Source organism: Sorex fumeus, unplaced genomic scaffold (genome assembly GCF_029834395.1).
Source record: "Sorex fumeus unplaced genomic scaffold, SorFum_2.1 ptg000044l, whole genome shotgun sequence".
Lineage (NCBI taxonomy): Eukaryota > Metazoa > Chordata > Mammalia > Eulipotyphla > Soricidae > Sorex > Sorex fumeus.
In genome coordinates, this window is record NW_026606101.1 from 15459593 (window position 1) to 15531681 (window position 72089).

Genomic DNA, 72089 nt, shown 5'->3' on the forward strand with positions numbered 1-72089 from the left:
TAACCCATTGAACTATCTCCCTGGCCCAAGTCATTGATCCTTAATAAACTGTCCCGTCTAGCCCGGGCAGGGGTAGGGGTCGGGGGAGGAGACACATGTCAGGGCACACGCATCCTGTTTCCCCTTAGCGCTAAAGAACCTGAAGTTCTCAGTGCCCTTTACAGTGATGCCACCTGGTGGTTGGCGGAGAAGCTGCTTTGGGAGGAAGAGCCTGCAGCCATTTCAGCTCGTACCACTCAGGTCTTCATTCTCTAGACAGATAGGGAGGGCAGGTCTCGATTCTGAAAGGTTCCTCCGACCAGTCAGCTGCTGAGGACCTTCTATATCCAGCATCTAGGAGTGCTCAGTGTTCAAGAAACAAGAGAACATAAAGGGTTTGCCCTTCTGGACATCCTTAGTGGAGGGGTAAGAAAACACACAGTTGACTAAGATGCATCAGGCCTGAAAAAAAAAAAAAGCCAGGGTTGGGGCTGGAGAAAGTACAGCAGGGAGGGTGCATCCTGTATGGTCCCCTGTGCACCGTCAGGAGTCATTCCTGAGTGGAGAGCCAGGAATATCCCCTGAGCGAAGCCGAAGTTTGGGCTTGTGATGGCACGGGCCCTCCCGGCCTTAGGAAGTTTCCAGGAGTCCTGGGCAACTCCTGGAGGTGTTAAGGGGAGTGGCAGATTCATTGTGTATAGGCTGGAGTAGCGGTGGAAGCAGGGGGACCAATTAGGTCACTGAGGTGCTGTGAGTAAAAGGTGGACACTGCCTGGGGGACTGTGAAGGGTGATGACAAATGGGTTTGGGATGCAATTGCAGCACACATCCCAAGAAAGGACTGGACATGAGAAGAGGGGCAAGGTCTGAGAGAGATGTACTCAGCACACAAACGCGCTTAGACATGGATGCCTTTGGACAGAAGAAATGAATGTTCTCTACTCTGCTTCCCTGTCTTGGTCTGAGAACAGACACAGACAGACTTTATCCCTTTCCAGCCAGATGATGGGGACTTGAGGGTTTTGTGCTATAGAACTACTGTGAGGCACCAGAAGCACTTATGATGACTTGCACTTACCCAACCTTCTTTAAAGCAACCCGTTACAAAGTACAAAACTCCATCGTCCTCATTCTGGTTTTTAATGGTCAAGGTGACAATAGTGTACAAAGTTTTTCCAGACCCACTTTTTAGTTTCCGTCAATACTTTCACCTGGAAGAAACGCTGTGGCAGATGCGGCAGGCTCCTGCCGGTTTGGGATCGGAAGCACCAAGCCACGTCCCTTTCGTGGGAGGGGTCTGGGGGAGACACCCCAGGCCCCGTCCCAGTTCTGGGTAGAAGTAGTGTTGGTTCTTGGCTCATCGCAGTGGGTGAAGCAGGAAAGAGAAAGTGACTGGTAATAACTGCTTGGAGAGAGGATTGAGGCACATTATGATTCAAGATCAGGAGATTCTGAGTCAGTGTTGGTTCTAAGTCTGTAGTTCACGTTAAACAGGGAGGTGGACAGGCTTCCTTCCATCCAAGACCCTAGCGATTCTCTTCTCCAAAACTTGCACAGAAAGCACACTTGAGAGTATGGTCTTTACCAGACTGGCATTACTTGCCTGAACTGTTCACAAATCAGAACTCAACTGGGCAGAAAACAACGGGGGCGGAATCTGCACACCAAAGCCATGCACTGATGCTATACTCACCCCTCCAAATGGACCCAGCAGACGCCTCTTACAGGTGCCACTGTGGTCGAAGGCATTTGTAACAAAGGGAACTCAGCCTTCAGTATCCGACTTTGCCATGCATTACTGGTGAATGGCTCAGTGACATTTGGACTCTGTCTATATTTCAGGCCAAGATATCCTGACTCTAACTCGTTTGGGTTGGTACAAGCTGCTTCCCAATGAAACTAATGCCCTATTAACTTCCTGGGAACACTCAGGTCTCTGGACATGGAGTAGAGGCGGAAGCAGCGGGCACTCACCAGGGCGAGCAGTATGGTTGTAAGGGGAGCTAGGGCTGGGAAAGGAAGGAGTTAAAATCCCAACTGGCCAGGGCCTTGGACACCTGAACGGCCCCGAGTCTGAGTACACGAATGAATCATTTTTTATGTGAAGGAGAGGTCTATTATCTTGGTCTGACCTCACACTTTCGGAGACTCCAGCAAGAGTCTTGCCCTGGCAATAGAACTGTTCTTTCAGGAGACAGCGGCTACAAAGCCTCTTTCTAGGAGCTTCCCTCTTCCCTTCTCTATGAAGGCAGAAGAGTCCTCCCCCAGGCATCGTGGCGGTGGTGGGTGGGCATACGAGTGGGCGATGTTGTGTGCCACAAGCAATTTTCTGCAGAGTATGGAAGGAAGGCCCCTTCCCACAGGTCTTGGAGATAAATGATTTTATAGCAAGAACCTACTTCAGTGGGAGAGGTTCCATACAACATGCTGGTGATATTCCTTCAATTTTTTTGGTTGTTTTTATTATTTTCTTTAAAGTTCATTGATCGTCACAAAAACCCAGGAAATGCAACTAAAAAGAAAACAAATGTCCAACTGAGATCTAAGAACCCAGAGCTACGGAGGAGACGTGGCACTGGACTGCTGGGTGTGTGGGAGGGGTGGGGTGTGGTCCCCAGGGGGCAGCAGGCCGTGGGAGACACAGGAAGGAGGCGAGGCTGCCCACGGGGCCAGGCGGTTATGTTAACCGCTGTACAATGACGGCGTTGAGCAGGTTGGCGTCCTTCAGGGTCTGGTTCTCATCAGCTAGCTCTTTGTTCGGGAAGGTAGTCATGAGGACAAAGCTGGTGGCAGCCATGGCTGGCCGGGCATCTACGATGAAGAGCCGGATGTCGCTGATCCTGGTGAAGTGGGGGTGAATGAGGTGGTGAGCAATGCCCTCTGCTGCCAACCTCAGCCAGCGGCGGCTGCATCAGGCCCACCCTCAGTCTCCTCCCTGGCCCCGTGCTACACACAGTAGCCAGAATTCGCGTTCAGAAGTAGACTGGGTCCTATTTCTTTCCTTGCAGAAAACCCTTCCCAGTTTGTTTCCATTTTTCTTGGGATAGACACCAATATCCTTCCTGTGATTGCAAAGCCAAATCTGATGCTACCTCTGACTCATCTCCCACTTGAGTTCTTCACCAGGCCTCACTCTGTCCAGATTTGGGTCCCTCTTCCCAGTGGCTTCTCTGCCTGATCCCTTGCCTATAACCCTTATTAAATCTCAAACCAAAAGCTCGAAAGCCACCTCCTCTGGGCAGCCTTCCCCAAACTCTTGGGATCTACTTTCTTTACTTCCATGATACTGAAAAAATTTGAGTAACACAATTCTAGATTAATGGAAAAGATCTTCCTGTAAACCATGAATAACAGATCACAGGAAGCACTCAGACATGAGAGTAGGATCTATGAATGAATGAAGGTCACTCGTTTGAGTACTGAGATTCCTGTTCTAGACACTGTGTCCCGAAACTGGCACTTACGGGTATGGATCACCTAAAAAAGAGTAGTCTTCTCCTCTAAGATGCTTAAGGACAAGTGTCTTCCCATCACCAATCCTTACAATCTATACTGTCTCTAATTTGAATGCCTACGATGCAGCCTCAGACTTTCAGCGCGCATATCCCTGTCACTCGTATTCCACCTTCACTTGAGATGGGCTGTCCATTCAGGAGAGAGCTGACAGACTGAGTGAACTCAAAAGGCAAAGAACTCAAACCCCTGTTACGGACTGAACCCCTTAAATTCTGAGCACCTGAAGTGAAACTAAGGAACAAGAAATGTTTGAACAAAGCCTCTCTGTCCTAAGGCTTGTTTCACAGGTTTCTCCTTTAAAAGGAATCCTGACAACACTCAAGCGTTGTCAAACCATTCAGTGCCCCATGCCTTGATGGACCTTGTCTATGGTTGGTGAAATTTAGGTATGACTATGCTAGAGAGAGGACATGCCAAATATCTTTACTGGTGACAAGCAGTCTTCCTTACTAAACTTAATTATTCCACACTTCAGTTTCCTCATCTTTAAAATGTGAAAATATGAAAGAGTTGTTTTCACATAGAAAAGGAAATCCAAACTTCTCAAAAGCCAGACCTAGAAAAGACCTTATTAAGCTGAGTGGGTTTCAAAAGCCCCACGGAGAGGGAAGCAGGCTAGATAGGTACTATATTTCTTTCCCCTCTGTCAACCAAAACAGTTCAAATTTTATCTGTTCTGCACTTGGGCTTTTGCATGAACCAAGGCTCTGGGGGCTATTAACACCCGAAAAACCCAATCCTCTAATTTTATGTAAGAGGAATGAGGCTCACAGGAGCCAGACTGGACGAAATGGTGACTGGTCATACTTTAGAGAGAGAGGTGGGATGAAAGCCAAGACCTTAGACCCTCCTTCCCACTGTTTCCCCGGGAAGGCAGGCCTGCCGGTGTTCAGAAGAAAGAATAGCTCCCTAGCTCCCACCTACTATGGGGGTTTCTGGGACACTCCTAGAGGAGGCAGGTGGAATGCGTGCACAGGTACCTGTGGCTGTGGTTGAATTTCTGCACCAGTCTCCCGCCATCAGCAAGCCGTATTTGGATGTTTGTGGTAGGCTGTGACTCATCGATTACAATGGAAGAGCTGGCTTTGGCTTCGTTCTCTGCCTGTTGGGCTGGAGAGCTGGTATTCAACACCTGGGGAGCAGTGCTGAGGAGAGAGAGTCAGATTAAGGCATGTAGAGAAACAAAATCCCTAGCAGGGTGGAATCCTGGTTTCGGATTTTTACTGAATGGCTTCATCTAACTCTGGATTTGGTAACTTTTGATACAGTAAATGACCAGAGAGAGCCCAGCAGAATTTACCTCTAGCCCTCACTCCTGAGTAATCCTGAGCCCTCAGTCCCTTCTTCCTCAAGACTTCTCAATTAATTAAAACAGTCTTTGAAAGGAGGAAGTAGTAAATACAACAATCTCAGGCAGGAAAGATGCAATCCCAGGCTGGAGGATCAGTTAGATAAGGATGAACTTCAGCCTCAGTCCGAGGGCTGAGGGTGTGCACGTCTGCAGCTACGGAGTACTGACACAACCTTAAAGTCACTGCCATGGTGTAAGAAGGGAGCTTCAGACACTCCGTGATGAAGTCTTCAGACATTCTCCAGTACAACCTCAATCACATGAATATTGCACACCCACATGCCAACTAACAGGAGGAGGCTGAGATTTTCTGAAGGCCGTAAATGCCCTGTATGGTTGGAACCGTACAATAAGAACAGGATGCTGTGTAGTCTGTGCTGTGTTTAAAGGTCATGCATGTCTTAGAATCAGAAAGAATCTGGGTTTGAATTCACCCTACCAGCTATGGTGGTGTTGGGCAATCTCTTCACTTCAACAAGGATAGAAAAGGGAGTTTTATTTTTGTTTTTGGGTCACCCCCCCCCCCCCCCCCCGGTATTGCATAGGGGTTACTCCTGGCTCATGCACTCAGGAATTACTCCCGGTGGTGCTTGGAGACCATATGGGATGCTGGGAATTGAACCCAGGTCGGCCGCTTGCAAGGCAAACGTCCTACCTGCTGTGCTAACGCTTCAGCCCAGACAAAGAATCTTTAATTAAAGTTACTACCCACTTGGCTTGGGTTCTGAGGATTAAATGGGAGAATTACATACAGCACTCAAGGTGGCTGACAAACAAGGAATGTACACAGGACTCCCAACCCGCCACCTCTTCCATTTGGAACCTTTACCTCACTCAGCCTTTCTCTTAACAGATACTGTGGTAGATCCCTGTACAGAGAAGTCTTTAGATGAGAGCTCATCACCTGCCCCTTTAGATGAGAGCATCTAATTAGATCAAGTTCCCATATCTATTCCTTCCCTCTGGTCTTTAACCTAAAATGGTATTGTTAGCAAATCCAACAGGAAGTGTGTTCCCTAGAACTTGAGTCCTTTGAGATGATCTCCAGGAAAGTTTCAGAGTGTCATAGATTACATTAGCATCATCACAGGTCACTAGCACATTAAAATTCCTGAAGGATAATGTAGTGAAACACATTTATTCATCCAATGCCCTTTCTTTGTTTACGGGCGATACCCTGAAGAGCGTGGGGGGACCAGTGGCACTGGGAACCAAACTTGGGTTTTCAGCATTCAAAGCATGTGCTTAGTCTACTGAGCTCTCTGCCAGTTCACAATGTGCTTTTTACTGTTACACTTGTCAATCTCCTGCAGATAAAGTACTTCACATAACCCAGAGCAAAGAAAAAACTGAAGAGTGATCGTATTTCTTTCTGAGAATGCAAAAAATATGGGCCTAGAGACTAGAGCTCAGAAGAGAATGTCGGCCACATTTATGTGCTATGAGAAACTTTAATACATCAGTCTGACTACAGCCTTGCTGCAGATGGGATTCAAATGTGGGCCAGATGTACAGATATATCCTATTATAGATCTGAAAAGATGTTGGAAATTAGTTTCATGGACTTTACAACTCTCCAGGCTATAGGCAGCCTGTCTCTCAACCATAAAAATTACAAGTATAGGACAGGTACTCACTGAAGCTCTTCCTTTTTTTGATATTTTTGTTTTTAGGCCACACCTGGTGGCACTCACGAGTTCTGTGTGGTTCTGTGCTCAGGGATCCTCCTGGCAGAGCTTGAGAGACCATATGGGTGTTGGGGATTGAACTCGGGTCTGACATGAGCAAGGCAAGCGTGCTATCTGCTGTACTAATTCTGACCCTGAAGCTATTTTTCCTACCAGAAAGGGAACTCATTTTTAATCGCGCCAAAAAGCAAGTCTGAATACGTTATTCCAATGTAGGTGACTTGTCAATTCAGGTAAGGGTGAGGGCAGGAAGGAGGGAAAAGTGGCTGAAGAATCACAACCTACTTTGTCTGGCAGGGAAAGGGTATGACATAATCTCAGTTAACTTACATAATTATCCTCTGAGATCTTAATCTTATAGATGTGAAGACAGGAAGCAAGCTCTGGAGAGCAGTTTTTAAAATTTTAAAACCTTAACCCAATGAACAAGTTTTCTCTATTTATATCCTATATGTTTCTAATAGCCATGATACATCAGGCTTTACTTTTGGAAAAGAATATTTATATCGAGTTTTTCTCACTGACTCCCAGAGAATCTGATTTGGTGATGGTGGGTGGGAGGGTATGGGTGTGTGCGTCCCAAGAAACGTTCAGGCGGTCAGCGCATTCCTGGATGGCCCATGAGGGCACAAGGCAGTGGTGCTGCTTGGGTCCTGAAGTGTAAGGAACCACTGGGGTCGTACCTAGTGACGCCCAGGAGGCCATGTAGTTATCAGGGTCAAACCGGGGCTGCAAGGCATGTACCATTTCTACAGCCACTCAATTTCCCTGTCTGTGAAAAAGGAATCCTATGCCTAGTTCCTCTTACTCATTTGAGGGTACATATAGTAGGCAATTCATTAAATGACAGCAATTATCAGGGAGATTCAGTGTGAAGGAACACCGTCTGGTGTCAGCTCTAATGGTTTCAAAATAAACAAGTGGTGCAACCTCCAGCAATTACTCAATTTTTGTGTTTCCATGCGTGACATAATGAACTATTATTACCAGAACTAGGTGAAATACTGTGCTGAAGGTCCAGCAAATGCCAGACTTTTCAGAAGTCCTCTATAGGAGGAGGTAACGAAATACTTTCTTCCCAGCATAGCCTTCTGCATTAAGTTGGCATAAAAGCCTGATGTATGGATTTGCTACGTGGTTTCTGATTGCTTTCCTTATATGCATTCTAGAAATAAGGTTGACTGGGGAGACCTGATAAATATGGTACACATTTACGAAGCTCCCATTATGGAGCTGGGTCGGATGTACGAGCATTTGATTTGGTGGTGGTACTTGGTTTATTCAGTCTTAAAGGTTGGGTAAAGAATTCTTCTCTTATATGTTACAGATGAGGAAACTGAGGCACAGTGGAATCAAGCATCTTGCCCCAAATCTCTATTTGGTTCAAGGTGGAACTGGAATATGATCCAAGCTGTTCTGGATCGTGCTATGTCCTAAGCTCTTAAATTACTACACTCCTGCCAGGCCTAGAAGTCAGACAGACCCAGATCTGGATTACCCAAGACTCAGTTTACTTATCACCAATACGGGAGGGAGTTGATGAAAACCTTTCATAGCTGAAACAACAGTACCCTGCATATACCAGAAGCAGAAACAAACGTCTGTATTGTTATGCAAGAACACCTGAGACTCAATGCAGCATGGTGGGTAAGAATGGAGACCAAACTACCTGAACTATACTGACCAGCAGTGTGGCTCAGGACAAGACCAGGACAGGGAATAAAACAGGATTAAAGGTGGCAACCTATGGAACGCTCAATGAAGTGCTTACTTAACAGAAAGACACTCCGCTCATTACTATCATTCTTCAAGGTTCTAGCCCACTTAATATTTCCCTAAACCCTGCCTCCAAGTCCCTTGGAGACGTGAATGTCTTTCATTAGGGTTGCAGGGAGCAGGTCGCTCTTATCTGAGAGCAACTAATCTCTGAAGCCCTCAAGAAACATGAGGCCTGGAGGGGAACCTCGATACAAGGTCTCATGATTGCTGTTTGGGGCAAGACTCTCAATGAGCATTAGTTCCAAATGCTCTAATAACCGTGGATTAGAGATGCAGCAAAATGCAACTGTTTAAAGGTACCCACCGATGTCTGGTGCTTCCCAAGAACTACTAACACTTGACCATTTGGACTCCCAGAGCAGCTGGGTCATACGTAGCAGTGAGAGCAGTTCATCAGTCTCACTCAGACCAAGTCTGAATAACCAGCTGCTCATTTTCTTCACTGTGGAAACAAACTGGGTACTAAGGTGTTTGTTTTCTCCCTCATAAAAAAATGATTGCAGCTTTGGTGAGCAGGCGGAGCTCACTCTGTCAAGTAGGAAACCCTCCCTCACGCGTACTTTTAACATTCACCACTCAAAATCGAGTAAATGTGGACTTGCCCAGATTTTCAGATTAGATCCCATCCAGATCAATGCATTGTAAGGACTGTACCTGTGGGGAGAGTCATTGTGTTCCGAGTGCCTCTCAATCCCCTTGGAAGCAAACTGACCAAAAGATTCTACAGCCTTAGTCAAAGCTGAGATCTGGGAAGCCTGTCTGTGTGTCAAGGGTGTAGTGGGAGAACCAATCAGATCCTATCAGCTGCTGGCAGTGGCAGAGGAATTAGGACAAAAAGATATAGGAAGTGACAGTGGAAGTGTCCAGGGAGGGGCCAAGAAATAGGGGTGAGAGCTGCCACAATGGTGGAGCAGTAGCCCATTTTTGCCAGCGACATCTAGTAGATTCCCTGGGCCTTGAGTAGCACTCCTGTGAAGCTGGCTGACGGGAGCCGGGTTCCGCATGCCTGTGAATCATCACTCAGGTAACATGAACACACATGTCTGCTTTAGCTGAGTCATCCAGGGCACCCCTGCTCTCAATACGCTTGACTGAAAGCGGGTTTGTTTTCCTGATGGCTTGCTCTGTCTGCTCACTAGAGGGCACTGATCTCCGTGCTCCTCACAACAATAAAAGAGTGGGAAAGGACTATTATTAGTTCCATCATAATCATCAAACAGTTCTAGAACAGACACTTTAAGGTAACAAAGCTAGGAAAGTGAAAAGATTTTAAATTAACCTTAGGTGGTTAGTTAACACCTAAGCCCATGTTCTTCATACTTTTCCTGGGGGGGGGGGGGGGGGGAGGGGGGGAGGGGAAGAGAAGGATCTGGTAAGCAAGTAAAGAGCTACATAAAGTGACCAGGTCAGGCCAGGCTGAATGACAGCAGCACTCCTGCCTGTCCTCCTTACCTGCCCAGTTTCTGACCCTCGCCAGTGAACGCTTTGAAGGCTCCCTTGGGCTTCACAAAATCCTCATCCCGATGGTCCTCCATGTCCAAGTTCACCTGGCCTCCATGTGCTAACCTCCGCAGCTCTGCCGGCACCTCCCTGTGGGAGAAGACATAAAGCTGGGAGATAGGGCAGGACGGGAATGACAGCGATGGGGTAGGCAGAAGAAACTTCCCAGTTCCAACTGCGAAATCATTAAAGACCTTCACAGAGGGGTGGAAAGTCCTGTCTACCACGCCTGCTCCAGGTGAGGCCGAGACCTCTAGCTTACCTGTTCACTAAGCTCTATTCCAGGTCAAAGGCAAAATGGACATACACGATTCTGGGAGCAGATCTGAAAATCTCAATCTATGCTTCTGCTACTTAAAATATTTTGCTTCTCAAATTATAAACATCTAGATCAGCTTCTTTCCCACCAGTCACCGTGTTCAACAGTATGAGGAAACCGGGAAGGCTTTGCTCACCCTCTGCGGATAGACTCCAGAAACTGGGCATTGGCCGGGTCTTGGTAGCTTCGGAGTTCGCCATTATCCAGGCTGAACCCGCTCTTCCAGAGTTTCAGCACAACATGAACCTGGGACAGGAGGCAAGCCATTCAAACATGGCCAGAAACGTGGCAAGCATGGCAATATAAAACTGGAAATGAACACTATGAACCTGCAAGTTAGCAGATTGTCCCTATTTGAGAGTCATTATTAAATACACACAGGAATCTGGTGCACAAGTACATCAAAAACCAATAAAATCAATATGAACCCGAAGTCGAGAAGGTGCTATGAAGCAGATTAAGAGCTTGGACTTTAAGCAGTCCTAGGGTTGTGTCTAGACTGCCATTCTCTAGCTAAGTAAGTGACCTGATCAAAGCTCTACAGGGCTGGCAGTGAGTTTGGCATGTAGGTCCTAGGCAACTCAACTGCCACAGTGAATTTACTCAAGACTATTTTGCACCCATTTAAAGTATTATCTTGGGGCTAGAGATAACAGCACTGCAGGGAGGGCACTTGTCTTCACATGCCCAACCTGGGTTCAATACCTGGCACCAGATATGGTCTCCATCACTGCCAAGAGAGATCCTTGAGCAGACTCAGGAAATACATCCTGAACATACTTGGGTGTGCCTCCTCTCCCCCTTTTCCTTTCTGGGTTACACCCAAATATGCTTAAGGCTCACCCCTACTTTGGTGCTTATGAATCACTACTGGTGTGTGCTTGGGGGACCACATGAGGGTGCTGGGGATTGAACCTTGGTCTGCTGTGTGCAAGCAAGCGCTTACCTGCTGTACTATCTCTATGGCTTCCCCCCAAATTACCTAAAATTTCTGCTCACGACTTTCTAAAAACACACTCACAGAAAAGGGTCCAGAAGAGTGTTTCTCAACACTTTTGTTTATTTCCTGTGCATCTTGCCCCCAGTTCCATCAGTTGGTCCCCGACTTTTGTACTGTGACCCCCCTCCCCCATTTATACGTATTTCTCCTGTGGCCCCTTGGAATCCTGGAGACCATAGGCGACCATAGGCCCCTGGTTGAGAAACACTGAACACGAAAACGGAAAAACAACCTAGCAATGCTGCTACCTCGGATGGATAGGATAGTACTTTTTTTTCTGCTTGACTTTATTTTGGAATTAAAAACTAAAATGATTAGGGATTTTGATCCCTGGCATCCCCGACACTCCCCGGAGTATCACCAGAAATAAGTCCAGCGTGCAGAGCCAGGAGTAACCCCTGAGCATTCCTGGGTGTGGCCCCAAACCAAAACTGATTAAAAACAAATACGTTATAGAAACTAAGTCTCTCTTTCTTTTTTTTTTTCTTCGTTTTGAGCCCAAACCCCTAGAGTGCTAGGGTTACTCCTGATTATGTGCTCAGGAATCATGCCGGGTGGTGGCTTAGGGGATCCTATGTGGTGCTGGGGGAACAAACCCAGGTCAGCTACATGTGGTGTACTTTTACTCCAGCCCAGACACTAAGTCTTAAGGATATATAAAAATATTTACTAAGGAACATATCCCGGAACACACAACGATCAATGTAGAATAGGATCACATTTCATGCATTTAATGGAGGGAGGACCCTTATGCACCTGGTGAGGTAGGGGGCGGGAGGACTAGACAATAGCAAGTTCGATTTTACTGAAGTTGTAGTTCAGGCCTTCTGGTGATCTGAATAAGTTCTTTAGTCATGCCCATACCTCCAGAGAACCCCAGACTCTAGGTCCCTCTGCCTGGGCTCCATAGACAACAACAAAAACGTCCCCTGGGCCCCTCCCTACCTGCTTCTGAGGTAAGCCTTTCTTCTGTCTGTGGACAGCGGCAAGGGCAGTACCTCTGCAGACTTCCCTCTCCGAGGCTGTCCGTTCATACCTAACACGTGACCAATCCCTCCCAACTGACAGCAGATGAGGACAGTAGCAGCACTAAGGGGAGGAGACGCTCACTCACATCCTGGCCAGAATGCCGCCTCCTCTCTCCAGCCACATAGGCAGACTCTTCCTCCGGTGCGGCCCCGAGGCGGTAGCCACCCCCTGCAAAAGGCTGGGAAAAAAGACAAGATCAAAAAACACTTGAGGGTGCGTGTGCAAGATCATCGACACAGATAATGATGCAGTTCAAATATGTTAACCAGCATATACATTCTCTGGGCACCAAATTCAGAGCTGTAAGGTATGGCAGGGCAAATGGCAGGTAATACAGGTAAATAAATTCAATAGCCAGAACTGAGATGAGAATGGGGCAGGGCTGGTTCCTGGTTAAAGGGAACAGTCACTATGGAGCTCTTACTGGCCATGCGGGAATCAGAGCCATGCAGGAATCTGAGTGCAGGGAACAGAAGACTTTTAATTTTTCCAAGACAAAAATCCAGATTTTCTGCAAAATAGGTGGCTGCTAATTAAACAAAATGAAGCAAAACATTGAGTAAGCCAAACTGGACAGACCAAACAGAACATGTGAGTAGGACACAATTTGAGACCACAGGCCATACGTTTAAAAACTTTGCCACAAATCTTGATTTTGTTAACCGTTAAGAGAAATTCACGGCTCTTCTACACAGGAGACCAAGCAAGTGCAGGAAAACAAAAACAAGGACCAATCCAGTCACGACAGAAACAAGGGCCTCTTCTCCCCCTCCGTGCTCACTCTTGGTTTACTGGTCTCTCCAGGGCTCTTGGTCACTCGCTCCACAGCCACTGCTCCATGTTCCTTGGCACCTTTAAAAAGATCATCCACCAGCTCGTTGGGACTTTTCTTCCTGGGAGGGCCAACAATCTGCTGTCCGCTTCTCTCTGAGCCCCCGGCATAAAACCTGCGCAGAAAACATACATCTAACACCGAAAGCACTTAGAAGACAAGACTAGAGCATGCTCCAGGCTCTGGGCGAGATGCTCGGCACACTGGGGTGAACGGAACAATGCCCATGTTGAAGGAACTTACTGTCGATGGGGACACATGTAAGGAGGCAGGCAGGCAATAAAGCAGTGTGAGCAGCAAGAGAAGTCAGTAAGTGGTGCTCTGGGAACATGAGCTGGGGAAGACAGTCAAGGCTTCCTAGAAGGGTGTCTTCCGGGCTGAGTCTTGAAGATGAGGATGAACTTATTAGGTGAAGAAATCAGGGGAGGGCATTCCGGGCATGCACGGTAGCATGTCAGCTCTGCAGAGTCCCGACTGAGTATGATTATCCGTTTGGTGGCCAGCACCTCTCCAGGAGCCGGCGCTACGGCCAGTCAGCAGGAGCTATCACTAGCAGCTCTGGGTTAATGGCAGCAGTGGGGCAATTAGTACAAGCAGCTAGGCTCCAGTGTTGGCGTAGCTGCCGAGTGACCCAGGGCAAGCAAGTACATTGCCCGGAACCTCACTTTTCCTGTCTTTGAAATGGAAGGGAAGGACCACATGCCCTACCTACCTGCTCCTTAAGTCAGGGCCGTGAGGTTCAAATCAGCAGATGTATGCAAAAGAACAAGCACAGAGTAATGCACACAGGTGAGGACGTGTGACACAACACAGAGAGCTCACCCAATCCTCACTGCATCTTGCCAGTCTCGTGACAAACACTGGGGAACTGAAAGGGCGGGGGAGGGGGGCGCTTTAGAGAAGATCAGAAGTACAAAAACTAGCCCCAGGCAAGCCACACCAGGGTTGCCATGGACCGAGCATGGCAGGAGATTAAGTTGGCACCTCTAAACCTGGGTCTGAAAACCTCCCAACAGTCATAGCCTGACCTGCTGCCTCCTTATCACTACTAGTTACACAAGTATCAGTGGCACCTTGTGAGTGGGGAGAACCGGGAACCTATAAAAATGAGTTTCAGCTTTTAATTTCCTAGGGAATGCAAGGCAAAGTTGTAGGTCTTGGTAAGGACAACAGCACCAATGTCGCATGTCAGATCTAAACTGCTGGGCCAAAAAAGGAAGGTTATTGCCTGGAGGATAAGACAGGAGAGGAGTGGAAAGAGGAACAAGTCTTTTAGGGGTTGCGCATTCACACTTGTGCATTTCACTAAGTATAAAATCCTGAAAATAACATTTAGTCTTGAACCCTGAGTGTACCTAACCAGAAGGTTCTGTGGCAGAATAAAGTTTACTACAAGATGAAAACTGATTAAAGTACAAGATGTCATTTCTCAGTCTTCTTCGCAGAGTGACCATGATGAGGTAACTGAATTTCCGTTATGGTTATTATACAAGATAACTTGGGGATGTCTGACAGACCGAAGCAGACCTTCTAGAGAACAAAACCCACTAAATGAGGCTATAGCAAATTCATCCTCCTTCACTCCAGGTAAATGAAGTTCTGTTCACAGACTGTAAAGTCTTTCTTTTAAAGAAATCTCAAAACCTAAGTAACAGCCTGTAATCAAGTACCTTAAAAACATGCCCTGGAGAGAGAGTACAGGGGTTAAGATGCATGCCTTGGATGCAGCCACGCACCATCAGAAGTGACCCTTGTGCACAGGTAGAGTACGTGGCCTAACCCACACATTCAAGCCCTTCAAAATTTCACACACTTCAAAAAGATATGCTCAGACCCTTGACCTGCATTTTAATTTCTAGAAACTGTACTTTGAAATGAAGTAGATAACTACAATAAAAATGATGCTCACAGCACTACGATTTCTAGTGGCAAAGCCCAGAAACAATCTTAATGTTGGACGTACGTATGGATCATAATTAGCCATTGAAAATGCTCATGAACAAATTCAATGACATGAGAAATGTTTAAGATGAAACATCAATGCAACAGAAGACACAAAAATGATCTGACTTCATATAAACAAAATACAATCTAGGCTTTTTTACCCTCTGGAGAAGCCCCCATGTTCCACTCTTAAATACCCCCCTCCACCCCCATGTTAAATGTCTTTCAATGAAACAATTTTACTTCATTAAAAAGGTAAAAACAAGCAAAAAATAAAAACAAACTAAAAATATGTTTTAGTTTGTTTTTGATACACAACATCAATACTAAATAAAAATGTCAAAACAGTATCTGTAGTTACCATTTATTACAACTATTTTTATTTACTATAGTGAAAACTAAAATTACCCGACATGGCAAAAGGTTAAAAATCAAACATACTTGGGGGAACATACATTTTATTGTTTGTACTTATTCTGCCTTTAAACATTTTATTATGGATATATCACTTTTCAATCAAAAAGCTCTTAAGAAATAGAGCCAGAGAGATAGTACAGACGGCAGGGCACTTGCCTTGCATTGGATGACTTGGGTTTAATCCCTGGCATGCCAAAAGGTTCCCTGAACTTGCCAGGGTGTGCCTCTCCAACCACAAAAAGAAATAATGATATTGGGTTACTTTTGAGTTGTGGAATTATGAATGACTTGTTCTTAGTTGTTTTTCCTTTCCCCAATAATGTCCAGTAAAGACAGATTTTTTTAAATAACTGAAAAATCAAAACAAACAAAAACCATAAAACAACCAAGAACAGTAACAAGGATCATTTAAAAGTGGGAGCGGGAAACTGCTCCTAGTATATGACAAGCGCAAAAACCCCCAGTGGTAATCGCTAATGATGACTGAGCTCATTTAAGCCCTATACAAGGTTTACATACTGTCCTACACTCTATGCCCACACCTGCCCCACCAAAGACTCACCTCTGGCCTTCTTCCTCTTCCTCATCCTCATCTTGGTCATGAATGAGGTCTCTGAAGGATGTCACCCTATTATCGCTGAAGATACAAAAAAAGCAAACCAACCTCAGGGCGAGTTACAAAGTTAAGTCTTATCATTAGCACCTAAGGTGTTGAGAACACTGGGGGTCAGAATTTTTTGGGTGGGGAAGGAAGAGGATTTCTAGGAAAAAGGTCAGGCAAAACAAAGTGGCATATTTTTAAGGTCACAGAGGAATAAGTTAGAAAGTACTGCAGTAAAGCTGGTGAAATTTCATTAATATTCTGCTGGAGAAGGAAGAAATGGTTACACTTGTTCTGCTTTAAAAACTTACTACTGAGATTACTTTCATCATAACATTTTTTCTGTAGGGCAGAGGTTTGGGCCACACCCAGTCAGGCTCAGGCTCAGGCTCAAGGGTTATTCTTGGCTCTGTGTTCAGGAGTGACGCCTGGTGGTGTTGGGGATTTGAACAAAACTGAGGTCAGTAGTATGCAAGCCAAGAGCCTCATTTCCTGTATCTCTCTAGCCCTTCACCATACAATTTCTTTGTTTTTAGGTGACCACCTGCAGCTATGTCCTGAACTTACTCCTGGCTCTGAGTTCACGGGTCACTTCTGGGGTTGCTCAGAGAACCATATGGGGTATGGGAGATCGAACACAGATCAGCTGCATGAAAGGCAAGCACCCTGCCCACTGCTTTATTTTTCCGGCCATACAATTATTAAGAGCTGAGATAAAATGCCGGCGTAGAATCCAGGTCTATGCAGATGGTAAGAGTTCTTAGCCGTGTAGCACCCTGGCCAGTAAGACAATTGTTCAGTACTGCAGGGGGCTGACACTCGAGCAAAGGGATGTATGGGAGCCAGAGCCTCCTGTTCTGTGTAGTGGGTGAACAACATGAAAGGTTTCCTAGAAAAAAATGTGGCCGGTCTGGACAGCCAAACAGAGGAAGGGCTGTGTGATCATAAGGAGTTCTATCTCCTTACAATTGTTAGAAGGGCATCACAGGAGCAGGTCATACAAATACACAGAGGGGAAGAAGTAAATACTAGAGCAGTGTTTCCCAAAGTGGGCCACACAGGGGTGCTGAAAGATTCAGTGGGTACTACAGTAGCACTGCAGCAACTGACTCATAATTTTTTTTCCCCCTGAAAAGGGCATAATAGGTCAAGGAAAACAGATTTGGGACTAGCATTAGTCAAAGGACAAGAAACCAAGAAGAAGAAATAAAATAAGGATGGCAGTGGAGGGCTTCTGTATGCTTCCGGTTGCAGTTCAAACAAGAAGAGGTTATCAGTGTTTAGGGTAAAAAAGCAGATCTGTTTGGGGATGGGGCACTAAAATTGGGTGTGAGAACAGTGAACTCTCTCCTCCAATATTGTCTTCCACTGCCACTTTTCCCTGTAGTTTAAATGTATTCTCAAGGTAAAATTTTATATTTGGCAGGGAGTGTGTTTTAGGTGGGGGCAGTCTCACAGGTGGTGCTCTGGGACCCTTGGTGCAATCCTAGAGATTCTTAGTTGGTTGTTCAATGCTACTGTCCAGGGATGCGGTGCTACCTGGGTCACTTGGTGCTGGGGACCCCAGGGTCATACCTGGTGGTGCTCAGGGCCCTACAGAACCAGACCCAGTGATGCCTGAGAGGCTCTGTGGTGTCAGGGATTGAAACTCAGCTGTAGTCTCCTGGTCCCAAGGACTAATATTAGCTTTTTTTTTTTTTGCTTCTTTTTTTTGGGGGGGGGGGGTCAAACCCGGCGATGCACAGGGGTTACTCTTGGCTCTGTACTCAGGAATTACCCCTGGCGGTGCTCAGGGGACCACATGGGATGCTGGGAATCAAACCCAGGTCGACCGCATGCAAGGCAAATGCCCTACCCGCTGTGCTACTGCTCCAGTCCCTAATCCTAGCTTTTTAAGGATCATGAGATCAACATTTTGACTTTTGTACCAAACCCAGGGACACAACAGGGTAGGTGCTCAGAGGCTACTTCTGGAAGCCTGAGGGGACAAGACTTGCAGGAAGAAGGCCAAACCTGGGCCTCCTGCATGCAAAGCATGCACTTCAGCCCAACAGGTTCTCTCTCTGAAATACATATTTTTATTTATATACTTCCCTGAAATACGTATTTTATAATCCCCTCCCACCCTCACCTCCCCCAGTATTTCTTAGGCGGGAAAAAGGAGCTTTGTAATACCGGGAGAAGAAGGTAACAAAGATTTAGAGAGGCCAGACAGAAAAAGAGTGGTCTGCAAGAAAGGAAGTCGCCCAGTTCAATTTTGAAGAAATATTTCAGGATGCCAATTGGTGTGCAAAGGAAACTCTGAAGTTCTATCTACTGGAAATAAGAGCAAAGACCAATCGATCCAACAAATCCATTCCTTGCTTGAGTTACCTAACAGGAACCTCTTGGGTATTCCATGATCTTTCTATGACATGGTTCAAAAGGACCCAAGTAATAAGATCTGTACCTATGCCTTGAAAGGTAATTTCCAGGGGCAGCTTTCCATGAATGATCAGTCTAAGATCTACAGAGAGAAAACACACACACTCTCTCTGTGATAAGCATCTATGAATATACACATGTACACTTTCTTGAGCCAACAGCCTAATCTGACTATGGTTTGATTCTTTCCCCTAAAGTTCCTAATCAGATTATGACTCTCAGCAGACTCCAATGCCCACCTCTTTGGTTCTGACCCCCAAACCTGCTCTTGGGCATGTTAATGACGTTCTGTAAGGCTGCACCAACCAAAAAGGCTATCTGTGGGGCTAGAGCAATAGTACAGCAGGTAGAGCATTTGCCTTGCATGCGGCTGACCCAGGTTCGATTCCCTGCATCCCATATGGTACCCAGAGCACCGCCAGGAGTGATTCCTGAGTGCATGTACCAGGAATAACTCCCCCCCCCCCCCACAAATAAAAAGGCTATCTGTGAAGAGTAAGAGTACCGAGGCATACAAAGTCCTTTAAATGATTTGGTTCATTTTCCACCATTAATTTTGAACAGTAACTCAAAGTGGCCTTTGAATCGGGAGCCCCACCTGTGAAAACTGTAGCTTCTCAATCAGAAACTCAAGTTCCACTGACCCTGTTCTATGGAGTCCTCCAAGTAATTATTTGGGTTGTTTCTGCGCCATACCCAGGTCTGCTTAGGGAACCAGGTGAGGGTTCCTGCATAAAAAAGCGCTAGCCCCCTGAGTATCTCCCTGGCCCCATTTTCAAATAATTCTTATATACGCTCAAGTTTCAACACTGCTGCTCCAAAGCACAACCTAGTCATGTTGGGGTCATTACCAATTCTGAACAATTCATTCTCTCATCTCCACAAATAAGCAAAGGCTCTCAGAAATGCCAATTTCTCAGTATTAAAACTCCATCTCCTAGGTTATCCTGGCACTCTGAAGTGGCACAAAAGTCTGATATCTTGCCAGATACTTTTCTGTGGGGACAGAAAAGTCGATTTGTACTGAGATCTGTGCAGTACAAACCTCTAGTCACATGTGGCGATGGATCATCTGAAACATGATTAATGAGAGATAGTACTGCTAGGAGAGAATTTGCCTTGCATGCGGCTGACCTGGGTTTGATCCCAGGCACCCCATATGGTTCCAAGCTCCAGTATCCCTGAGCACCACTGCGTGTGGCCCCAAAATAAAAGGGAAAAGTAACATTAGAGAAAAAGACCAAATTTTGTCTGAGTTTAAGCAAATGAAATTGCCATTGAAGCTAGTAATGATCATCTTGAGTTGTATCATTTTAAATAGTCAGAGAAAGCCCCTGAAATTTTAAGCACGCATGGTGTTAGAAGTGGTGGAAGCAGCTTTGGAACAGACCCAACTTGATGTTCAATCTGCCCTCCCAGCAGCTGCGAGTCACTCAATCCTTCTAAGACTCGCCTGAGAAATGACGAGTGTCCAATCTACCACTTTAGCTGGCCAGGCATAGATAACCTCAGGTGAAAACAACTGGCAGGGCTAGACAGATGGGAGGCAGTCCTTCTATGATCCCTCCCATTTTCAGGAATATAAAATTTACTTAGGAAAGGAAAATTAAGTTAAATATGGGAAGGGGAGTTCACAAAGAAGGCACATGGATATGGGTCAAAGTGAGAATTATAGCTGTGACTGGATTTGAGAAATAGACCATGGTTATGTGGCCTAGGTTGGGGTTCAGAATATGCTGAACAGAAAAGGTGTGGATAAAGTTAAACCAGAAGGACATACAAATTTTGTATAAGCACATAATTAGAACGGGCTTGTCTTGTAAAGTGAGAGGCCTGAGACAGCCCCCATCCGCCACCCCGACAATCAGTTTGATCGGAACAGATTTAAGATCAGGGCGACTTCTGAATCTTGTGGACCTTGAAAGATCAGGAGAGGTAGGTACTACATCATTCTGGTTGAGCTGGATGCTGGAAGCAGAAACAGAGCTGTGGCGAAAGCCTTGTTTCACTGGCTGCGTGATCCTGGGAATGTGCTCAGTTTGTGTCTTCACCTATGCCATGGAGACAATGACAGTACCAACTCGCCAGAGGTTTAGTGGGATTTTCCATGATGGCTTAACCCGTGCCTAGCACCTACTAGTGCCCAATAAAGGGCGGTTTGTTGAGTTTAGACTTGTTCTGATAGCAATGGCTAACCTTTTGTGGGCCAAAGCATTTTGAGCATCTGATAAAAACAAAACAAAACAAAACAAAACAAAACAAAAAAAAAACCACGATGCTGTTGTAGATTGCTGTGTCATTCCCATCCTCACTAGAAAACATACAGCATCCTCTCATATTTCTCCCTACACTATCAGGTAACTTTTAGACCTAATCACCATTCCATAGATTCTGCCTAAGGGCGCAGGATTTCTGTTTTAAGACACCCCCCACCCCCCATTCTACAGTTAGAGGAACTCACTAAGTGCTGTTCCCGGGAGGCTGTGATGACTTGAGGGTATTTGAAAAGAGGAACACGGGGAATGGAGGGAAGCCAGGAGCAGAATGCGTTTCTTGTAACAGGCCAAAGAGCGGGAAAGGCAGAAGATCTCACACAGAATTTCCCTTAAGTGCTAGGACAGGTTTGGCCTGAGAATGCAGCGTGTTGTGGACAAGCATGATGATGAAATAAACTGTGCTTTCCCTTTCCCTTTGTCTTCACGTAAGCCAGACCAAGTTCTGACTTAGCTTAAACACAGACGCAGAGCCAGGTCATTATGTGTGAATGTGTGCCTAGTCTTTTATTCTCAATATTAGTATTAAACTGTTTTCTTGTTTCTTTTACTTAGTCTATTTTTAAATATATGCACTTTTAGAATGAGACAGAAAATATTTAAAAAATGATAACAGGAGCTCGAGAGCTAGTACAGTGGGTAGGGTGCTTGCCTTGCCTGTGGTAACCCGGGTTTGATCCCCAGCACCTCTTATGGTGCCGCAAGTCCCTCCAGGAGTGATTCCTGAACGCAGAGCCAGGAGTAAGTCCTAGTACCACCAGGTCACTGTCACTGTCACTGTCCTCCCGTTGTTCATTGATTTGCTCGAGCGGGCCCAGTAACGTCTCCATTGGAGACTTTTGTTGTTACTGTGTTTGGCATATTGAATACATCACGGGTAGCTTGCCAGGCTCTGCCGTGCGGGTGAGATACTCTCGGTAGCTTGCCGGGCTCTCCAAGAAGGGCGGAGGAATCGAACTCGGGTTGGCCATGTTGGCTGCGTGCAAGACAAATGCCCTACAGCTGTGCTATCACTCCAGCAAGGTATGGTCCAAAAATGAAAATAATGACAAAGACAATAGCAGCTAACATGTACTATGTTCTATGTGCTTTGTAAGAATTAACTCACATAAACACCCACGTGGTAGACTGTATTATTTCTATTTGGCAGGAAGGGAAAACTGACAGGCTGAGATATTAAGATATTTAAGGCCACAAAATTCCAAAGTGGCAGAACTGGAATTTAAATCCAGGCCGTCAGGCTCTCAGGCCCATGCTCTTTATGTCATTAACAGGATTTTCAGACTACTAGAAAAAGAGAAGCACTGAATATGTGATTGACACCAGAAGCTAAGCTTCCGTTTCTCCTGTATTTCTGACAGGCCAACAACTCAACCTGGAGTGGCCGTGAGAGAGTCACATCTCAGGAAATCAGTGTCTCTACCAGCGGTTTCAAAGTCCTCTCCTTTAGGATCACATCCCAGGCCTTGATGTCCTGATGTGCTACCAGTGACATCTGACAGGCTTCTCAAAGGGAGGAAACATATTAACAGGGGCGAGGGTGGAAGACAGATGAGGGTTGGGGGACAGATGCCAAGCAGTAGAGGGCGATGTGGTGCCACGTATCAAACTCAGGGCCTTCTACCACGGAAGTCACCTTTTTGGCCCCAGGAAACTTAAAGATGCCCTCAGAGAAAGAGGATTTACCACTTCACCGACAAAGAAACATTCTCTATTATGAACTCCAACTCCAGCAAATTTTTCTCATGAAAATGTGGACAGGACAGGAGAACCTGCACGGAGGGGGGCTCTGGGGAAACCCACCTGCAGGAAGAGGCCTTGTCTGGGCCTGAAGGGCAGCACTGCCCCATCCTGCAGATCACTTTCCCACACTGTTGAGCCCACCACCCTCCTTTCAGGAAAAAGCAAAAGACCAGATAACCTACTCAGCACCTGCCTGGAAATCTACCTTTTGTGAGACACACCCAAGTCCCCCTCCTGTCCCCCGTCTTGTTCCAATGTCCCCCAAGGTACAGTATAGCTTCTGCTGGGAAACAATGGTCCATTCTGGGAACCCGGAAGCCAATTAAGAGGACAGAAGAGGAATGGATAAGGAGCCACAAAGGTTGACACCATTTTACCTAGCACGCTGTTCTTATCAATTTGGGAAAGGGTGAGTAACAGAGACTTCTTTTTAAAGTACTTGTTGTGGGTGCCACACCCAGCGGTGCTATGTAGAGCAGGGAAATGAGCCCAGGACCCTGCACCTCCACGGCATGTGCTCTAATTATGGGAGCCACAGTCTCTGCCCTTCAAAACTCTTTTTTTTTTTGATGGGCATCTCTGGCAACGCTCAGGGATCACTCCTGGTGGTATATGGGGGACCATATAAGATATCAAGGATTGAGCCTGGGTCAGCTGCATGCAAGGCAAGCACCCTGCCCGCTGTACTATATCTCCAGCCCCAATCCCCCCAAAGCTCTTAATAGTATAACGGGCATCATAAAATTAAAACAAACAAACAAACAAACAAAACAACCTCTGGATTAATTTTTAACATCTGCAGCGTTGCTGAAGTCCTTTGGCTTTTATTTTAAAAACTTCTAGAGGACTGGAGAGATAGTACAGTGGGCAGTGTGCTTGCCTTGCATTCCACATGGTCCCCAATGCACCACTGGAAATAATTCCTAAGTTTGGAGCCAGAAGTAAGCCCTGTGTATCACTAGGTGTGGCAAAAAAAAAAAAAAAAAAAAACCAAAAAAAACCCCCAAACACCCACAAACCCCCAAAACAAATCAACAAAAAACAACTTCTAGAGATAGAGGCATTTCCTCAAATTTGTTAAATAAAAGACACAAATACCTCCAAAGTATGCTGTGTGAATTGGATCACAAACCACCCTCAGAAACTGGTGTAATAAAGGAATGAACTGCAAAGGGCTGCTACCCACCAGCCGTCAAACTCACTCAAACCCACAAGTCAGCATCCCTAGACCCGAACCCTCAAGTCAGACAACGCTGCTCCTCACTGCTGGAAGCAATAATTCACACTGACCCTTACCTGGGGGCTGTGCCCCTGGACACGGAACTGGGGGCTGCCTGTGAAATGGTCACAATGTCTTCATCCCCTCCATCCTCATAAAAGCTTGCTAGGGCGATCTGAAACAGAAAGGCAGTGACTTGGGATCCTTAAACAGGCCTTTATCTCACACAACCCCTTGGAGCACAGAAGGAAAAAGACCCAAATATGTGTCCCACATTCACAAGGCAGTCTATATCCAGGACCCAAAGAAAAAGAGACCAGAAGGCCACAGTCTCAATTATTACATCTTCATAGCAGCTGAATTCTACCTAGTGAGAAAGGCCAAAAAGGCAGGAAGAACAGATCAGACGGACATATTCCTCACTCTCATTTATTGGGAAATGCATTCCAGTAAAAGCACACATTTACTGAGGTGCATGCTGTTCTGAGTGTAACTCTATGCGTTTTAACTCATTGCTCCCTTTAGAGAATGTTATCTCTTAAGTACTACATTTTCCTATTGACACAGAAGCACTGAGAAGTTAAGAAAATTGCTCAGAGGCACACAGTTCAGGAATGGGGTCAGGTTTGGAGTTTTTTGATTTTTGGGCCACACCCATGCAGTGCTCAAGATTTACTCCAGGTAGGCTGGGAGAACCCCCAGAGATGCTGGGGACTGAACCTGGGTCTGTCCTGTGCAAGGCAAGCACCCGACCCGCTGTACTATCGCTCCAGCCCCTGAGTGGAGTCAGATTTGATCCTATGCAGTCAGCTTGTCCCTTCCTCTTAGATCTGATGTGATGACAGCCAGGAGTCAGGGCTGTGAGTTCAGTCCAAGAGTTCTTATTTATTTATTTTTTTTGTTCCCGAGGCCTAGTTTCCAGTCTTGTTAAAGGGCACAAGAGTCCCATCAACGTCGTGCCATGGATAAGACCTTTTTTACATGCACGAACCGTCATGTCTGCATTCCAGAAATGAAGGTTTGTGTGTGTGTGTGGGGGGGGGGGGGGAGCGGTGGCTGGAGCGACAGTACAGCGGGTAGGGGGTTTGCCCTGCACAGCAGGTTTGCAGCAGACGTGGGTTCGATCCCCAGCATCCCATGATTCCCCCGAGCACCGCCAGGAGTAATTCCTGAGTGCAGCGGCAGGAGGAATCCCTGGGCATCGTCGGGTGTGACCCAAAAAGCCAAAAAAAAAAAAAATCCCCAAAAACCCACCAACCCAGAAATAAAGGTGGGGCTCCTCTAGCCACCCGTGGCCACGTGCTTCTCTCTCGCTCCACGGAGAGGTAGCTACTGGTCACTAACCCTGCACAAAGACCTAAGAAACCCCACTGTCGGGAGCGATGCAATGCAAAGGCCGGGGTTCCCGTCGGGAAGGCAGCACAGGGCAGGCGCCTCACTGAGCACCCAGGACCTGGCCTGGAGGGGCTGGGCCCCGCCTGAGGACAAACGATGCCACAGGCACGAGCCTCAGTTTCCCTTCCTGCTGAGGAGGGGAGCGGCTGGGGCTGCCGGGCGGCCTGAATGGCACCTGCGACCCCTGCCTGGTTTCCAGGTGGACACTGGGCTTCCCCCCGGGGGCGGGGGGGGGGTCGGTGCCCGGGGCCTCTTTCATCTCGGACTCTTGGGAAGGCGCCCCAAACGGCGCAAGTGGCACATCCAAGGTGTGTGTAGGTGTGTAGGTATGTAGGGGGGGACAACCCAGACCTGCCTGGGCACGGGTGGGGGAGGGGGTGCGGGGGTGCCACCGCCCAGCCCGCGACCCTGCTGGGCCTCATCCCCGCGGGGTGGGGCGGGGCGGGGGCGGGGCGCGCCGCAGCTCGGGCGGACCGGGGTGGGAGGGGGGTCCCCGGGCCAGGCCCCCGCCGGCTACCCGAGGCCCGGCTGCCTCGGCGGACGGCGGGGGGCGGGGGTTCCGGGCCGGTGCGGCCGGACCGGGGCGGGGTCCCGGGGGCCGGGCCGGCTCGGGCCTCGCCGGGCGGGATGACGCTGCGCTTCGGGCCCCCCGCGGCCCCGCGCCCCCCAGTCCCCGCCCGCCGCCGCCGCCGCCGCCGCCGCCGCCACCGCCCGCCACGCGGGGCTACCTGCAGGTCCCAGCCGGCCGACTCGAGGAAGAAGCGGGCCCGGTCCTCCTCGGTGCCCGTCACCGCCACGAACTCCCTCAGCGCGTCCTGCCGCTCGGCCGCCATCTTCGTCCCGTGCAGCGCCCAAACCGCTCCGGCCGCCGCCGCCGCCGTCGCCGCCGCGTTCCGCCCGCCGCCTCACCCCACCCCCCACCCACCCCCCCCTCCCCGGCGCGGTGCCGCCCCGAAAAACCTCCGTGCGGGAAACGCCGCCCGGAGCGCGCGCCCCCCGCCGGCTGCGCCCGGAACTGCAGCGCGGCGGCGGGACGCGCCCGGGAGGAAGGCGCGGGCGGCCACCGCGGGCGAGGCTCGGGGCTCCCAGCTCCCACTCGGACTGCGAGGCTGCACGAAGCTCGCGGAGCCGGGGAGCCTCCAACGGCGCTCCTGCCCGCCTGCAGGCGCCCCATGCAGCAACAGCCCTGCACGGCTTCTGGCTCTGCATCCACCGTGGGGTTGGGCTCGTTTGTTTGTGGAACAGCCCTGCACGGTGTCTGGCTCCCCATCTGCCGTGCAGTTTGGCTTGTTTGTGCACAGGGTTCACACCTAGCTCTGTGCTCAGGAATCCCCCTCCCGGGAGACTCAGGGGGCCTTCTGGGATGGAACCCGGGTCCGCCTCCTGCAAGGCAAGCGTCCTCCCCGCTGTCCCATCAGTCCGGCCTGAATGTCCAGTCTTGCTGACGGGCAAAGAGGCCTGGCCTGAGGCCGCAAGACTACCTACTGTGCCCAGAGTATACATCTTATCTCCTGGGCTTCTTCTGCTACAGGTACCACGTCGTCCATCTGGAGGATCCTAGAAGGCAACGAGCATCAGAGGCTTCTTCACCTTTGGATGTCATACTTCCCTTTCCCTCGCCGCTGGAGGGGCAAGGGGTCCTCTCCTCACTTTCTTTAGGTTCTCTGCCTGCTGGACAAGCCCATCTTTCAGGTCCACTGCTTCTCTCATCCCCTGCCTCCTGTCATCCTGCCTGGGATTTTTTTTTTCTCTCACTTGTATCCATGGTTAGCTCCTCCAACCCATCTCAATTCAGGCGACTCTTCTTGAGGAGGTCAACCTAGGTCTCTGCACTCCATCCGCTGGTCCCTGGGCATGGCCTGGCATCTCATGTGGTGTCCACTGGGCGCTGTGTCATTCCCCTGGGCACTAAGGATTCCCCCCCACCCCCAGATAGTCCTGCTTTCATGCTCTTGAGCTCTGTCTGAGCTTGCCTTAATGTGCATTGGAGCTCCTCAAGGTACCTAACTTGGAGCATGTGTGAGGATATGTTATGAAGTGCTGAGAACATGCTTGGCTTACTAGGCCCTCAGTGAATGTTACCTGCAATTTGTTTTGTTTTTTTTGGGAGGACTTGGGAGTCACAGCTGTTTATGCTCAGGGCTTAACTCTTGGCGCTACACTCAGGGATCATGCCTGACATAGTTCAGGGGAACCAGTGTGGTACAGCGGCTCGAATGGGTTTCCCACATATGAGGCAACATATGAGGCCAACACCTTAAACCCACTGTACAGTTAACTGTATTTTCATTAATAGAGTGAAATTGCTCCATTATGACTCTTTGCTGAATTAATGAGGGAACAAGGGAAGGAAACGTGGATTATCTATGCACCCAGGGAGAGATGCATGGGTCATGATCGGGACTAGGAGGCATGGCAGGGTTCAACCTCTGAGACTGGGTAAGCTAACAATGGGGTATGGCCTAATTTTAATAAATAAAATGCCTATTTCCCATAACACAGATGCCTGTATGGCAAAGATAAATGGCCTATACCACTTACCTCTGTCCCGAAGTGTGGTACCTGAAAAGTCACTGCCAGTGGGCATCCTGCCAGTCGCCACTTCCCGGACTAGATGGGGGGAATATTCAGGTCTCCTGTCTTCTCTGGGAATCAGCTCCTACTTTTGAAGAAGAAGGGGCGTGGGGTGGCCATCTTAGTCTTCAGAGCATCCTTAGACCCACACGCACTTTTTCATTGTCATAGTTTTGTACAACCCCTTTGACCACTTAGGTGGGACTCAACAGAGAGACAATAAAGCCTAAACAAGGCAGCATCTTCGTCTTTTTCCTTCGGTGGTTATTTCCCCTCTCCTTTTCCTTCCTCATCCCCTTATTTATGGAGAAAGGGGAAGTACATTAGGAAGAAAAGTAGCTGTATTTAAGCCCTCAGGTATAAGTATAGTGCAAGGCATAATGAAGCAGTGAGATGCCTAGAGGTACAGATTGTGCAGAGATGCTTGAAATAGTCTAAGTGTTATATAATTTTTGATATAATTTGGGTGATATAATTTTTCAGAATGGTGGAAAAAGAAACCCTAGACTTATTTTTAAATACTTAATGGATTACAAAGTTGTTCATAATATAGTTGTTACGGACTTTCGATGCTTCAAGACCAATCCCCCCAGACTTCTAAATTTTAAAGTCATGCGCAACACGAAGTTGAATTAAAATGCATTACGTGAGATGTCAAATGTGCTAGGCATGAGGTGCCTGTAATAAGGAAGTCTTTCAGCTGCACCAGGTCTTGGCTGTTTGATGTAGAAGAGGAACTGCTTTAGACCATGTTCATGAAACTGACCAAAAAGAAATTGAGGGCTGAATTTAAAATTAAGCCACCAACCTCTCCTGGACAGGGACACTTGTCATAACTTGTATTTTCCTCAAAGTTTAACCCTTACAAATATCTGTGTAGTTTTTCAAATCATAAAAAATGGATCTCAAGGGACCAGACCATGATGTAATTTATTTTATTACTTTAGTGTCCACCAGCCTGCAACCTACTCTTCCTAAAACATGTGTCTCCCTGTTTGCTTTTCCTATAAAGACGTTGCTTGTGTCTGTTCAGGCAAGACACCATCTTCCCACCTGCTGGCTAGCTGCCAATAAAGCTCTTTCTGGACCATCACCCCATTTCTCAATTGACCTTGAGCAGAAGTGGAACTAGACCTTCATGATTCTACTCATGTTTTGGTATCACGTGAAGCTTTCAGCAGTCTGTCACCTTGAATACTGATGACAACTTCCCCTCAAAGTTGAAGTAGCACACGACCTTTGTACCTGCCAGCTCTCCTTGTGGGCATGTACCCTAGGTGACCTGGCACGCCTGAGACACAATGCAATTGTCTTTGTGTAGGAGGGTGAGACAACTACAAATGAATGAATCAAGAAGCTATGGTATTGGAGACAATAGTGGAGGTATGGTGTAATGGAGGTGGGATTGGTGTTGGAATACTGAATGTCTGTAACAAATCATTGTGAACACATTTGTAAACCACAGTGTTTATATAAAGTATAAGGAGGAAAGTTGAAAAAAATAATTAAAGAAAAAGAAGTGATGGTGACTTAATATGGTGCTGGAGAGATAGTATAGCAAAGAGGGTGCTTGCCCTTGCATGCAGCTGAAATGGGTTCAATCTCTAGCATCCAATATAGGCCCCCAGAACCATCTAAGGTGATCCCTGGTTAGAAGTAAGTCCTAAACACTGCTGAGTAAGGAATAAGTGGTAGAATTCACAAATATGCTATTTGTAAATATTGTGATATTTATATACTAATAAAATAAAGTAGATACAGCTCTAAGGAGGAATGAATTAGAAATATAGGTAACTAGTCAACCTGGGTAGAGCTCAAAGTTAAGTAAAAAAAAAAATGAAGATTAGGAACATGGAGTTCTCTCACAAAAAGGTCAAAATAGAACTTCTTTGTCACCCAGCAATACCACTTATTGGCATCTACCCCTAAATACAAAAAAACCCATTAATTTGGAAGGACAAATACATATTTAAATTAATTGCAGTTCTGGCATAATAGCCAAAACATAAAACAACTCAAATGCCCAATGTATGAATGAATCAAAAACTATGGTGATTAAATATGGGGCCAGAGAGCTAGTACAGTGGGTAGGATGCTTACCTTGCACGTGGTTAACCTGGGTTTGATCTCCAGTACCCCCCATATGGTTTCCCAACATCACCAAAAGTGATTCATGAGTGCAAAGCCAGGAGTAAGCTCTGGGTACTTCTGGGTATGGCCCCAAAACAAGCAAATAAAAAACAAGAAGCTATGGTTACTTAAAAAAATAATAACAGAGAATCTATGGTATATACACATAATGGAATATTATATAGCTGTAAGAAAGGATAAAATCATGCAATTTGCTGCTATGTGGACGGAACTAAAGGGTATCATATTGAGTGACATCAGAAGGAAAGGATTAGATACAGAATGATATCTCTCATATGTTGGAATTAAAGACACACATTAAAGAGAAACAACAATGGTCGAAGAACTGGAGAGTTTGTTTATAGAACTGAGCTCACAGGGTGGGGGTGATGTAGAATGGAAGGCGTCTTTGGGATCTTGGTGTAAGCAAATGGGTGGTGGGTGTGGTGTTAAAATGATGTAAATATGAAATTATCATTAGGAGTACTGTAAATAACAATACCTCAATAAAAAGTTTTAAACACCAAGTCTAATAATCATGCATAGAATTGTCCTACATTATGATTAACCAGGTCTGGTACCTACTTGGACCCCCACTTCCAGGACATATTGCCATACTCCTAGAGATGCCTATGTGGGCCTTGTAGGTTGTGGGGGAGTATTCTGGACTAGACCAGAGGCTCTCTCTCCTCTGACCCTAACATGAAACTCCAGAGCTATCATCTCCTAAGGTAGATACAGGAAGCCCTTATTGATGGGGTGTTTGTCCCTCCTCTTCCTCCAGATCTAAGTCTTAGCACAGAGCTTGTGGGAGACCCTCAAACCCAAGGAAAACCATGTGGATAGACCCCTCTCTCCCAACAGGTGCTGTCAAGGAGGCCAGAGCCCAGGCAAACTTGATGAGTAGAGGAGGAGGAGGCGTGGCGCAGAAGGAGGAAAAAGATAATGAAGAGCAGAAGTAATGAAGCAGGGAAATAGAAGATGGAGAAAAATAGATGCTCTAGTTCATGGAGGCCAGGAGTGCAGCCACTGACCTTCATGGTTCAGATCCTGAGACCTAAGCAGGTACAGCCAAGAGCAGCCTATTAGGCACCTATAGCTGGCCCAAAGTCCACCCTTCCCTGTCTTTGGTCAATCTCCCCTCCCCTCCCTTCCCTCTCCTTCCCTCTCCTTACCACCTCTCCTCTGTTCTGGCTTCTTGGGCCACACCTGGCAGTGCCCAAGGCTTATTACTGACTCAGGGATCATTCCTGGTCAACTCTGGGGACTATATGGGGTATCCAGGATCAAACCTGGACTAGCCGTGTGCAAGGCATATGCTTTATCCACTGTACTATCTTTCTGATTCCTGAGCAGTGTATTCTTTAATGAACTTTTGCTTTGCCATTGTCTAAACATATCATTACTGGTAATTTTTTTTTCTTAAACTAACTTACCACTCCAGAGTCCCTTGTAGCCTGGGTCCAAGGAAGTCCCTTCAGAGACAGAGACATCATGGTGTATGTGGTCTGGGGAAGCCTCTTGAGAGAAGTAGTTAAGCAGTGACTTGACTGAATCAGGGAAATCGGTGTTGTCAAGATTCAGTGAATGCCAGTTTAAGAGGAGGTAGTGGAAGGGGTCTGAGAGATAGTACAAAGGTTAAGACAGTCTCTTTGTCTGCAGCTGGTGATGGGTAGGAATAGGCTAGTGCAGGGCCCTGGAAAGTGAGGAAGGAGCCAGAGCAAGAAGGAAACCATCTCCAATTATTTCAAGGCTCTGTTATTTCAGAGGCCCAGTTCCACACATTCCCCATCACCAGTTTTCTGTAACTGTGGTAACAAATGATTACAAACATGGTGGGTGGTAAAACAACAAAACTTTATTCTCACAGATTTAGAGGTCAGAAGCCTGAAATCAGTGTCACGAGGCTGAAATCAAGATGTCAGCGAGGCTCCTTGTCCTCTAGAGGCTCTGGTGTGTGTGTGTAGGGGTCGTCTGTTACTTGCTTCTTTCAGCTTCCTGTGGCAGCCAGTGTTCTCTGTGGCCACATCACTCCATACCTGCACTTGCAGTTACATCACTTTCTTCTCTTCTTCTGAGTCAAATTTCCCTCTCTCTTATGATCATTGTCCTCATATTTAGGATCCACATAGATAATACAGGATAACCTCCCTGTCTCAAGATTCCTACATCTGAACTCCTTTTTTCAGATGTATCAGGTAACATCCACAGATTCTAGTGATTAGGGATTACATACACATAGGTACACACATATACACAATATACTGGTATGGGAATTTGTTGGAAAACATCCAGTTGTCCTTGCTCCTCCTGCAGATTTAGGTTTAGGTTTAGTTTTATTGAGTTACTCCCACAAAAGAGCCCCTGAGGCACACCCAATTTCATCAGGCACCAACAATCCTATATTGCTTTTCTCTTTTCTTTATGCCACTTGCATGGTTTAGCAATGTCCTTTCTGTGTAGACACAGGAAGACAGTTCATGCTATGCCTTTGTAACATGGGAGTTAATTGACTCTAAATAATATTTTCTCCTAGGCATCCATCATATTTACTTGACTTAAGTCTCAGTTTTCCTTACTTCCTAACACTCACAAAAGGAGGATCCCAGCAAAGGACAAGGATGAACCCAGGGAACCTGAAGCTACCCTGGCATCGGAAAGGGACTAGCTAAGTGCCATATGAAGTATAATAAGTGAAGAGGATGGTCATGGACAAATTCTGTCATGAGCCAAAAAGAAGTAACTGAATAAGGACTCTGCTGGGGTTAGGAAAGACTAACCTGGCCTGAGGACTGTAGTCTGGATATATAGCAAGACGTCCCCAGGAAGAGCCAACCCTTAAGCTTAATGTATCTCTTAGTGTATTTATACAAAATGACTAGAAATATTAGTAAGAAGTAAATTTACTATGATTGTTTAAATGGATTACTAGCTGAGGAAAGGAGAAAACAATACACCCTGGATGGAGTCCCGCCCTTGAGCAGATCTCTTAGTAATCTAGCATGCTCAACCCTCAGATGAGATCTTGTCCTTCAGTTAATCTCCTAAAACTTCCCCTGAAAAAGTGGCTTTATATCTATTTGTTGTTATGACAAAGTTCAACCCCACCTCTGTGTATCCCCACCCTTCATGATTTCTGTATAAGTATGCTGTCAGGGGTCAGGGGAGGACTAGGATGATGGAACTATGATGACAACAATTATGATGATTACGACTATGACTATGATGACTATGATGAGACTAAAATGGGGAAAGCGAGAGAAATGATTATGATGCAAAGGAAGAGGTCACATTCTTGGGTGGGGCCTGCCTCTGTCCCATGCTAAGACACACTGGGTCTGGAGTCTTTATGTCTTCTTGTTGAAGACTCTGTTGGACAGCCAGGACCAGTGATACAACAGCAAAGGTCACTATCTTCAATGCCAGGATCACCAAGATAAGTGCAGACAGGTAGCCTAGGGCACAGAGGAAGAGCTCAGGACGGGCAACAGGTGAGGACCCCATGTCCCATACTTCAGAGGCGCTAGGGTGAGGTATAGCCAAGATACTGGATATCCTTTGGGGTTACATCCTTTCTACTGGATAAGAACGAAATAGACTTCCTCCCTCTCTTTCTTTCTGGCCCAGAGACTTTACCTGATACCTTTGGCCTACCTGCACCTTTGACCATCTTGACAGTGCCCTTGACCTATGATGGTTGCACAAATTGCTGTCATTAACTGATGGCTCAGCACCTTTGCCCAGACCCTGGGGGAAATACTCTCTGGTTGCCTAATAGCGGCCTCCTGCCAATTCGTCGAGATAGACTCCAAGTGGGATATGCTCAAGATCATAGGCGTCAGAGAAGTAAGTGGCAGGATGGGGGAGGATGGGGGACTGACTCCTCAGAACGGTTGGAGCAGAGCTGAGCAGCAGAAAGACTGAGCTGGCCACCTCCACCGGAAGGTCCTCTTCTAAGCCCTATTAGCAAGTGATCCTAAATGCTTGCTAATGGGTGATGTGATATGCAGTACTGGGAAACTGGCAAATACGATCTCCTTGGCTCTGCACACAATCTTTCTGGTCCTCTCTAGTTATTTTTATTTTTTTAATTTATCTTTTTTTGGGGGTGGGGGTGGGGGTTGTTACGGTGATGTTCAGGTGTTTCTCCTGGTTCTGCACTCAGGAATTCTTTCTGGTGGTGCTTGGGGAGACCTTATGGGATGCCGGGAATTGAACCTGGGTTGGCCGCTTGCAAGACAAATGCTCTACTCACTGTATTATCATGCAGGCACCTCTGATTTTTTTAAAACAAGGGCCACACCCAGGAGTACTCTGGGGGACCCAGGAGTCCCGCCTGGTGATGCTTGGCCTGGTGATGTGAGCCTAATGGTTCGGGTCTTAGGCCCAATGTGGAGCTGCGCCTGCTTGGGTGCATTACCAAGGGATGTGTTGCTGTTTGGGGGGTGGTTGGAGGCCACAGCCAGTTGTGCTCAGGACTAATTCCCATCTTCGCTCAAGAATCACTCTCGGTGGTGGAACTTCAGGGGATTTGAACTAAGTGCCAGGGATTTGAACTGGAGTCTCCTGTGTGCAAGAACCTTTCCCACTGCACTATTTCTCTGGCCCCAGAGCCAGAGACTAAGTTCAAGGCCTTGCCTGTGCAAGTCATGTGCTCTATTGCTTGAGTCACATCCCTGGTATTTTCTCTCATACTTATTTCCCCTCTCCCCTAGTTCACAGATCAGGATCATAGAGAGTTCCAGGATTAGCAACCACACCATTAGAATGGGAGTGAGTCCAGAAGGCCAGGTTATAAAACCACGCTTTTAAGCACTGCTATGCATCATAGCATCACAGTGAACCCTGACACCAAATCACCGGGAGCTCAAAGCTCTCAATTCAGACCCACAGAACAGTAAGCTTCGGCTGTTAGGAGGTATTTTCTTTTGCTTTTACATGATTCTCTGGGTTTTTGGTTCTCAGCTGAGATGGAACTCTGGGTGTTTTCTTAGTGGGAGAAGGAGTCTTCCATGGTCAAGCCACCTTTGGCTCACCTTGCTATGGGGGATTGACTAACTCCACTGCAAGCAGATATACTCACCCGATTCAGATATTGTTGCCACACATTGACTGATGCATCTTGTCTCAAGGGTTGATATGGAATTTGCTGCAAGGGAGAGAGGTCATTTCATATTTTTTTTGTCCTGCTACTTCCTGAGCCCTTCATGCGAGGGGTGAGGTCATTGAATTGAGTCTACCAGTTTTTATAGGGGGATAGGATAGAAGTCCAAGTCTGTAACTCGAAAGGACTGGGTAGACCTTCCTGAATAGTTCTGGGGTAGGGAGTGTGATTTATTAGAGTGTCTGAAGCACCAATGACAGCAAAGAATGGTCAATATGTGTGCAATCCATGCTTGTCAAACCAGTCATGAATACATCAGTGTTTCCCAATGGGGTTGTATGGCTCCATGTTGGCCACAGGATAACTCCAGGTGAAGATCATGTAAATGGGGAGGGGGCACAGCATGAGACTAGGGGCCAAGTGATAAAGAAAAATTAGAAGGGGTCTATGGTTGGAGAAAGGGTGAGAAGTGCTGATCTATCTCAAATTCTGTGGGAAAAAATGTGCTTCCTATTACTGATAGTTCTTGATGGATTCTAATTTCAAACCTTTGCCTTACTTAAAAAAGTTTTTTTGGGCTACACTCGGGGTGCTCATGGATTACTCAGAATGGAAGTTAAACAGAGTTATCACCAAAAATGGATGCAGGTGGAAACTATTCAATATTAAGGAAATGCAAATTAAAACTACAATGAGATATTAATATAAATCACACCTATTAGAAAACTAAAATGCAAAAACTGACTATCTAATAAGTGTTGGTGAGGCTGTGGAGGAAAAATCCCCAGACAATGTTAGTGAAAATATCAAATTAAGAAAATGGTTTGGGAAGTTTAACAGTGTCTTAAAAAGTTGCACATACTGAAGCCAGAGCCAGCCAGAGCCATAGTACAGTGGGTAGGGCAATTGCCTTCCACGCTGCCAACTCTGGTTCAATTCCTGGCACCACATATAGTCCCCATATAGCACAGCGGTAGGGCGTTTGCCTTGCATGCAGCCAACATGGCCGACCCGAGTTCGATTCCTCTGCCCCTCTTGGAGAGCCCGGCAAGCTACCGAGAGTATCTCGCCCGCACGGCAGAGCCTGGCAAGCTCCCCGTGACGTATTGGATATGCCAAACACAGTAACAACAAAATCTCCAATGGAGACGTTACTGGGCCCGCTCGAGCAAATCAATGAACAACAGGAGGGCCTTTACCTTTACCTTTACCTTACATATAGTCCCCCAAACACTTCCAGGAAGATTTTCTGAGTATAGAGCTAAAAGTAACCCCTGAGCGTAACCAGATGTGCCCCCCATGCCAAAACCAAAACCCAAAAATGTATATACGCCTATCACATGCTCTAGTCATTTTATTCTTTGGTTTTTCCCAAAAGAAACAAAGATCTATTTTTATGGAAACACTTATACTCATATTCATAGATACTTTGCTTGTAATACACCCAAGCTGCAGACAACCCAAATACCTGCCACCAGGTGAATGGGGGAAAATATATGATCTATCTACACAGTGTATAGGAAGGAGAAGAGAAGAGAGGAGAAGAGAAGAGAAGAGAAGAGAAGTGTTGATAAGTACAATATGAGTGGACCTCAAAACAATCAAGCTGAATAAAAGAAGCCAGAGAGGGTTGAAGAGATAGTCCAGCTGGTATTCTTGCTTGCACACAGTCAAGCGCTGTCCTATTCGTGCTACCAGGAATGATTCCTAAGCTCAGAGCCAAGAATAAGCCCTGAACACAACTGGCTGTAGTTCCTCCCAAGCCAAAACCAAAACCAAAATGAAAATGAAAAATAATTTATGGTGAGATCTGAGCCCAGCTATGTCTCAGGAGGAGCCAGTGCTGGCTCATGGGTGTGAGATTTGAAGAGTCACACAGGACCCTGAGCTTAGGAGGACCCCACTCTTGCACTCAGCCTGGCTGTGTCCATCTGATATTGCATTTGTACAGCCTTTTGAACAAAGAATCCAGTGTTTCCATGCTCTGTAGGCCCTGGAAACTACGTGTCTGATCCTGCTGAGCTTCATCATGTTTATAGTTAATACAAACTCCGAGAAAGCTCCCATCAGTGCCCTGTTATGTAGATGGGAGAAGGAAGAGTGTGGCATCTGACTTCACACCAGCCAGAACGCAGCTGCAGTGGTATCCGCCCAAAGATGGGTACCTCAATATTGCCCTGTGTCCACCTCTTGGAATACGGGTCTGCTCTCAGCTGGGATCCTAAAAGTTCATAGCTCCCCCCCCCCACATTCCATCTTGCTGGGGTGAAGCCCCTGTAGGGACCCTGGCACCCCTCTCTGAGATCAGCCGGGGTGGACCTCAGGTCACACTCACTTACCTGAGAGGACAACAAGCAGGGCTAGCAGCAGGGAGCAGTGGGGTGAATGGACCAGGTAGATGTGGGCAGGCATTGTAAGTAGCACCTCGTGGCCCCAAGAATGGCTGTCGCTCTGCTCTCCTGATGGGTGCTGGAGTCCACTGTGGAGTTAATGGAAAAGGCTGTTCCTACTTCTTGGGGCCAAGGCTACTTGGGACGATGTTTTCACTGCAGCAAGACAAGGCTTCTCGTACAAGAGGTAGGAGTGGGTGTGGGCGAATTTTCCGGATTTGGTGTCCATTCCGTGGTTCCTGTACTCACTCTTTCAAAACCACTGTGACCCTTTTCTGCCAGAGGTGAGTGCAGTGTATCCATTTTCAATGATCAGTAAGCAAGACAGGAGGTGTTTGTTGAAGAATGAGGATTTCCCAGGAAGCAAAATTCCCAGAGGGGTCCTTAAGCTGCTGCGCTCTTAATGGTATAGTCATGGGAAACTCTCCATGCCTACATTTTTGGGGGTCAAAAAAGAAGACAACTTGGGGCTGGAGTGGTAGTACAGCAGATAGGTTGCTTGCCAGGCTCATGGCTGACCCTGGTTCGATCCCCGGCACCCCATATGGTCCCCTGAGCACTGCCAGGATTGATCCCTGAGTGCAGAGCCAGGAGTAAGCCTTGAGCACTTCCAGGCGTGACCCCAAAACAAAACATATAAAGATTGTATAAATAACTTATGTTTCTAGTACTAGAATTTTCTGTTCCTGTTCTCAACTTCCCCAGCAACCACCATCATGTTGACCATGAGGAAGAAAAAATTTCAAGTTTTTCAGTTCCAACAATCAGATGCTTCCAGGTTGAGAGTCTCTCCAACTGCACTGTTCGTGGTCAAACCGGGCTTGACCTAGCTCTGGCTGTGTGGCTGACCTCGGCAGGAGCCTGGGAGCATGTTGTATCTTCGTTTTCTGATCTGTAAGCAGGAATGGGCATTTGGTTGCCTACATGAGGGTAGAGTAAACGCTGTAGATGCTGTCATTCTTTTCTTTCAGGTTAACTCATTCAATTTTAGAAAAAACAAAATAGGGGCCAGAGTGATAGTGTAGTGGATTGGGCGTTTGCCTTGCACACTACCAAGTGGAGTTTGAATCTCTGGCATCCCATAGGGTCCCTGAGTACTGCCAGAGTAATTCATGAGCACAGAGTCAGTAGTAACCCCTGAGCATTGCTAGGCATGCCTCCCCCTAACCCCCGCCAGAAAAATAAACAAAACTTGAGCTTCAGTGTGTCCCCCCACTTCTGCTCCAGATGTTCGGGGTACAGGTGAGGCTCAGGTTTCTTCTCTCAGAGATGACTGGTCTTGATTGTGAGTATGCCTTTGGCGCTGGTATGTACCAAGAGGATGTCTCTCTGGCCTGGCCCCTGAGCATGGTGCTCTGTGTCTGCTGAGAGGGATTGGGTCTGTAGCTCTTTAGGACTTTGCATTCGCAGTGCTCTAAATCCTATGGCTCTCTCTACTTGGTCTTTTATTGAGGACAACCATATGTTAAAGCTTCTTTAAGCTATCTATAGACCTAGAAAACTTTACCAGACCCTTAGTACCACCATGTAAGCCTTACGGTGGAACTTCTTTGTTTGTTTTGTTTTGTTTTGGGGTCACATCCGGTGATGCTCAGGGGTAACTCTTGGCTCTGCACCCAGGAATTTCTCCTGACAGTCACCCAAGAATTACTCCTGATGGTGGTTGGGGGTCCAAACAGGATGCTGCATATGGAACCTACTTGACCATGTGCAAGGCAAATGTTCTGCCCACTCTATTATCGGTCTGACTTTCTAACAGGGGAACTTCCAAATCTCTTGCTCACCCACATGAACTCGTTTCTCAACTATTTCTTTTGTTCTCAATGCACACTACCAAGTGGAGTTTGAATCTCTGGCATCCCATAGGGTCCCTGAGTACTTCCAGAGTAATTCATGAGCACAGAGTCAGTAGTAACCCCTGAGCATTTCTAGGTATGCCTCCCCCCACCCCCCGCCAGAGAAAAATAAACAAAACAAACTCGAGCTTCAGTGTGTCCCCCCACTTCTGCTCCAGATGTCTGGGGTACATCTAAGTTTTATTGACAAATAATTTTATTTATTAATTTTCTTGCAAGGCAAACTCCCTATCTGCTGTGCTATCACTCCAGCCCCAGGCAGGCACTTCTCTCTCTCTCTCTCTCTCTCTCTCTCTCTCTCTCTCTCTCTCTCTCTCTCTCTCAATTTTATTTATTCTAGTAGGTAATGTAGCATATTGGTTAAGCTATTGATGTATAACAAACTACCCCACAGGTAGTGACTTAAAACCAGAACCATTATTTAATTGGTGATTTTGTTTTGTTTTATTTTTTCTTTGCTTTTTGAGTCACATCCAGCGATGCTCAGGGGTTACTCCTGGCTCTGTGCTCAGGAATTACTCCCGGCAGTGCTTGGGGGACCATATGGGATGCTGGGGATTGAACCCAGGTCGGCTGCGTGCAAGGCAAACGCACTACCCACTGTACTATCGCTCCGGCCCCTAATTGGTGATTTTGTGGGTTGATCACTTATTATCTGGCTTTGACTCTGTGGTTCTTCTGAGCTGATTCTGACTGTGATTGTTTGAAAATTCTCAGTGGATGGGCTAGGAAGCTCTGACCTGTGGCTGATTCATGGTCTCCATTGACCGCCCCAGCTCTCTCTCATGTGGTCTATCAGTATCTAGAAGCCCAACAGAGAGATCCAGTTCTGAGAGAGAGGCAACAGTGGGACTCATTCCACAAGCTTGGTAACAGGCCCTGTGAAAGGAAGATGGTTTCTCCTAGCTACTGAGCTAACATTCTGATCTTTGCCTTCTCACCATCCTCACTGTGTCTCAGGAGAAGGGACTTTCCTTCTATAGGGACTTTCCTAACACACAATCGTCTTTGTTTTATCTGCAAGGCCTCCAGCCCCCTCCTGCCAGGCAACACATCCCAGGCTCCAGCTCTGACAAAGGAAAGACTACACAGGAAGGAAGCAGGTTGCTCTGAGGAGGAAGTGCGCAGGAAGTATGTAATCAATATTGGATGTCCCTTGTTTTCTCTAAATGGGTCATCAAACCATAGTATAGAGAGCACTGGCTCTCCGGGAAGAAGAGGCCCGATTGCTTGTCTCGGAATGGAGGAAGGCAGGTATGTGGGCATCTGCAGATGACAGCAGTGAGGTATTTTAGTGACCCCCATACTCTTGCCCCACCTCACCAGGTAACCACTACAGATTTTTTGTCAACTTTTTCCCAAAAGACGTGGGAGGTCTCCTGAGCACTTCCAAGTGTATAGAACCAGGAGTAAACTCTGAGTATCACCGGTGGCCCCCACAATATAATCAAAGCAAAAAAAAAGAAGTGGAGTGCAACCATATGTGAAACGTTAAAATATTGCACTAGTATTGCTTAAAAACAGGGTGCACCAGTTATATGGTAGTGATGATTATGCAGTGAAATATGGTAGGTAAGTTGCCTGCATCTTAGGCAGTTATGATTATTGATGGTGGATTCTTGTGAGTCTTAGAGATTCTAGATTCTCTAAGAGCTATCAGTGAGCTGGCTGCTAAAACAGTGATGCAGTTTCATGGTCAATAGCATCAAATCCCATTATTCCCCGAGCACTAAGAAGAGCACAGGTTTCTATGACTTAGCCTGGAAAGCCATCCAGTATCATTTCTTCCATTCTTTTCACTTAGGTGGAAGCAGTCAATGTTTCACTAATAGTGGTCTTGAAGTTCCCTCAACTTGACTTTGTGCTGTTTGCAACTTCTCCTGTTGTGTAGTTCTACTTGCTTCTCTCATTTTTTCTTTTGATATATATATTTTTTGCTTTTTTGGGTCACACCTGGCAATGCACAGGGGTTACTCCTGGCTCTGTACTCAGGAATTACTCCTAGTGGTGCTCAGGGGACCATATGTGATGCTGGGAATTGAACTCAGGTCGGCCGCGTGCAAGGCAAACACCCTACCCGCTGTGCTATTGCTCCAGCCCTTTTTTTTCCTTTTTGGCTCACACCCGGCGATGCACAGGGGTTATTCCTGGCTCTGCACTCAGGAATTACCCCTGGCAGTGTTCAGGGAACCATATGGGATGCTGAGAATCGAACTCAGGTCGGCCGTGTGCAAGGCAAACACCCTACCCGCTATGCTATTGCTCTAGCCCCTGCTCCAGCCCTTCTTTTGATATTTTATGTCAAATTCTATGATACATTTTTTGATGTTGTAAGAAACTTATTGAAGTTTTTGGTACATAAGAGCACAAATAATACAATAGTATTAATAAAGTCATTGATAGTTTGCTGAGTTTGTTAGTGCTATTTGAACCTTCTGTCTTATTGTTTTTGCTCATTGAGTTCGGTGTTCTTCTGTGCAACTGTCCCGTCAAATTTGCTATGCTCCCAAATAAAGGTGTTTGGAGGATCCTCCCAGGAGGGGAGATGCATATTGAAAGTAGACTATGGACCCAACATGATTGCCACTCAGTACCTCTTTTGCAGACCACAACACCCAAAAGGAGAGAGAACAAAAGGGAATGCCCTGCCATAGAGTCAGGGTGGGATTGGGGGGGATGGGTGTGGGAGGGATACTGGGATCCATGGTGGTGGAAAATGGGCACTGGTGGAGGGATGGGTATTTGATCATTGTGTAATCAAAACCCAAGCACAAAAATTTGTAAATCTACAACTGTACCTCATGGTGTTTCACTAATAAAAAAAAATCGCAAAAAAAAACCCACATTAATTTGAAGTTAATGATTTACTTGCAGACCAAGTATTTGTTTTTTTTTTCACTTTATTTTATTTTATTTTTTTTTACAGTTGTAAATTTACAATTTTTTGTGCTTTGGTTTCAATTATACAATGATCAGATACCCATTCCTCCACCAGTGCCCATTTTCCACTACCATGGATAATATCCCTCCCACCCCCATCCCCCCATCCCCCCTGTCTCTGTGGCAGGGCAATCCCCTGTGTTCTCTCTCTCCTTTTGGGTGTTGTGGGCAGACCAAGTATTTGTATGTGTCTGTATGTGTATGCCAAAATAAAGAGAAATTAAAAATAAAAAAAATTTGCTGTTCTCCTACTTGTCTGTGAGCACTACGAAATTTTTTTTTTATTTATTTTTTTACAGTTGTAGATTTACAATTTTTTTTGTGCTTAGGTTTCAATTATACAATGATCAGATACCCATCCCTCCACCAGTGCCCATTTTTCACCACCATGGATAATATCCCTCCCACCCCCATCCCCCCATCCCCCCCTGCCTCTGTGGCAGGACAATCCCCTGGAGCACTACGAAATTTTAAGGAGCTGAACTGGTTTGGTGGCTTGTAGAGCTGGGCCATTTCTATGCATGAGGGTGATGGGTATAGGTGGTAGCTGCTGGGCCTTTAGGCAGAAAGGGGATTCTGTCAACCCCCATTCCAAGAGGGCCCCAGAGTTCCCAGCCTACGGACCAGTCTATCTGGAATGATTCAGTGGCATCAGGTTCTTCTTGAGATGAGTTATAAAGTTGGACTGTCTCTAGCTGGAAGATATCTGGTGTGAGTGGGGTCTGCTGGGTCTTCCGGTGACTGGGGGTGGTGTTAGAGTTATTTCTTATTCACCATTATCCATTCACTTTCTTCAGTTCTTTATATACTACTATGAGTGAGATCATCCGGTCTCTGTTCTTATTTCATTTAACACATCTTCTGATTCTATCTCAGTTGTAGCAAAAGTTAGGATTTCATCTCTCTTGTGAAGAGAATCAGATTAGTATGCCATTGTGTGTCTATGCCATAGTTTCTTTATCTACTCTTCCGTCATTTGGGTTGTTTCCATATCTTGATGCTGTAAATAGCATCGCAAAGGACATATATAAGCATTACCTTTTCTAATTAACACTTTGTCATCCTGGGAAAGATGCTGAGGAAATAGAATTGTTGGGCAATATGGTAAATTTATTTTTAATTTTTTGAGAAGTCATCACAGTGTTTTCCATAGGGACTGAAAAGGGCAGCATTCCCACCAACAGTGAATGACTATTTTTTTGTTCAGTGGAACAAGTCCTAGTTGCTTCTGGGCTTTTTGATATAGGCTATCCTCACTGGTGTGAGATGACATCTCCTTGTCATTTTGTGTAATTCCTTGGTAATCAGTGATGACATACACTTTTCTATATGCCTGTTGACTATTTTTTAAATTACTTTTTATTAAAGCACTGTGATTTACAAAGTTATTTGTAGTTGATTTTTTTTTTCTTTTTGGGTCACATGTGGCGATGCACAGGGGTTACTTGTGGCTCATGCAACAGAAATTCCTCCTGGCGGTGCTCAGGGAACCGTATGGGATGCTGGGAATTGAACCCGGGTCGGCTGCGTGCAAGGCAAATGCCCTATCTGCTTTGCTATCTCTCCAGCCCTCGTAGTTGAGTTTTAAATATACAATTTTGAAGGACTGATCCCACCAGCAGCGTCAACTTCCCACTATGGGTGTTCCAAGGTTCCCCTTCCAAGTCCCTCTCTCCCCACTCCAGCCTGCCCTCTTGACAGGCACTTTCTAAGGTTGGTTGTTAAAGTTTGGGTCCCTTGATTTCGAGTTGGTTTGAATATTTGACTCTATCATGCTTTAACACCACTGTTGTACATGAATCCCCTGACCCGTCCCTGTTGCTTCTCATCTCTCTGTTCTCTCCCTCCCTTCCACTCTTTCTTTCCTTTTCCTCCTCATACTTTGGGGCTGTTGACTATTTGCGTATCTTCTTTAAGGAAGTTTTTCCTTTTCTTTTCTTTCTTTCAAATTAAAGACCATGATTTACAAAGTTGTTCATTATCCAGTTGTTTCAGGTAGCCAATATTCCAACACCGATCCCACCATCAGTGTGGCCTTCTTTTCACCCCGCCCCTTTAGCACTGTAGCACTGTCACCCCGTTGTTCATCAATTTGCTCGAGCAGGCACCAGTAACATCTCCGTTGTGAGACTTGTTGTTACTGTTTTTGGCATATCACATATGCCACGGGGAGCTTGCCAGGCTCTGCCGTGCGGGTGGAATACTCTCGATAGCTTGCCGGACTCTCTGAGAGGATGGAGGAATCGAACCCGGGTTGGCTGCATGCAAGGCAAATGCGCTACCTGCTGTGCTATATAACGTATAGAGCATAGAGAGAAAGAGGGTTCCAAAAAAAAAGTAGGTGCAAGGAAAAGAGGAAAGAGCAAAAGGTGAAGAAGGATGAGTTGCATTGGACCCGTCTCCAGGGGGAGAAATGGCTATGTATAGAAATGTCTCAATTGGGCAGCTGAGACTGGATGTTAATATTTTGAAGAGTGACAAGAGTAAGGAATGTGTTGTGAGGTGTCTCATTTATTCTTTACTCTGTTCATTGCCAAGTATCTATAGATGGGCCCTGTTGGGTAACATTGCTTTGTCCTTCAAGAAGCTTAGGTTTTATCTGGATACACCCATCAATCTGGTTACACCCATCACAGTGCTCCTGAAGCACTTCCACTTCCATTGTGTTTACATGTAAACATGTAAACAGTCTTCCCTATGCTCCTTCCCACCCAGTTAATCAGCTTTCCCCTTAATCAGACTTTGTTAGTTTGTAAGATCAGTTTCCCAGAAATCTATGATTTTATATGTATGAGTGAAATATTACCTTTTTCCTCTCCTTATGCCTTATGAACAATTTACTTTAAGGTAATATCCTTTTTGTATAGATACAGAAAGACCGTTAACATTATGCTTTGTAACTTAGGATTTGATTGGCCTTGAATATTATTCACTCCCGGGCATCTTTCTCGACTTAAGCCTCAGTTGCCCTTAGTTCCTAACACCCCAAAAGCAGGGTCCCGACGAGGGACTGAATGGACCCAGGGCAAGCGGTGAGCTACCCTGGCAGCGAAATGGGCCAGGCCAAAGTGCCACGATTCTTAACTATAAGTTAAGAGTTTGATCGTAGACAAATGCTGTCATGATCCAAGGTAACGACAAGACTAGGATCCTGCTAGGGGTGGGAAAGACTATCTGGCCTGAGCACCGTAGTCTGAGATCAAGATGGCCCTAGGAGAGCAATTCTATAAGTTTAAGATATTTCTTACTGTATCCATACAAAATGATTTATATTATATTTTATATGCTTGTCAGACAAGGAGAGGAGAGGCACGCCCATGGGATTATGCTCTAGGGTGGGTCCTTCTGCTGAGGAAGGATCTGTCCTAGGAGCGGTCTTCCCTGAGGCTAAGATTTCTACCCCTGTTGATCTCCACCCCTATTGATTGTGACCACACCTATGTGTAATTGTTTCCCCAATTCCTCATGGAGAGAGGATTTAACTGTACTGTAGGAGTGGGCTGGGGAGAAGGAAGAAGAGAGTTCAGAGAGGGGCAAAAGGAAGACTGTTTACATGTTTACATGTAAACACAATGGAAGTGGAAGTGCTTCAGGAGCACTGTGATGGGTGTAACCAGATTGATGGGTGTATCCAGATAAAACCTAAGCTTCTTGAAGGACAAAGCAATGTTACCCAACAGGGCCCAGAGGACCTGGAGATAAACAACATGCAGCCTTGTCGTTAAGGAGGTCCCAGGGTGGTCAGAAAGACAGACCAGGGAAGATAAAATGCCCGTAGTGAGATTAGAGGATTCCAATCTGCCAGTCTGGAGAGGTAGTTTTGAGACTAGTTCTGAGGACTAGTGAAGAGGTGAGTTAGAAGTCACTGTCACTGTCCTCCTGTTGTTCATCGATTTGCTCGAGTGGGCCCAGTAACGTCTCCATTGTGAGACTTGTTACTGTGTTTGGCATATCTAATACATCACGGGTAGCTTGCCAGGCTTTGGCCTGCTGGTGAGATACTCTTGGTAGCTTGCTGGGCTCTCCAAGAAGGGCGGAGGAATTGAACCCGGCTTGGCCGGACTGGCCACGTGCAAGGCAAATGCCCTACCCACTGTGCTCCAGCCATGAGTTAGAAGAAAGGAGTGAAAGGTTTTTGGGGCAGAGAGCAATGTGTGTTAAGGGTTAGAAGTAAGGGTGAATGTTTGGGAAAGTACAAGGAATTCAGTAGGAATGGAACTGACAATCTGAGGAAAGCTAGGAAAATGGAACTACAGGTGTCAGATCACAAAGAAACTCATAAAGCCTCATTGAAGTACAGGTTTTAGAGGCGAGGGAGAGAGGTCAAAGGGCTAGTACATAAGTTTTGAATGCAGGAGACTCAGGTTCAATCCCCAGCACCCCATGATCCCCTGAGCACCATGGAAAGGATCCCTGGGGCACCAGAAGTAGCTTCTGAGCACCAGTGGGTGTTGATTCAACAAAGTTTCTAACCCTGAAACAAAAAAAGTACAAATTTCACCCTGGAACAGAAAGACACTGAAGTATTCTGAGATGGGAATGGCATGGATGGATTTGCATGTCAGGGAGAGAGCCCTCTTGTTGCAGTGAAAAGAATGGAAGAGGGAAAAACAGAAGTCTAGCAAAGCCAGTTGGGAGGCTCCTGCAGTAATTTTTGTGAAAAAGATGGTATAAGGGCAATACTCTGCCCCCTTAGCGGGTACAAAATACTTTATATTGCTTGTTGTGACATATATTTCACCCGGATGTTACTAAAGTCATTGTGTGAGGATTTGCTGAGCTATTTGCTGCTAGTTCAGCCTCCTGTGTTGTTCTTTCGATCATTGAGCTTAGTGTGCTTCTATGCCGCTTTCCTATTTATCTAATCTGCTGTGCTCCTCCTGAACTGTGAAATTTGAAGGTGTCACATACGTCGTTGCGTATGTGGCCGTGTTCCAGGAACTGTGCAACTGGGATGATTTGACTCTTTGAGATCAGGAGTGGAGCTGGACCATTTATAGGCCAGAGGAAGTGAGTGTGGGTGATACGCTGGGCCTCTCAGAAGGGTGGGGACTCCACTCGCCCCCACCCGGAGAAGTTTCCAGAGATCTCAGGCAGGAGAGACTGGGTTTACCTGGGATGACTCAGCAGTATTGAGATTAGTCCAATGATAGAATTTCTATACAACCACCAGCAACATACCTTTTAAAGAAAAAATTTCAGAATCAGTCTGGAAAGTATTCGGATTTTCTGAAGCTGCTGAGGATAACTTCTATGACAAGTTTGGTGGGATGAAGTAGCCTGAAGGAGAGCTTGAGCTTGGCCCATCTGAAGGGAGCTCCAGGATTTTTTTTTTTTTTTGGTTTTTTGGGTCACACCTAGCGATATACAGGAGTTCCTCCTGGCTCTGCACGCAGGACTTAATTCCTGGTGGTACTCAGGGGACCATATGGGATGTTGGGAATCCAACCTTGGTTGGCCCCATGCAAGGCAAATGCTCTACCTGCTGTACTACTGCTCCAGGCCCTACTCCAGGATTTCTATGGGGAAACTGGAAGGTTTGGATTCCATCCTGACAGAGTATGATCTTGAAGCAGTCATTTCATCTTCCTCAGTCTGAATGAATTTGTTGGCCACTGCTACAAGGAATCTGGACAGGTTGAAGAATGGCATGGGGTGCCAGGAAGCCCGGGAAGAAGGGGTCTTACGTGCCTGCCCTCTCCTTTCCCATTTTTTGAGCTGTTGAATTCTGTGAATGTTTTATATATCTTGAGTATTGGCTCTGAGTCAGATGTATGATGTATGAATGTTTTCTCCTAATCAGTGGAGTATTTTTAGATTAAAGTCATGTTTCTTTTTTTTTTTCCCACAATGGAAAAACTTTTTAGTTAGATAAAGTCCTGTGTGTTTATTTTTGCTTCTTTTCTTTGCCAATAGAATTGAATCATTGATGATGTTGCTGAAGGTACTATCACTGGAAGTTCTGCCAACATTTTACTTGCTATATTTTGTGGCTCTGGACCCAATATAGAGACTAAATCCATTTTGAGTTAACTTTTGTGTATGACACAAGATAACAGATATATATATATATATATATATATATATATATTTTTTTTTTTTTGCATGCAGCTTTCCCGACACTATTTATTACAGACTTTCCTTCCTCTAATGGCAGCCTGTTGAGCAAGCTGTGGTCCCCAAACTAAGTTTGATCAGACCTGGAATCCAATACAGCAGACCAAACTAGGTCTTCCAGCTCTGTGCTCAAGGGCTACTTTACCTCAGTGCTCTTGGGACCTTATGATACTGGGGAACAGACTGAGGTCAGCTAGTTCAGCAAAGCAAGTGCCTTAACCTTTGTATTATCTGTAAGGTTTGCTCACGACCAAATGGCAACTGGCTGATGAGATAGTGACATTCCCGAAATCAAAGATCACCCTGCTCCCAGAGTGGAAGAAGGACTTATGTCCTGTCTGGTTGATGTTGGTGGGCCCCACGGGTGGCTCAAGTGAAGTGGGAAGGAGAAAGACGGTCACTTTCTCCCGATCCACCTCTCCCACCCAGGACCCAGGGTTACTGGGTTCTTGCCTTGAAGAAAGGAATTTCAGGAGTAGCCGAGCAGTGAAATTACACAGTTTTTATTTGGAGGTTATGAAGGGAAGGAGGAAGAGAAAGTGGGAGAGAATGGAGAGTAACATGCTCAAGAGCGAACACGGGTTTCTCCAAGGGTGGAGAGAGCCCCTACACACATTCCAGCATTAGACAGAAAAGCATGAAAGTACACATCTCAAGAGGGGAGATGGGGCGACACATGTGTTCAGGCACCACATGTGCTGGGCCACATGGGCACAGGCAGCACATGGGCTCAGGCAGCATATACACATGCTTCCTTTGTTCAAGGTGGCCTTTATAGGGTTTCTCCAACCTGCCCTCCCCCTCCCGTATGGGGCTTCTATCTAGGTAAAAAGTTTGTTGCTAGGGAGCTTACCAGGGGGGTTGGGAGTGGTGATGGTCTTCTTTGAAATTCCTTTCCTGGCCTTTTGTTTCTGCAATAAACTTCTCTTGTCTCTTCATTTGACTTGCTTCTGTTGGAGGGGGTTGGTCCAGCCTCCTCTGGGTCTGTTACGGACTGGCACCAGTTCTCCATGAGGTCAGGGCTATTACTTCCCAGGAGATTTACTGCCTTTGCCTTGGGAGGGGGTCTTCCCTATCTGCCTGCCTACATCATGGTGACAGGAAGTCACCAGGCTGCATTCCATGCTTCCTCACATCAACCTTCTACAGATAAACAGAAGGCCAGACCGAGCACACCGGTCCCACTGGTCTCTCTTCCCTTTTCCCACACAAGACAACTTAAAACACTGCTTAGCCCCTACCAGGGCAGGACTCTACCCCAGCCAGGGACCAGTAGGGTCTGCCCCGGGGCACACCCCAATAAACTTCTCTTGTCTCTTCCTTTTACTTGTCTCTGTGCCTCTGTCTCCGACCTATCTCACCATCTTTTCCATCTGGTTGTATTTCAGAAAGCGTTTTTTTTTCAGACAGTTGGGTTAGACAGTTGGGATCTTTTTCAAACTCTTCCTGGGTGTCTGTTCTCCGGGTTTGTGAGCTGTCTAGATAGCTCCAAAACAAAGACATTCGCTCATTTCTACTCAGGAGCTCTCTCTAGTGCTTGCTTTCAATACTACAGCAAAAATTGCTTTATTGTAGTAACTGGAGTTCCATCTAAGGTTTCTCTATAGTAATGCAGATTCTGGGGCTACACCCAGTCAAGCTGGTTGCTTTGTTTTTGGGTTTCAATGGTCCTATTTTCCTCCTCCTTTAGATTCATTTATATTTAAATTAGTCCCTCGGGCAGCTCCTGGAAGGTTTATTAGCACCACTCCTTTTCCTCCCAGTGAAGAATTTGAGAGCTGAGGATTTCCTTTCCATAATTGCTTCCTACCCGGGGAAGGTGAGTGAATAATGTGACTCTTCTTATCTGATTTCTATGTGGCTGGTGTCCTGTTCACCTGTAGTATAGGAATGTCTTCATTTATCCCAAAGGAGAAATGTAATCTTGGACTATCTCCCCACTTCTTAAAGCGATTCTTTTCCCCCTTTAGAATAAATATTTGTGTCTTTGACTCCTACCCCCAACTCGATTAAATTCAGTCCATGCACTCTCCTATACTAAGCTGGAGACAGTGCAAGTAGCTGTTTGCCATTTTATCAGACATAACTGCCCTCAACCTACATATGGGCTCTGGTTTATGGAAATCATTTTTCAGGACCCAGCACTTCCAACTTTCACAGCTCAGCAACAAAGGTCCAAGGCAACATACTGGGAGCACTGGTCCACACAATTGATTTGGGGAGGGAAAAGAAGGGGTAGAGTGAGGTGGTACTGGGTGTGGTGGATTATGTGCATGAGAAATCATTATTAACAGTGCTTTAAACCACAGAACCTCAGTCATTAAAAAAAAATTCCTGATTCAGTCTGTAGGTGTCACCCTTATTTCGAGTTTTTCACAGCCTCACCTCTCCTCTGCCCTGCCAAAAGAACTTCCTAATTCTGTAGAGCTGAGTTTCAGCAGAACCCACGCTGGGATACAGCCTCAGGAGATTAATCTTCACTGGCCCATCTCAGGGATGGTCGCTCTCATCCTTGATCAGTGATTGGTTGAAACTAATGGGTCGAGGCTGGGACATGTGTTGAGATTCTGTGCAATCAGGTGTGAAGGGAAATCATTTGAACAATCCTGGTGGGAACTTTTCCTGGATCTGAAAGGTGAATTTGAGAAACTGTCCAAGGGTGAGTCGATAATTACCATTTTTAGAGCGTCATAGAAACCACTGAGAGATTTTGAACCTAGGTTCTGAAAACCGATATGAATTGCTGACTAACCTTACCCAAAACATACCACTTTGATTTTTTGTCCTCCCCCTCATACCTGAGATCAGCTTCTTTAGACAGTCTGAGAAGGCTGGAACTAAGTTCTTTATTAAACCAAGGAAACTATACAACCCTCCCACGTTGTAACTCTTCGGCTATTGTCTGCTCCCCATCTCGTTTCTCTTAAAAATTTTATTTTTCATTATCTTACAATGTTGGAGAATTTCAGGGACAAAGGCTAACATGCACCTTTCAAGTTCAAGGTCATCCTGCCAGCAAAGAAACCCTTCTCACTATTTCTCCCACCGCCACTTCTTTTTTTCTGTTAGCCACCATGATTTCCTTGGAGTCTAGGACTTTTGTTTTTAATATTTAAAATCAGTTATTTGATGTTCAGTAACTGTTTTTCACTTCCTCACTTATTTCACTTAGGACAATCCTCTCAAGTTTGATTACTTTTGTCCCCAAAGAAGTGTTTGGTTAATTCTGTGTTTTGGCTCCTGTGAGTACTGTTCAGAACATTTACCATTCTTTTACATACACACACATATATATGTATATATATACACATATATGCATATAAAATTTACCTAGTATAAAATCACTCACACTGATTACAACAATCAAATGATTTTGAGTATGCTCATAGAGTTGGGATGTATTTACAGTTCACAGGCTCCTGACATGCAAGTGCAAATACACCTTGTTGGTGACTCTTCAGAGCTTTGCTGTCCAGTTTTTCTTTTAGCCTTCTGTTCTGTGTTGTGTGTTATGCTGTGACCATTTACATAGCCAATTAATGTAATAGTGTTACAAGGAAGATTGTCTCAAGGAAGATTGTCATGGAGGAAGTAGAAGCTAAACACATCTTCAAGTTTCCAAGGTTAGACATAGATAAATGAGGTAAGTTTGAAAAAAATGCCTATAGACGCTGCTCTTCTCCTATATTTCCTCCCCACTCTCCAGTTACCTGTGGAACCAAACTGGATTTGTGTGGCCAGTGAAGAGAACTACAGGGAAGCAGCATTGGAGGTGGGTGAGGGCACAAGTGGATGAATCAAGAATGGTCCTGTAACTTATTCCTAACCCTGCTATGTGTAATATGGAGGGATTCCAGAGCCAGGAGACTCACATTTTTCTTCCTGGCAGTGATGCAGCATATGGAGTTTCATCTCCCAGAGGCCTGAGGAACCAGAGAGCAGAACTGTGCGTGTACCTTATCTAGTGAAATGACATGCCATCACTCTGCAGAGCTTCCTAGGATTCCAGAGTCTCCAATGCTTTTTTTCCCTTTTTCCTGACCACACCTGGCAGTGCTTAGGACTTATTCCTGGCTCAGTGCTAAGGGATCACTTCTGGTCATTCTTGGGGGGAATGTGTGTTGCCAGGGATTGAAGCCAGATTGGCCCTGTGCAAGGAAGAGGCCCTACCCTCTGTACTATTATTCCAGTGCTCCAGTGAGTTTAAGGTGATTATGGCTAGAATTGATAGATTCACTGTATATGGAGAAGTCCTGACATTGGAAAGAACTGACGTTTAGAGTCGTCAATTTATATCTGTGTGGATCTGTAGTCAAGGGTAGCACTGGGTACCAGGTATTTTAGCAGATGCATTCCTGGACTAATTGCACACCAGGGTTGGTAACTTGACAGATGTGTCATTTTATCTTGATTATGTCACTTTATTTCCCTAAGATACAACTTCCCAGTGTAAACTGGGTTGAAGAATAGGGATTAAACAGGTGATATTAAGAATTTTCCAAGCTCAGACTGCCCATGATGTAAAGTCTCAGATTCTCTCATCAGTTACTCTGCCCACACGCAAAAGCTTTCCTTGTCTGTCACTCTCCTTAAAGTACTTCCCAGTCTCCAATGAGAATGCAGACAATCACAAGGATAATTCACTGTGACATGGTACATTCTCAATTCCTGCAGAAATCATATAAAATAAAATATATCTTTGTCTATATCTATGCATCTACTACCATGCCTTCACGACAAATGGAAATCTTTTGTCTTTTTGTTTTTCTTACATAAATCTTTCCCCTTTTCACATTCTAATGACAAACTAAAATGAGCAGTGAAACCAGTGAAAGTCACAAAGTCTTTAGATTGCCAAGATGTCCTGGTTCTGTTTCTCTACCAATTCAAATGACAATAAACAAATCTGGTTATTAAATAAACATCTTGAGTTCCAGTTACTGCATTAGGTTGAGAAGACATAATGTTAGCACAAAAGGCAAGGTGACTCAAACACAATATGAAGTTTTTATTTTTCTTTTAATAGTACTGATTTGTCTCAGGACTCTTACCTCTGCAGTTATGCAGGGAATCAGGCTTATCAAAATCATTAATATTTAACACATGGCCTCCAAAGTTGTCTTGGAATAATCTCCAAGAGATTAGGGAGGAGAAAAGAGTATGGAGTAGTGTGAATGGGGAGCTTTGGGGACTGGTCTGTAAATAATGTATGTAGATCAGAGCCTCTTCCAAGAAGCAGGGTCAAGACAAGATATACCAAGCAAAGTGTTTCGGGAGAAAGATTTAAAGAGACACTCTTTGAGGGTTGAGCAAGTATAACATTATTACTTACACAATGTTGGCACCTTATATATCGTGTCCTAGTGTCCCAAGTCTCCAAATCTCCATCGATTCTGCTCCCTGCTACTCATCTTCCTAGTTGCTCAAATCCTCATGGAATCTGAGATCCTCACATCCTCACTTCACTATCTTCCTCACAAGTCTTTCCCTGGATTTTCCAATACTTACACTATACAGACATCAGAATGGTATTTGGGAGGGAAAGCTGCACCCAGAATGCTCAGGGGTCACTTCTGGGTTTGCACTCAGAAATTATTCTGGTGGGCTCAGAGGACCATATGAGATTCTGGGGATTGAACCCAGGTCAGCCACATGCAAGGCAGGTGCCCTATCCACTGTACTATTTCTACAGCCCCCAGATGGTATCTTTAAAATGCTTACTCTAGAATGAGAAGAAAGGAAGAAACAAAAATAGAAACAGTGTACAAAAATAATGCAAACTACAATGATAGTTATCTCCACAGGGATCAGGAGGTAAGTGACTGATGTCTAGAAAGGATAATAAGCAGACAAAGACATTTTGGAAAGGGAACTTGAGCTGTTAGCGGAATCCTGCAAAAGTATACACAATCCTGGGTGTAGACTCCTGTTACAGGGAACTCACTGTGGCAAGGTCTAAGGTATAAAAGAAATGGATAATATTTGTGGAAGAGGAAGTAGACAGTAGGGCAGGAATTTGACCAAAATGAGACATGGGAGGAAGCTGAAGAGATGTGCAGGACCGTAATCAAACTATCATCAACATTGGTAGGAAATAAATGGGTGTTTTGCATCCACAAAGTAGAAATAAAACAATAATTAACTCTAAGAAAAACAAAATAGCCAGAGTGCTATCATAGAGGGCAGGAACACTTGCAATGCATGCTGCAGACACAGAGCCTTGCCAGGAGTTACCCATCCTAGTAGACAGAGCCAGACATAAACTGTGAGCATTGCTGGGTGTGACAATTTGCTCGAGCGGGCCCAGTAATGTCTCCATTGGAGACTTTGTTGTTACTGTGTTTGGCATATCGAGTACATCACGGGGAGCTTGCCAGGCCCTACCGTGCGGGCGAGATACCCTCGGTAGCTTGCCGGGCTATCCGAGAGGGGCGGAGGAACCAAACTCGGGTCGGCCATGTTGGCTGTGTGCAAGGCAAATGCCCTACCGCAGAAATCACAAAGGAAAGGGAACAAAAGAATCAACAGTGCACACTGCATAAGTATAGATAAGTACTATAGGAATTATCTATCAGTGATAGTTACATAGTTATGATACATACACAGGCAATATGGACTTTACCCGAACTGCAATGTTGCTGTGCAAAGAAGGAAAGATAAATTTGTGGGATCTTGTCTTATATACCTCTATGTGTGACTATGTCTGCGTAAGTATTTGTTGTAGCGAAAAAAAATTGTGTGAGAACAAATTATAAATTTTAGGCCCCAAACTATTCTGAAGTCTCTTCATAAGGCAGTGAGGAATACAGTGCCAACATGCTTTTCCCCAGAGTGCCCAATTCTTAGGGATTTCCATAATTGTGGAGGTTGTGATCTGAACTAGTATATCAACCTTGAGTCTATATATTGAGGACAACATAAGAGATTGAGGACATACAGAAACGCAACTATGACTTGTATCCTCAATCACTGTTGCTCTGCTCTCTGACAATTACCCATGGAAGGAGAGGAGATCTCACCTTACTCCTCTCTATAAGCTGGAGGATATACTGGGGGAAACTGAATATATACAGGCCTGTGGCAGTATTTTCTGCCCTTGAATCTCCATTCAGTATTCACTGTGCTGCCAGTACTGGAAAGCCTTGAGGTCCTTTGGACAGAGGGCTGACTATGCCTTTCTAGGACTGTGACTATCTTAGAGAATCAGAGCAACTGGTCATCATGACTGGACACAAGCAGCAAGAACAAAGATAGAAGCCTAGAGTCCTCATTTAAAGTCTAGACAGTGTTGATGCCCTAGACTTCCACATTGCACTAAAACAGACACAAAATAAGAATTTGAGACACCTTTCATGATTCCTCCACATTTCCTAATTTCCTCAGTCATTCTGGGTCCCTGGACACCAAACAATTTATTTCGCTTTCTTTTTTCTTTCTGGTCTCCCACTAGCAAAAACTGAGGGAATGCAAGCAGGAAAAAACACATCATGGAGAGAACAAAAGGGAATGCCCTGCCACAGAGGCAGGGTGCGGTGGGGGGGGGGGGGGGATGGAGGGCAGGAGGGATACTGGGATTAGTGGTGGTGTAGAATGGGCACTGGTGGAAAGATGGCTATTCGATCATTGTATAACTCAAACCCAAGCACAAAAATGTGTAAGTGTACGACTGTACCTCATGGTGTTTCACTAATAAAAATTTAAAATAAATAAATCTCTGTGACTGTCCTCCTGTTGTTCATCGATATGCTCAAGCGAGCCCAATAAATAAAAATATGAAACTAGCAAAAAAAAAACACATCATGGTCAGTCTAGATCCCCCCTCAATCCCACTCAAAATTGGTTATTTGTTGATTTTTCTGGACTTACTTAATGAATTGCTGATTGCAGAAGGAGATAGAGATTCTCTAATTATCCTCAGTTATTCTGTCCCAGCATGTTCCTTGAATGAGGATCCTATTCGGTCTGCCATCAGGATGGACTGATTGAAGAACCCATCTAAAATAAGACAGGAGAAGAGGAGGATGGTGTATCATCACTAGAAAGAGATAAAAGAGGAAAGAAGAATAGGTGTATATGACTTGCCCAAATAATTAACTGTGGGAGACACACAAGGATTAACTGAGAAGGGGACAGATAATACTCTTCAAAACCACACATATAGAAGGGCTTCTGCTTCAGGGCTTTTTGAGCACATTCATAATTTCATTTGTATGTAATTAAAAGAGCTAGGAACAGAGGCTGGAGTGGCACAATTATGTGAGAGATACGTGGTCTCTATGGGATCTCAGCAAAGGGACGAAGAGGGCCTAGATCAAATCCAGGTTTGTGTCCTCACGCCTGTGGCTCTGAATTCTCCCTGCTCTCCACAGGGTTGTAGGCTGGTTATGCAGTGTCTCTGTGTGTGACTAGGACTCAGAGGCAGAGGGTGAGCACTCCCAGCATGAAGGGGCCATGAAGAGGCCATTATGAGCAGGAAGTGCAGGTAGGAGCAGGAAGTGACATCGCTCCCATGAGCAAGCATAATAGAATTTGGAACCCTGGTCAAAAGGCACTCATGTTCTAGAAACGGCAGTTTGCTTGTTTCACGTGCTGGTGAAGGAGAGACACAGCGATGTTGTGCTGCTGGCGTGGATCCCCATGCTGTGGCCTAAAGAGCCAGAAGGGAAACATCATGAAGAGATTTAGAGAGTGGGTGAAGACCCACCGCAGACCTGTCCAACCTCTACCCCAGAGATCATCAAGGGTAAGGCAGCACAGGAAGGGCAGGACAGTCTGGGACACACCACGGATGCCCAAGAGGCACCCCCAAACCCCTCCCCACATGTGTGTGATTTTGTGTGTGTGTGTTCTTGAGTATGTATGTATGAGCGTGTGTCTGCATACATTTTTGTGGAAAGGGCCACCATGAGAGTAGTTTGGGACAGTGTCACACTCAGAGTCAGGCTTACTGCTGGGTTAGCGAGTATTGGATGGAGTCCTTTAGTCAAAATTGATCTTTACTTCAAAGTGTATTTGGTTTGTCCCCCTAAGGACCCATGTACTGGTCTGCAGGGGTCTGAGGGCCAGGAAAGAAGACTGAGCAGTGGTGGTAACAGTGTATAGTGCTCAGCTTACAGCCTAAAGAGCCCCCAGGGATACTCAGAGAAAAGATATAGGAAGTAGGTAGGATTCATTGGAAGGCCTAAACAATATCTGCCCCAGAGGCCATCCAGGGTAACTAACACAAGGCAGCACAGAGAGGACTGGCTAGTCCTGGAGAAAACACTGATGTGAGAGGGGCACTCTAAACCTCTTCCTAAGTTTGTGTGTGTGTGTGTGTGTGTGTGTGTGTGTGTGTGTGCGTGCGTGGAAGGTGTGTTTAGCTTGTATATGTGTGAGAGAGATCGAGGTATGGGGGGGGCAGATTAATGTTAAGGGGGCTACCCTGAGCAGTAGGGTGGGCCAAAATCACAAGCTAGAGACAGTTCTCTTATTGGTTTGGGGATTTTTTAGTGCTCCCCTTCAGACAAGACTAACCTTCACTTCGAAGTGTAACTCAAGATCATCTCTGATGGCCCCTTTTTATTAGTCACTAGGGGTTTTGGGGACAGTCGGGGGGACTGAGCAGTAATGATGACAGTGTACAAGGTGTGAACGCTCACGTTCTGCTGCTCTGTCTCATCAGCGATACAGAGAGACAGAAGACGAGCTGACCAATGAGGACACCCAGTACCTGTCCTTCGATGTTGGAGAGGTGTTGCCCTGCAACGAGGAGATCCGGCAGTGGTGCGGGGTGATTTGGGTTGAAGAGAGGTGCGCCAAACGTGGAGTCCAAGTTGGCGAGGGAGAGCCTTCTCATGAGATAAGAGTATACCCACTGTACAATGCATTGATGGTGCATCGGGCACGAGATTCAGAGGACCTCAAGGAGGACGGTGAGAGACCAGGATGGGTGTGTCTGGGCATATGCACATGAGGCTGGGGGGAGGTCACAACCAGAGGCATCCCAGAATGTTGTTCCAGTAATCAGTTCAGGCCGAGTGTGTGGGAGGAGACATCCTGTAGTGGACTGTAGTTTGCCGGATGGGATCTGACCTTGGGAAAGTGTTTGAAATAGGGCATACGGGTGATTTCTTTCTGCTCTCTCATATCCTGTTCCTTCTCTCCAAGTAGAACCAGCTCTTCCTCCTGCCCCTCTCCCACCAAAGGAACCGGGTGGAAATGTAGAAGCCAGAGGAGGTCCCGAGCCTGTCGCTGATGTGCCACCTGCAGAAATGGATCCGGTGTCCTACAGCATCATCAGGGAAGATGGATCTCAGGTCATGGCACTGCCGCATGTGCAGCCTCACTGGAACACAATTTAGGTCCTGGAAAGGTGGGCCCAGTGACACCTTAGAGTGAGTCAGCAGCTCTGATCCCCCAAGCAGAGCACCAGCTGGGCTGGGCACTCTCTGTAGACAGAGTATTCTGGCTTATCTATGTCCTCATTGTACTGTCAGATGTAGTCTATGAGTTTTATCATTTTATTTTTATATTTTAATAAAGTTTGTTTTTTTATTGTGAATGTCATGGTCCCTCTGTATGAGCAGAATACTAGCAATGCTTTGAAAACATCAGTCAATATGTTTGACGAACATTTCGGGGACCCTTAGAATCTTGTCGTTGAAGAACTCTTCCCCTCCTCTCTCTCCAGTCCCTAAAACCAGCAATCTGTTTTGATTCCCTTCTCCTTACCTATTCTTCATACCTCCCACCTTTGGTAACACAGAATGCATAACTGTCGTGTCTCACACAGCAATTAGGTTGAACTGAGAGATTTGGGGGTTGGCTGTTTTTTAAAATATACCTCAAATGTGAAGACCTAGAATGAGCAGATATATGTGGATGTGAATTTTTTTCTAATGAAACATATAATGTTAGCAGCACAATTCTATTCTAGCATGACACTAGAGCCAGAAGCATGAAGCTGGCTCATTAAGGTCCCACTCAAAGTCAAAAGAAAGTCAATTGAGAAGACAATGGGAAACCGGAGTTATCCTGACAACTCAAGGGTTGTATCCCACCTTCCTCACCTTATGCAAACTGACGATTGAGAAAGGGATCCATGGGCAGGATACTCAGCGTCCACTAAATCTAAATTCAAGGAGAGACAACAGCTTTCCTCTGCTCATGCCTCAACAAGGTGAGTGTAGCCATAAGACATCACTATGCTCCTTGGAACAACAGAAACGATGCCGTTCTAGGACAGTCTGACCTACTGTGTATGAGTCTGACAGCAGAGTTTGTGTGAATCACCCAGGAGCTTGGGAGACAATATAACTACAACCAAGGGAGGAAGGAATCTAAACACGTAAGTATCTGAAACAAAATTCCCAAATTTTGGAAGCTTAGCACTTCCAAATAGGCAAGACCAGGTTGAGACTCTTATCAGACATGATAATGGAAACACAATGTGAAGAGAGTGACTGTCTGACAAGCAGATGATGAAAATGTGGGAAAAACAAGTTAACAGGAGGGAAGCCTAAATGGTGAGAAGTGTTGAACATCAGCCCTGACGCTAGGACCCCAGGACATGTCCTCAGGCATACTCCTCTTCCTCATAGGCAGTGGTGAGATAGCTCCCTGACTCAAGCGTAGCAGAAGGTTTGAGAAGGAGGGCCAAGTCTCACCAAGACCCAAGAGTCACTGCCTTTCATCGAACAGCTTCCCTCTTGGGCAGGGTTTGTGCCAGCAATTTTCTGGTACTTTCTACAAGTTATCTAGAATTGCTGAAAGGCAGTCTCTTTGTCAAAGATTAGCATTTCTTAAGACTGAGATTCTTGGGACATTCATGTGATAGTGACAGAGGTGGGTGTCTCTCAGAGAAGGTTTGAACTCACAACATTGCTCTTTCCATGTAAGTAAGGTTTGAAGAACAGAGACACTGAGTGTTCACTGGCCAGAGACTCTCTCTGGTCAATCTTGTACTTAGTAGTCATGTCTGTGCACATATCCTTCACCTCTGCATGTAGCAGCCTCTCTCTCATTATCCCAAGAACTGCAGGGTGAAAGCACCTGGAATACCAGGATGCTCCCCTGAAGCTAGGCCCCCAGAGTTAGTCTACCTAGGATGGAGCCTGGTGCATCCTAAGAGCCTGCCTCCCTACAGCTAGGTACATCATCCTGGTTCCAGACAAAGAACTCTTCTGAAACTCTCTTTATAAGACCTTGTACTAAGACACACACACACACACACACACACACACACACACACACTCACACTCGCACACTCACAACACACTCACATGAAGTTCTCCTTGAAGAGCATTTCTTTTGTGTCGAAATCCACGTGAAAAGGCACAGAATGGCACAATATGCTCATGCTTGTAAGGAACAGTTTACAGATTCCAGCAGTGTTTTTACCCTTGTGATGGTCCACTGTCCTTGATGATCAGTCAGGATCTAATTGTAGATGAAAAGGACAGGACACAACTTTGCTACAGAGCAGCGCCTGGAGTCTAAATATCAACAGGCAAGCCTGGACTAAGGAACCTTAGCCTTAGGTCAATTTTGAACACTAAATTCCCCTGAGCATTCCTTCTCCCACACCTCGATCACTTGATACTGATCACATACACATGCACATGTGCATAGATAGTCACATGTACAAATTGTGATTCCTAAGCTAATTTGTTAGCATGAATGAACATAAAGTGTTTCCAAGCATGAGAAAATACTCTACATCATTAATCCTCAGGGAGATGTAGATCAAAACTAAAATGAGATATCATCACATCACGGAGACTGGCCCACATCTAAAGGAACAAAAGCAACCGGTGCTGGCGCTGATGTTGCGAGAATGGGACCATCTTTCACTGCTGGTGGGAATGCCTACTGGTCTAGACCTTTTGGAAAACAGTATGGACAATTCTCCAAAAATTAGAAATTGAGCTTCCATTTGATCCAACAATACCACTACTGGGAATATTTCCCAGAGATGCAAAAAAGTATAGTTGAAGTGTCATCTGCATTTGTTTGTTCATTGCAGCACTGTTTACAATAGCCAGAATATGGAAAAAACCTGAGTTCTCAAGAAGAGATGACTGGTTAAAGAAACTTTGGTACATCTACACAATGGAGTACTATGTAGCTGTTAGAAAAAATGAAGTCATGAAATTTACATACAAGTGGTACCACATGGAAAGTATCATGCTAAGCGAAATGAGTCAGAAAGAGGGGGATAGACATAGAAAGATTGCATTTATCTGGGGAACATCACTTGATCACTTGATCCCCCGTTATTCATCGATTTACTCGAGCGGATGACAGTAATGTCTCCATTCATCCCTGTTGCGTGCTAGCATAGCCCAATGGCATCTATTCGTTCTAGGAACATGCAGAGCCTCAAAGCGATCATTCAGGGTCTTGATGAAGAAGTCTGACCGTCTTGTAGGTGGGCGTCCACGCGATCTTTTGACGTCCCGTGGAATCCAGTCGGTAATGGCTCTAGTCCAGCAGTTGTCAGTAAACCTCATTACGTGTCTAGCCCATCTGATTTTTGATGCCTTGGCAAATGAGACAGCGTCCATGATTCTTGAGTGTTGATGGAGATCAGAACTCCGGATTCTATCTCTCATTTGAGTGAATTGTGATATTCCAAGCATGGCTCTTTCGATTCCTCTTTGAGAGACCCGAATAGCGTTCTCATCCTGTTTTCGTAGGGCCCAGGTCTCTGAGGCATATGTTAATGCAGGAAGAACAGTGGAATCGAAGCTATGGCTCATAGCTGGAGGTTCTTTGTCCTCTTAGTTATTTCTTCAACGCTCTTGAAGGCATTCCAAGCCGCTCTCTTCCTCCTGAGCAACTCAGGTGCCAGGTCATTCGTCACATGTTGATTTTTCGACCTAGGGTTATATAACTGTTGCATTCGGAGATGGTGGTTCTGTTGAGAGCGAATGGAGCATCAGGAACGAGGCTGTTTCTCAAAAACATTGTCTTCATAAGATTGAGCTGTAGTCCGACCTTTCCACACTCACGGTCGAAGTTGGTCAGCATTTGTGCCGCTTGGCTGATGTTTGGTGTTATTAGAACGATGTCATCAGCAAAGCGGAGGTGGTGTAGTTGCTGACCATCTATCTTCACTCCCATTCTTTCCCATTCCAGTTGTTGCATGATGTTCTTGAGGGTGGCACTGAAGAGTTTTGGTGAAATGGTATCACCCTGCCGAGCTCCTCTCTTGACATGGATGATTATTTCTTTGTAGAATGGTGAGATCCTGGTAGTGAATCCGTAATAGAGCTCATGAAGGATCCTGATGTATTGAGTTTGTATGCCCTGATTGGCTAGGGCTTCCATGACCGCTTCCGTCTCAACAGAATCAAAGGCCTTCTTTAAATCAATGAACGTTAGACAGAGCGGCATCTTGAACTCCCGAGATACCTCAATGAGCTTGGTTATTGTGTGGATATGGTCGATGGTACTGAATCCTTTTCGGAATCCAGCTTGTTCACATGGTTGTCCTTCATCTAGTGTTCTGCTAATCCTATTCAGGATGACTCGAGTGAATAGTTTGTAGATGACAGACAATAGGCAGATTGGGCGATAGTTGCCAATGTCGTGGATGTCTCCTTTCTTGTATAGTAGTACAGTCCTGCTGGTTTTCCATTGGGGTGGAACTTTGCATTCAGACAGGTAGTGTGTGAAGAGCCAAGCCAGTGTATTGATGAGTACTGATGGTAAGTTCTTCAGGTGTTCAGGTCTGATCTTGTCTGGGCCAGGTGCTCTTTGTTTCTTTACGGACAAGATGGCATGTTGGATTTCGGAAGGGAGAACATTGGGAACGACATATCCATCATGCAGAATGTGGTATGTGGGCAAGTGGACATGGCTATTAAAGAGATCTTAGTAGAAGTCATGAATAATCTTCTCCATTGCCCTTCTGGAAGATGTGATAGATCCATCAGGATGTCGGAGGGCAGTCATCTTGGTCTTGTAGTTGGTGAAGAACAGGCGGGCATTACGAATGCTTTTCCCAGCTTCTGCTGCATCTACCAGCACCGCTGCTCTCCTGTCTTTGAGGTCATCCTTGATGGCTGCTCTGCATTGTTTTGCCAACTCGGACGTTCGCTTGCGGTTGCCTGAGGCATGTGCCTAGTCACGTTGGCGAATAAGTTCAAGAGTGTTAGAAGAAAGGTGGTTTTCTGTGGTTATCTCTCTCTTGGCATTCTTCGCACAATCATGGAGGTGCTGAATCATTCGATTGTATTCCTCATCAATGTTGTCAATGATGGCATCTTCCCATGTTGCTGCAACAGAGCCAAAGAGCTCCCAGTTGGTGGTCGTTCTGGGAGCTTTCTTCTTAAACTTTGCATTCTTTTCTCCTCATTCTGTGAGGTAGAATTTTGCACGAAGGAGACGGTGGTCCGATCCTGTTTGGAATTTTGGGACAACAGCAACATCGGTTAGCCAAAACCGTCGGTTGAATATGATGTGGTCTATTTCATTGTGGAACCGTCCACCAGGAGACTCCCATGTCCAATGTTTAGATTCAGCCTTTTGTTACTGTGAGTTACCATGGAAGGTCTTGGTTGACATGATGAACTCAGACAGTCTGTCACCCTGTTCGTTCCATTCTAGGCCATGGGTCCCGATGTGGAGTTCATCGGTTGATCTTCTTGGTCCTATCTTGGCATTAAAATTACCGACAATGATCTTGTAGAAGTTCTTCTTTATAGAACTTCTCCAGCTCCATGTAGAAATTCTCAATTTCTCTTTCACCATAATTGGATGTTGGTGCATAGACAACAAAGATAGAAACTGCCAGCAGTGAGCCACATCTATGGAAGTGTAATCTTCCGATTCGGGTTGTTAGGCATTCGAATGAATCAATGCTCATGGCTAAGTTCGAGTTGACAAGGATACCAACACCATCGATGTCTTTTTTGTCACATGTTCCAAGGAACAGTTCTTCTCCAGTGTCGAAAACGGTGTGATGTGATTGATGTCTTCTCGTTTCGGTCAGACCAATGATGTCATACTTGATCTTTCACGCTTGTACCATCAAGTCCTCGATGGATGCATCAGATGCCAGCGTACATGCATTAAAAGTACAGACAATCATTTTTGTCTTTCTTCGTTTTGGCAGCCTATTTCTGCATTGGGATTTTATCAGCCTCTCCTTCCACATCCTTCTCGACTCTGCCTTATTCAGGGTCAGGGGAATGAGATCCATTTTTTTTTTTTTACTGGATTTGGCATATCCAATATCAAATAGACCACGGATAGCTTGCCAGGCTCTGCCATGTGGGTGGGATATTTAAGATACCCTGAAAAATTAAATGAATGCAAATAAAAAGTCGTGCAGCCATGCGGTCGTGTGCTCCCGGGAGCTTGGTGTGATAATCTCTGGATCCTGGCCATTGTTGGGGTTACACGGCAGTTGGTGGGTGTAACTGTCTAGCTACTGGCAGGTCCAGTCCCAAACCGTGCAGGCTTGGAGATCTCAGCCCCGGGTCCCACACACCTTGGTTCCTCTGCCAGTTCTGGCAGTTCTGGGGAACATAAAGTAACAAAATAGAAGATTAACATCTAAGAATAGCTGAGATTAAAACCAGGAGGCTTACTCCATGGCTTGGAGGCCAACCACACATGCTAGGGGAAAAGGCAGCTCAGATAGAGAAGGGAACACCAAATAAAGGGTGTTGAGAGGATTCTCTCAGGATGGGAGAAGCATGCTTATTAGTAGACCATAGACTGAACATGATTGCCACTCATTGCCTCTTTTGCAAACCACAACACCCCAAAGGAGAGAGAGAACAAAAGGGAATGCCCTGCCACAGAAGCAGGGTGGGACGGGGTATATGGGGGGTGGGAGGGATACTGGGACACATGATGGTGGAAAATGGGCACTGGTGGAGGGATGTGTATTTGATCATTGTAGAATTGAAATCCAAGCACACAAATTTGTAAATGAGGTGTTTCACTAATAAAAATTAAAAAAAAAACAGTGATGCATTATAAAACAATGTTTTTTGCCAGTGACACTGGACTCTAGTAGAGGGTGTGATGAAGAAAGTATTTTGTATGAAACTACAAAAATAATGGGTTTGTTAAACATGGTTCTTAAAATGTTTATAAAAAGAAGATGTTGGCAGGTCGGAGCAATATGACAGTTGGTAGGGTGTTTGCCTTGCATGCCAGCGACCCAGGTTCAGTCCCCAGCATCCCATATGGCATCCATATGGTCCCCCAAGAACTTCTAAGAGTAATTCCTGAGCACAGAGCCAGGAATAATCCCTGAGAATTGCTGGGTGTGACCCCCAAAAACAAAAATATATATATATGCAATAAATGGGTTATTTGCATCCACAAAGTATAAGTAACAAAATAATTAACTCTAAGAAAAAAAATAGCCAGAATGATAGCATAGAGGTTAGGAACACTTGCCATGCATGCTGTGACACAGAGCCCTGCCAGGAGTTACCCATCCCAGTAGACAGAGTCTGAAATAAACTGTGAGCATTGCTGGGTGTGAAAATACAAAAAAAAAAATCACACAGGGAAGGAACAAAAGAATCAACAGTGCACACTGCATAAGTGTAGATAAGTACTACAGAATTTATCTATTATTGAAAGTTACATAACCATGATACATACGCAGGCACTATGGACTTTACCAAAACTGCACTGTTGCTGTGCAAAGAAGGAAAGATAAAATTGTGGGGTGTTGTCTTATATACCTCTATGTGAGTATGTCTGCATAAGTAAAGGTAAAGGTAAAGGCCCTCCCGTTGATTGTCGATTTGCTCGAGCGGGCCCAGTAACGTCTCCATTGGAGACTTTGTTGTTACTGTGTCTGGCATATTGAATACTCTCGGTAGCTTGCCGGGCTCTCCGAGAGGGGCTGAGGAATCGAACTCGGGTCGGTCATGTTGGCCGCTTGTAAGGCGAACGCCCTACCCGCTGTGCTATCGCTCCAGCTCAAGTATTTGTTATAGCAAAAAAAAATTGTGTGAGAATATATCATTAATTTTAGGCCCCAAACTATTCTGAAGTCTTCCTTCAGAAGACAATGAGGAATACAGTGACAACTTGCTTTTCCTCAGAGTGTCCAGTTTTTAGGGATTTCCAGAATTGTGGAAGTTGTGATCTGAACTAGTACATCAGCCTTGGGTCTACATTTTGAGGACAATATACGAGATTGAGGAAATAGAGTAACCCAATTATTGCTTGTGTCCTCAATCACTACTGCTCTGCTCTGACAATTACCTATGACAATGGTGAGGTAACACACATGAAGATTCTGAGCATACTTCTTAGTGCCCCTGAATGCTGTGACAGGGTAATATGGGTGACAAAATTCATATTTGTTGTATCTGGTAAACTGAGAGCCAATTCAAACCTATAACCACTGCCATTCTCATTTGTAAGACAACATTGATCTGAATGGATCTGGAGTATTGATTTGTGAGACAACATTGATTTGATTTCTAAGTCTTTGATCTGAATGGAACAAACTAACTCTTCTGCCATTCTGATGCAGCACCAGAGGAATTAAACTTCCTTCATAAAGTCAGTCTGCAGGGTCTAAGTCTGAAAAATACAAGTAGTTGCATGACTACCATAGTTTATAAAAGGAAGAAAATATATACAGTCGATTTTAGTAGACGTGCAAGAAATGAGGCATGGGGATGGGTGTGTAACTCAGTGGTAGGGCGCATGGTCCACAAGTATCAGGCCCTGAATTCAATTGCCCAAGGAAAGATAGTAAGCCATGAACAGGTGGGCTAGCACTGATGATGCTGGGTGGGGAACCACAAGGGTCAGAAAGCACATCAATCAACGTGCCTCCACCCTGACGCAGCTCATCATAGCATGAGGAACTGAGAAACCCCAAGATCAGTAGCAGCACTGACTGAGATCAGAAAAGCATCAGGGAATGAGGAAGTCAGACAGGAAATTTAGAGGGAGGTGGTAGTGATGTGATCTGTAGCTAGTAGGGCGAATTCATGAGATGTGTCCGGTACATGGATATGAGCCACCAATCTATGCTAAAAATAATGCCCTGAAAATAGCCAAATCCTGAGGAAGCCAAGAACTGCCATCCCTAATGCCCTCCAGCAACTCTCAGAACCTTTCAGAGCAGCCACGCCTTCCCCCAGAGAGACAGTAATCTGTTTTTTTCTTTAATTTTTATTAGTGAAACATCATGAGGTACAGTTGTAGACTTACAAATTTTTGTGCTTGGGTTTCAGTTATACAATGATCGAGTCTCCATGCCTCCACCAGTGCCCATTCTCTACCACCACTGATCCCAGTATCACTCCCACCCCCCATCCCATTCCCGTCCCACCCTGCCACTTTGTTCTCTCTCTCTCTCTCTCTCTCTCTCTCTCTCTCTCTCCTTTTGGGTACTGTGGTTTGCAAAAGAGGCATTGAGTGGCAATCATGTTCGGTCTATAGTCTACTTTCAGCATGCATCTCCCACCCTGGGAGGATCCTCCCAACACCCTTTATTTGGTGCTCCCTTCTCTATTTGAGCTGCCTTTTCCCTGAGCACGTGTGACTGGCCTCCAAATCATGGAGTAAACCTCCTGGTACTTATATCGGCTATTCTTGGGTGTTAGTGAGAGACGGTAATCTGGAAAGTAAAGATATTATGCTAAGCAGAGAAGTGGAGATGAGGTGAGGAGGTAAGCTGTCAGCTTTGCTTGTGCTACTGCATCAACCCAGATAAAGGGGATAAGCCTTACTGCTTGCCCCTACTGCTCACCCACCTATCCTGGGAATCTCTAAAGTGGCAGAGAACCCCAGTGTCTCTATAGCAAAATCTGCTTGTGTGGTCTCCTGCCATGTCCCTTATGGAGTCTCTAATACCTGTACTAAACAGGAGCAGAAATAAACAGAGTTTACTGATCAGTTTGCTTCCAAATCTGTTCTCATATTTGGTATATAGAGAAACAAAGCAAGGGAATAGAAAAAAAATTCAAGATAACAGACCCTTTGGATACTTCAACTAAGTTTACCAAACAGTGGGGTGAGATGTGGAGAGAAGAGAAGGCTGACTTGAAGTGACAATATCACAATATGGAAAGTATCATGCTAAGCGAAATGAGTCAGAAAGAGAGGGATAGACATAGAAAAATTGCATTCATCTGGGGGATATAAAGCAACAAAATATGAGATCAATACCTAAGAATAGCTGAGATCAACACCAGGAGGATTACTCCATAGCTTAGAGGCCAGCCGGATATTCTAGGGGAAAGGGCAGTTCAGATAGAGAAGGGAACACCAAATGAAAGGTGTTTGGAGGATCCTCCCAGGAGGGGAAATGCATGTTGAAAGTAGACTATGGACTGAACATGATTGCCACTCAATGCCTCTTTTGCAGACCACAACACCCAAAAGGAGAGAGAGAACAAAGGGGAATGCCCTGCCACAGAGGCAGGGTGGGAGGGGGGGTGGGGGGAAATGGGCACAGGTGGAGGGATGGGTATTTGATCATTGTATGACCGAAACTCAGGCACAAAGATTTGTAAATCTACAACTGTACCTCATGGTGCTTCACTAATAAAAAAAAAAAGTAACATAATTAATCTGTGCAACATCCACTCTACTAATCCAATAACAAATGAGGCTTATAGCTATTGATAACCCAATTGGGATCTCATTAGACATTGTTCTTATATTAAATTCTTAATATCAGATTTATAAAAATTATCTATGTGACAGGACATTGAATATTTATGACGGTACTCTTGCTGCCTACTATAGAGGGAGATGGGCTATAGTTAGCCAGTGAGAAGCATGCAAGTCTCTCTTGTCATAGGCTTTATATATGGTCTACAGGCATAATATTTTCAAGTGGTATTCTAATACTATATGTCATTTGCTTTCTGATAACACTTTTATTGATTTGTACATAAAATACTATTTTTGAATCCCAGGAATATCACTAGATAATTTTATATGATAATTTTAATTAGTTATATATTGTTAAATTCAAATGTTAATAATTTTTGATATCAAGGAAATAATTCCTTTTAAAATGAGCTTGGAACCTCTCCTCTCTCTTCTATTATTTATAAGCTTTTAAGAAGAATAGGCAATAACTATTTTACTGATGGGTAGAACTTAGCATGGAAACCATTTGATCTTGGAGTTCTTTGTTGAGAGATATTGATTTTAGACTCAATTTCTTATAATTTACTTGTTAAATTTGTTTTTTAATTTAATTTAATTGTTTTTAATTTCATCACTATTTCATTTTGGTAGGTTGTATTGTTATGGTAGAAGTGGGGTGCCAGGCAATCTGGGAAAGAACCAGTGGGGAAAATGTGGGACAGTAGTAGCACAAAAAAAAGCTGAAGACCTGCATTTTCTACAAGAGTCATCATGAAACCAGTGACTGCAGAAGTGTATCTACTTAGGTTATAAGGTGAAGGAACTAAAATATCAAATCATCTGGGGGGTCGTGTCACACATGGTTTCAATAAGAAGCCACTCAGAAAACTAGTGAAAATTCACTATATCAGCATGGTCCTAGGAAGTTTTCCATTTTCGATTATCCAATTAATAGATACGTCATTGTTCACTGGAGTTTCTAATAGTTCTTTGTATTTTGGCATTATTCTTTTTACTTTGTATATTATTTAATTTAATATGATTTATTTAGGTGAAATTTATCTTCCCTTTTTTGTGTAAAATTATGTTGTAAAACACCCGTGAATGTGATATTTTGTGAAATATTGGTGATATTTTAACACCAATATTCATAGTTTGTCTAGTTTCAGATAAATAATTTTAACCATATGTACCTCCTTTGTGTTTATTATTATATGTCCTTATATAAACTTCATATCATATTTGTTAATATAAGCCAAATGTTTGTAATAGTTATTTCATTTCCAATGATCTCTTTATAAAATTATAGAAAACATTATGTTCTACTGTGAGAAATGAAGTGCAAAATGGAAGAATAACAAAAAGTTTTAGGCAGATACCAAGGTATTGTATTTGTACTTAATAATGTTAAACTGGGAAGCGTTCAGAATGAGAGAAGGAACACATGGAGGGTGCGGGATCCCGGAGGAAAAGAAAAAAGAAAAAACAGGTTCCAAAAAGAGCCGAGAGCACCGGCAAGTTCCAGATGGAGTAGGCGCCGCATCCCGCCTCCCCCAGATGGAACCCTGGTGACCAGAAGCCTCTACAAACACAGCTCGAGTACACACAGCTTACGCGGCCGCGCGGGCTGGAGCGATAGCACAGCGGGTAGGGCATTTGCCTTGCACGCAGCCAACATGGCCGACCCGAGATCGATTCCTCCGCCCCTCTCGGAGAGCCCGGTAAGCTACCGAGAGTATTCGATATGCCAGACACAGTAGCAACAAAGTCTCCAATGGAGACGTTACTGGGCCCGCTCGAGGAAATCGATGATCAACGGGAGGGCCTTTACCTTTACCTTTACCTTTACGCGGCCGCGCGACATCTCTCTATATACAAAGTGATCAATGAGAAGTAAACCACCCAATCTTTCTCCCTGAAAATCAGAGTTAAGTTTGGAGCATGGCCACAGCCCCAGAAACACAAGGACTTAATGCAGAAACCAGCAGCTTAGAGCAGAAAAGTGAACGGACGATGAGTTAACCCAGGCCATCATTTCTGCCCAGAGGGGAAAGGGTGTTGCCCCATTCGCCCTCTCTTCTCTGGAAAGAAGGATGGCGGCCGCATGGGAGCCTTGTGGACAGCAGGTATGAGCCGGGGGTGTGGGGGGCGACTAAAACTTCACGAGAAGGGGGGCATTCCGGTCCGTCCTTCACGCCCTACCAAGGTCACCAGTTGCCCCCCACGAGCGGCTCCCCAGCACGGCCACAGTCCCAGAAGCACAAGGACTTAATGCAGAACCCGGCAGCTTGGAGCAGAAAAGTGAAAGGACTATGCGTTAATCCAGGCCATCAAGTCTGCCGGAGGGGAAAGGGTGTTGCCCCATTCGCCCTCTCTTCTCTGGAAAGAAGGATGGCGGCCGCATGGGAGCCATGTGGACAGCAGGTATGAGCCGGGGGTGTGGGGGCGACTAAAACCTCATGGGAAGGGGGGCGTTCCGGTCCGCCCTTCACGCCCTACCGAGGTCACCAGTTGCCCCCCACGAGCGGCTCTCCAGCACGGCCACAGCCCCAGAAGCACAAGGGCTTAATGCAGAACCCAGCAGCTTGGAGCAGAAAAGTGAAAGGACTATGCGTTAATCCAGGCAATCATTTCTGCCCAGAGGGGAAAGGGTGTTGCTCCCTTCCGCCCTCCTCCCTCTGGAAAGAAAGATGGTGGCCACATGGGAGCCTTGTGGACAGCAGGTATGAGCCGGGGGTGTGGGGGCGACTAAAACCTCATGGGAAGAGGGGCGTTCTGGTCCGTCCTTCACGCCCTACCGAGGTCACCAGTTGCCCCCCACGAGCGGCTCCCCAGCACAGCCACAGTCCCAGAAGCACAAGGACTTAATGCAGAACCCGGCAGCTTGGAGCAGAAAAGTGAAAGGACTATGCGTTAATCCAGGCCATCAAGTCTGCCGGAGGGGAAAGGGTGTTGCCCCATTCGCCTTCTCTTCTCTGGAAAGAAGGATGGCGGCCGCATGGGAGCCTTGTGGACAGCAGGTATGAGCCGGGGGTGTGGGGGCGACTAAAACCTCATGGGAAGGGGGGCGTTCTGGTCCGTCCTTCACGCCCTACCGAGGTCACCAGTTGCCCCCCACGAGCGGCTCTCCAGCACGGCCACAGCCCCAGAAGCACAAGGGCTTAATGCAGAACCCAGCAGCTTGGAGCAGAAAAGTGAAAGGACTATGCGTTAATCCAGGCAATCATTTCTGCCCAGAGGGGAAAGGGTGTTGCTCCCTTCCGCCCTCCTCCCTCTGGAAAGAAAGATGGCGGCCACATGGGAGCCTTGTGGACAGCAGGTATGAGCCGGGGGTGTGGGGGCGACTAAAACCTCATGGGAAGGGGGGCGTTCCAGTCCGTCCTTCACGC

The 72089-nt window shown here is 45.7% G+C and overlaps 1 protein-coding gene across 1 annotated transcript; it reads right to left on the reverse strand.

The window, feature by feature from the left end:
- Positions 1-1103: 1103 nt before the first annotated feature.
- On the reverse strand, positions 1104-25897 carry LOC130030421 (NSFL1 cofactor p47). Its single transcript, XM_056121701.1, has 9 exons — positions 25738-25897; positions 23692-23789; positions 15917-15991; positions 12943-13108; positions 12247-12339; positions 10269-10378; positions 9766-9903; positions 4476-4640; positions 1104-2819 (listed from the first exon to the last, which is right to left on the reverse strand). The coding sequence occupies exons 1-9, from the start codon at positions 25840-25842 to the stop codon at positions 2657-2659; spliced, it is 1113 nt and encodes a 370-aa protein (XP_055977676.1). The 5' UTR covers positions 25843-25897; the 3' UTR covers positions 1104-2656.
- Positions 25898-72089: the final 46192 nt, after the last annotated feature.

What these genes read in the sequence shown, in the direction of transcription:
- LOC130030421 (XM_056121701.1), bottom strand. Translation starts at nt 25,842, where the DNA reads ATGGCGGCCGAGCGGCAGGACGCGCTGAGGGAGTTCGTGGCGGTGACG. An exon ending in TCCAGGGGCACAGCCCCCAG is followed by an intron (nt 15,992 to 23,691) that starts GTAAGGGTCAGT and finishes TTGTATCTTCAG; the next exon opens with CGATAATAGGGTGACATCCT. An exon ending in CTGGAGTCTATCCGCAGAGG is followed by an intron (nt 9,904 to 10,268) that starts GTGAGCAAAGCC and finishes CTTCTCCCACAG; the next exon opens with GGAGGTGCCGGCAGAGCTGC.